The sequence below is a fragment of the Peromyscus maniculatus genome, chromosome 6, assembly GCF_049852395.1.
Source record: "Peromyscus maniculatus bairdii isolate BWxNUB_F1_BW_parent chromosome 6, HU_Pman_BW_mat_3.1, whole genome shotgun sequence".
NCBI lineage: Eukaryota > Metazoa > Chordata > Mammalia > Rodentia > Cricetidae > Peromyscus > Peromyscus maniculatus.
The window spans coordinates 63706299-63778387 of record NC_134857.1 but is presented as its reverse complement, the minus strand read 5'-3'; positions in this window follow the sequence as shown (position 1 = coordinate 63778387).

The window sequence follows — 72089 nt, the reverse complement described above, 5'->3', positions numbered from 1 at the left end:
ACTCCCCATTATGACCGACTCTCACCCTCTGATAAACACATTTTTTAAAAATTCTAAAACTGTCCAAATCCCAAGCCAATAACATTTCCTCTCTCTCTTTCTCTGACAATGATGTCATTAAGTAAGAAGGGCAGTGACTTTGATGGTGGACTTCTCCTTTTCCATGAGTGCTGTGGTTCTACCAGGTTGTCAGTCTCCACAGGGCAGCTGCTGTCTCCATATCCAGTGTTGGCTGTGAAATGTGGGAGGGGTTGTTGAATGTCTTCCTGGCCTGGTTTCCTTCATCATAAAAGTACAACTATCATGTAGCCTTATTATCTTCGTGGCCCTTCAGTTGGTTGCAATCTGTGTTTAACCCTGCCCTGATGGTTATCATCCCTTCCAAACTCGGAAAGAAATAATCAGCTATGTCTACCTGGACCTCATTTTTGTTTTCCAGGGATCTAAATGTAAAATTGATAGCAGATTAGTAGGACAGTTTGTGTGCTGTGTAGAGAGACGTGGTTGCATGCAGACTCCTGAGTCAGCACGCTCAAATTTGCCCCTCAAGATACATCCTCAAATTCCCCCAAGGTCACCTTCTCTCCTTTCCACTGTGTGAGCCCAGGGCACATGGCTTCTCTCCACAGTCCACACATTCCTTTTTTGACAGTGTAATGTAAGTACATTATTATGTGGCATGACAGATATTACATTGGTAAGTATAGTATCATCTAATGTCAGATTTCACAGATTGAATGCTGCCTCTACTACTAACTGCTTATGAAATCTCAGGGATATCCTTAGCCTCAGTTTCTTTTTTCCTTTGTAGCATAAAATCAATTATGGTTCCCATTATGGATGATTATTATGAGAAGGAGTTACTAGATATAGCATACCTGGAATGCAAATAATACTTTTCTCATCTTTAGAATAGTAAGACTTGAGCAGGTACATGCCAGATCTGTTTTCTTAGACCAGTGCCCAGTGAACACCCCAAAATTCCACAGTTTCTCAAGGAACTTTCTGATGGGGAAATAGGATGGTGTGTTGGTGCTGTCAACAAATGGAATACTGTTGTGGAAATAGAATGTCCAGAATTAGGAAGAAATTAAGAGAATCAGTATTAATAGTTGTTCTCAGAGTGCCAGGGGGCCAAGCTGGGTTAATGAGTTTTAAGAATATTTTGCCATTCAAATCCTTTGTGTTCTGCCCAAGAGACGATGGAGGAAGAAACATTAAGGCAGCCGGATGTTAAAGCACTTGTTTAAGATCATAGGAAAAGTAAGTGACTATGTACCATGGTCTCTCTGCCCAAATGTTCCATGGTGAGATCTGACAATGGAATAACCATAAGCAACAGAGCAGTAGCCATACCACGTCCTAAGCTGTTCCTCTACATGAATTCTGAAGTTCATATGTTGCCTCCCTTTGAAAGAAACTATAGGGCGCTCACAGTCAGAGGATAATTTTATTTTTCATGGATGAAATGGTAATGGCATTATTTAGTTATTTTCTTTGAAATTTGATGGAGATAAAACTCTTTTATACAAAGCTCTGGCTTGTTTTGTGCTCACCAGTACAGGCATGAAGACTTGCACATTCACAAATGCACATACACACACATTTATGCCTGAACACACACACACCATACATATACACACATCACATACACATTCACATACCATACAAAAAAACCAAACACACACACACACACACACACACACACACACACACACACACACACACACACACACACTGTCAGATAGACCTTTACATTTTAAGTGGGAAAAAAGGAGTGGAAAAAACTTGTCAACTGTTTGAGATTGGAAGAAACTATCACAGAAAAAAAATATACCTGATTGGTTGTTGCTTTCCAAATTCTGGGCATGTTTTCAATGTAGAAAGAAATTTTCTGAAGAAAACTTGGTGGAAGCAGTTGAGAAGAGAGACCCTGAGAACTTCATAAGACACATTTGCGTCATGTGCTTCTGGCCAGTGTCAATAAACTGCTGTAAGTGGTTTAGCATGTGTGGTTGGCTGTACCTATGAATAAAATAAACAACACATCTAGTATTCAACTTACTGCTGTTGGTAGGGGGTGTGAGTAACTACCCTATATGACCCTTAATGAGGGAATCAAGATATTTGCCTAGAAGAATATCAAAAAGCAAACATGTTTCCCTAGAGCCTGGTCCACAACTAACTTCCCAATTGCTGCATAAGACTTTTATATATAGGATGTCTTAAATTCCAATCCACATGCTTAAATAGTGTTTTAACAAACCTGTGCTCATCTCCCATGGAATGATATCAGAGTGACGCACTTTTTTCACTCTTTAGGACAGTGTCAGCTAGGATTCAGAAAGTACCAGAGACTGCTGAAGGCTGAGGAATAGGCAGATGGTTGCATTGATGCAAGGTGTTTGCAGGCATGCTAGCACTATCCAGCTACAACATGGAACTCATGAGAAATGTTATATATTAAGGTACTCATGTGGATTTGCCTAGGAATCTTGGTTGTATTTTAACTTCTGCATTTAAGCCTTATCATCAGATGAAACTCTAGACTGGCTGGGCAACAGATGGAATATTGATTTTTTTTAAATTCTGAAAGCTGCTGCCATCAGAGGGGTGAGCTTTAATTTTGTTGACTTTTGAAAGGAAAAACAATATGCTGACACTGTCAATGTATGGTCAACTGGAGATCTCTTAAAAGTAAGGCTTTAGAGAGAAAAACAAAGTTCAAATTAATTACTGGTATGTGAGAGTCTCTGTGTTTCTCAAGGTTTACAAAAGAAAGATGGAACAAAAGAAAAAAAAAGAAAGAAACAAAAAACCCAGAGATGAGGGATCTTCTCCTTCTCCTTCTCCTCCTCCTCCTCCTCCTCCTCCTTCTCCTCCTTCTTCTCCTTCTCCTTCTCCCTCTCCTTCTTCTTTTGAGATAGGGTTTCTCTAGCTGTCCTGGAACTCACTTTTTAGACCAGGTTAGCCTTGAACTCACAGAGATCTGCCTGTCTCTGCCTCCTGAGTGCTGGGATTAAAGGCCTGTGCTACCATCACCAGGCTAGAGGAGTGATTTTTAATAAGAGGATTTGGAAAACCAGGTTCATGGCATCCTTCCAAGCTGTAAAAATCAGGAAGAATGCTCTTCACCAGGATGGCCTTTTGGAAGAGTGGAAGTGAGAGAGAAAGTAGCCAGCCTAGATTTCTTTTTACTCGGCATGAACACCAATGTGCCTGTGGTCATTCACAGAACAAGACTCTGTTGCCATATGTCTGGTCAGATTTTTGACATCTGGTTAAAAAGACTAAAAAACAAAAAGCCTGGTTTGAATTTCGTTAAAATTGAATGTTAAAGGAATATTGTCAAAATTAGAAAGACTTTTGATTGAGGTGGTCACTCGGTATCTCCTGGGCTTGGAGAACACTGCTGTTTAATAGGAACTCGTGGTCTCACCTTTCTATCCAGCATGGTCTGTCTCCCCACAGTATTCTTTGAAGAACATCTAACTTGCTATAAAACATCTAGCCGGTGAAAGACACCCATACTTTTTGAAATGCCTGTCAAAGAATAAGAAGGCTGAGGCATTTCCCACCAAGACTCTGTGTCCCTTGCATTGAAACTCGATTATCTCTTATTCTAGGTAAGCATGAGTGATGGCATATGGCTGTTAATTATTAAGTTGATTAGTGGCATGTATGTGGCTTCCCAAAGCACTCTCCTTGAAACCGTTCTGCTGGTTTCCAAGAAAGCCTGGGCTTTTCTATCTGTACTAAAGGAATTTGAGGGGAGCCACCTATTTTTGCTAGCTGTTTAGCTGGAATTAAAATTAATAACTTTCTAGCTTGCTGTTTTTGCTCAAACTGAAATATTTCGGGGCTGCATAAGCTTTGCAGATTCTCAGTTTAAAATAAAATGCAGTCTGTCCTTGAGCCTGTGACAATGGAACTCCATGCCTTGGCTGTTCTAGCATCTTCTGAGCCCCCCATCTCAGAAGCTCAAGCTGCTTCCTTCAAACTCTTGGAGAGAGTTTGTAGTGTCACTGTGTGTTGGGCAGGCCTTGCTCCACGCCAACCAGGCTATGCATGTTGGGGTAGGCTATGCTCCATGCCAACCAGGCCATGTACATTGGGCAGGCCTTGCTCCACGCCAACCAGGACATGTACATTGGGCAGGCCTTGCTCCACACCAACCAGGACAGGCAGTTGTTGTCAGTTGTGTGTTTTCCCCCTCTGTGGTTTTCCTCTTAACCTTTAATTTGGAATTTTCCAACTTTACATAAAATGTAAAGACCAGCACAACATTGAACACAACATGCCCCACATCTAGATGGATGGGTTTGTTCACATATTAGCAGATTTATTATTTGCTCATTGATTTGTGTGTTTTTGATGAATCATTTATAGATAAATTGCAGATACTGGCATTTCGCCTCCATGTACCATAACCTGCATGTCTTAAGCATAAGGAGATAACCACACTCCCAAATTAAAGATCGCTACATCTTTTCAAGTGTAAGTCAAGTCTTCTCAGATGTTTCTGTTTGCTCCTGATATAGGATTCAATCAAGAATGATGCCTTGAGCACTGGATTTGGTTTTAGCAGCTTCTGAGTCCTTTTTCATGTAGACCCCACATCCCACTTTTATTGATATTGTATTGAGAGCTTTTTTTAATGGGTCCCTTTATCTAGTAACTGTAACAGACATGTCATTTTGTAGTATAGAATGTTGTTAGAAACAAATACTTAAGATTAACTCTACTTATTCCTACTGGGGTATCATTATTTGTAGTTGTTTTAAGTAGGCAATGGTGAAATGTATGTGAATAATGGGACTAAGTTGTATTTGTAATTAAAGCTAATATTACAGGTTTAAATTTTTTATTAATGCCATTTTTCTTATTGTTCAAATCTTAAACTTCATGTTTAGTATCTGCAAGATATTTGGTATTCTTCACTGTAATCATGCTATTGAGTGTGCCTATCACCTCACCAAGTGTTTTCATTCTTCCTTCTCTTCAGTTTCCTCCTGTGATGCCCTAGACACTACTAATATGTTTTCTATCTGTCCCCTTCCAATCAGGCTTCTTTCATTTAGTGAAGCCCCATTCATACAGTTGAGTGAACACAGGATGGTCTCTATAGAAGTGGACCATTGAAGGATTGTACGAGTAAGAGATGTTGAGACCATGATTGGAAAAAGCACAGGGACAAATAGCCAAACTAGTGGAAACTGAACTATGAACCAATAGCTGAGGAGCCCCCAACTGGATTAGGCCCTCTGGATAAGTGAGACAGTTGATTAGCTTGAACTGTTTGGTAGGCCCCCAGGCAGTGGGACCGAGATCTGTCCTTAGTGCATGAGCTGGCTTTTTAGAGCCTGGGGCCTATCCTGGGACACTTTGCTCAACTTGGGTGAAGGGAGGATGGCACTGGACCTGCCTCGACTGAATCTACCAGGCTGAGCTGAATCCCCAGGGAAGTTCTTGCCCTGGAGGAGATGGGAATGGGGCGTGGATTGGGGGGAGGGGGGTGGAGCTGGAGGAGGGAGGACGGGAATCCGTGGCTGATATGTAAAATTAAATTAAATTATAAAATTAAAAAATAACAATTAAAAAAAAGAAGTGGACCATTCCTTCTCTTTGGTGAGTAGTACTCCATTGTGTTAATGTACTAGAAATTAAAAAAAAACTGACTAAAAAGGTCTGGACATTGGCCCTAATTTCAAATAAAATCACTAGAAAAATCTTATATGAACATAGATTTTCATTTGTTTTAGGTAAATAGTGGAAGTAGGTTTTAATTTTGTGTGTATTGTCAGGGCTAATCACTCAGGGCGACATCACAATTGGGCTGACACATAAGGCTAGGCATGACATTAATGAGCCAAAGAAGGGGGTGTTCCAGGAGAAGGGAACCCGACTTACTATGATGATTCCTATGTTAATGGCCATTAACACTGGCTCTTAGCAAAAGCACCAGGAAGCCTAGCCTAATGGTGACCAGGCTCATCCCCAAGGTCTCCTGTGCACTTGGTGAGAGATGAGCCTAGGCAAATCTATTTCTAACCCTTTGCAGGTCTTTGCAGGTGTACTCATAAATCCTGGACTATTATTGCCAGCAGCATTAGGGGAACTGGTAAATAGATAGATTCTCTTGTCTATTCCAGGCCCCAGGACTGCTCAGCCTCCTAACGATCCTGATGGGAACCAGCACTTTGAGCACCAGGGGCACTGTGGAACATCTTTCCCAGCCTCCTTCCTGGTATGTGTTTAAACATAAGCACTTCACTAAACAGGACCTTCTAATAAATTAGGAGGAGCGAGAGAGTTGTGACCCTCTTGAATGATAAGTATTTTAATACTGTAATAGTGTCTTAATACTTGAGATAAAGATCTTACTCTGTAGACCAGGCTGGCCTTGAATTCATGATCCTTCTACCTCATCCTCTAGACTGCTGGGGTCCCAGGCATGCACCACCACACTTGTTACTGACTTTATGAATATTCGTGGTCTCCTTGTTGCGCAAAAATCATTGAATTGAGATAATATCCAGTGTAAAGGTCATGGGGCAGAAAATACACAATATATCTAAGAACATACAATGTTCCAGGCTGGAAGAGCACACTATGACTTAAAGAGAAAGTTTCGAAGAGGAGAACTATACACAGGAAGAGCTCTGCATAGAAGTGTGTGCATTGTATTTCCAAAGGTAAGCGTGGTTATTGAGGGGGAATGAGCTCATAACGCATGCCAGTCTTTTGGGCTTGTGTAGTCAGATAGATAATGTCTGGGAGCTGCTCAGGGGACTGAGATGAGGCTGAAAGGATGATGCTGAACAAACTGAGCAGGCACTGTAAAGTTTCTATGGAGCAAGCGAGAAACTAATAACGTTGGGTGGCTAGAACCCTGCTCAACTGGAAAGGCCTTGTGGGAGACGTGGGACATGGGTGCTGCAGGAAAACATGCACGGAAGTTGTTGTCATTCTGTGCACCAGGCTGCTGTGAGATGGCTACAAAATTCTACATGCTTAGGCCTGTGGGTCTGTCTGCTGGATGACTGTATTATCCAAACATCTTGGAAAGAGTTTGCGAAAAATATTAGCAGAGAAGGCAGCCGATGTCTTTAAATAGCCCTCCATTCCAGCTGTAGAGAGCTTCCCCTGGAGAGTTCTCCAAACTGTAACCATTTTCCAGGGGAAAAGCAAACACTTTTGCATTCAGAGACTGAGGGAGATACAGCACCTGCCTCCTCATCTCCAAAGGAGGTGCCTGACTTTTGGACAGCTATCCGAGTTTGGGGAAACTCATTAGTGACATGTTTATACTGTTGTATATGTAACATAGTATTTAGCCAGCTAATTACTAGGGTGGCTTTTCCCCCCCAGCTGAGAGCAAGGTCCTGGAAGATGAGTTTATAAGGATGAGTGTGACATGAGCATAGGCAGAGAAAAGGAGAAAGCGAAATGCAGGGCACACAGCTGATTTCCGGGTCTGAATGGCAGGGCGCTAAGACAGGACTGTCTGAACTGCCGATGAGAGTGGAAACCAGACCTGGAGAAGAGGGGCAGAGAGTATGGGAAGAGCTGAGTGAGGTCAGAAGTTTTTGTGCTAGGAACTTAACCTCCCATTCATACGCTAACATTATTGGGGGTAAATTGGAAGATAATTGGGATTAGAAAAAAGCGTGAGGGTAGAGATGGGGCCCCATGACAACAGCAGTAACATGTAAGAGGAAGAGACCTGAGCCAGCAATGCTTACTGGAGAAGATGCAGCAAGAAGTCCTGGGCAGATGGTGAGCACTTGCTGGCACTGTGCTCTGAGGCTTTCCAGCCTCCACACAAATACAACTTTCTTCTTTATACATTTCTGGTCTCAGGCATTTTGTGATAGCAACAGAAAGCAGATGAAAATACAAGAGTAAGGAGCACCCAAAGATAAACTAATAGGAACTATCCAGAGCTTGTTCAGCCTGTCTTCAGTCAGAGAGGATTATGATTCCTTGGTCAATCAACAGTTCTTCAGCTCCTAGGCTGCAGGGACAAATCTAGTTATACTGGAATCTGAGGCTTGCATGATTTAAAGGGTTCTCTTTGATGAAAGGAATACAAACTATGACATGAAAGTGAATATTATTTTATAATTGCAGCCAATCACAACATACTGCAAAAGCTGAAAACTGTAATTATCACACTATAGACTCGCTATAATTTTACAATATTTGAATTAAATCCTGACTCATTTGTATAATGCTGTTCCCTACATTTTTGTCTGCATACTCTTTGGTCACTCTTTTGCTTTATAAAGGTACTTTTATTTTATCATTTTTTTTATTAAAAATAATTCAACACTTCCTTCAGCAAAGCTGATCAATTTTTTTCCTTATTGCTTCTTGTGTTCTTTAACCTTGCTAATCGATTGTTCTACACATGCTGAGGGTCACTGTGAAATTTGGGAAGAGTTTCTTCCAGGCTGTTTCAAGCTTTTGTGTATGAGGACAGATTTAAATTCTCTTGGCATCAGTGACATTCAGAATCTAGTCTGTTACTCCAACCATCTTGCTTGGTCCCGTTTCACTGTATGGGAAGCTGAAGAAATACTTCAAAGGGGACAGAAATATTAGTGCTGGGCCCTGAGGGTAGATCTTCCGTAGAGTCACAGAAAAGCCACCTCTGAATGGCTCCTTCTGCTTGTTTCCTACTGTGAAAATGGCAAGAAAAGGAGGAAATGGGGGAAGAAAGAAAGGCAGGACAGAGGGAAGGAAGGAGGAGGGAACGTTTTGCAGTGTAGCTATTATATTCCCACTGCTCAGAAGAACAAACTGACACTCACTGTGGTGCACTTTGGCCAAGAAAAGACCTGATGTTTCTCATGCGATACCCTCTTCCTGGATCATCCCGTCTTGATTTTCCTCTTCACCACGGCACTTGAACTTGGAACCATTATCACAAACTCACCCACAGTCTCCATGGAAAGCGCTGTCCATCATAGGACGAGGTATCTTACAGGTTTGGCTGTCCAAGAAGTTACCCATTTCTAATTTCACAAGACTTTCCGTATCTTACCTCTGAGGATGTTCTTATCCCCAAGTGAGAAAGAAGCATCTTCAGATTTAGATGTCAAGACATCCTCAGAAGTCCTTACAGGGTTGCAGCCATTTTCAGAGCCACACATGTGAGCCCAAGGGGAGTGGGGGTGGGAGCAGAGGGATGATCTCTTAATGGGAGAGGGCTTCGTGGTGAGGTTTGCAAGTAAAAGGAGGTTTCAGACCACATGATGAATGCTATTGGAGTGGTCTGAGGCAGGTCTTAAAAACCTGCAGTTTTATCTACTCATTAGGAGTTAAGACTTTCTGATGACTCTGGCTCTTTCTTTTGGCTGCTACATTACCAGGCTAAAGAACCTTGCTCGCTGCATTGGAAACGAATTTCAAATTACTTGCAGATGGCTGGATGCAGATGAAAGCTGCCACAGTGCCACAGAGGTGTCCCTGGGCCTATTCTTGAGTCCCCAGACTAGCAGACCATGTGCTGACACTTGGATGCTTGTTTAACAGTATCATTTGACAAGTGGGATTTATGTGTCAAAGTTTCCACCACAGCCAAGAAGATGTCAGAGTGAGGAGAGATGTCAGAGGCAGCATGGGAAAATGGGGAGGGGGCTGAGTCTTTAACCGGGGAGTGGGTAATTTGGATGATGTCAAATCCTAACTTTACCAAATGCACAGGGAAATGAACCCGGCTGCCAAAAACCTGAGCTGTCTTTAGCATGTTTTTCTTCGGGGTTGTTCCCATCTTTATCTGCAAGGAAGCAATGTCGTCAGAATGTGACTTCTCCCCTGAACACATTAATAAAGAGAACTTCCTGGTCCAGGTCCATACCCTCTGGAGCTCCATTTAATTTGCTGTGCTTATTGTGCTGGGATCTGGTGTACAGGGCCTCTAAGCCAATGTCCCATTGTAGAAAATGCTGATAGCAAGTACCAAAGGCAAGGTTCCCACTCATTCCTGGAATCCATGAATCACTCTGCTTACTAAATATTCATAAATCCTCCTAAATTCAGTTGGACTTTCCCAAAGATATTCAGCCTACGTTTATTTTCAATTACTCTCGAGCCCCCCCACCCCATCTTTCTCTCCCCAAATGCCATACTGGAAAACAGTAGAATAAGCTAAATCTTAACACTTCGTCTTTTGTTCTTTGTTGGATGAGGAGAGGATAGTTAGCAATTGGATGTTTAAGTTCCGTAAAGCCCTCTGTTATTGCTTTCCATATTAGGAGCATGTGTGCATGACTTCATGAACTATCCAATGACATGCAACTTTATTTTAGACTCAATAAAGAGAAGTAATGAGTTATGTGAGGTTATTTCTGACATAAGACAAACTAACTTTGAGAAAGAAAAAAGGTGTCATTCATATGGGCCTCCCTAGCTCAGGGACTGTCACCTATTAGCTCCAAACAAATTCAAGAAAGAAGTACAGCTGTGAACACCGTGGCTTGCGCCAAGTGTAACATGGAGGTTAGGAGTGAGTCGCGGTGAGCAAACCCACAGGTTCCCTATTCTTTCTGCTCTGTCCTTCCTCATGAGGGCCTCAGGGTCAGGACCCAACCCATTAGCTAGAAAGAACATTTGCAGTCTGAGTTAGTCTCTCTGAGCAGCATAGTAGCTATCAGACTGGAGTTTCAGTTGCTTCAGAGAAGTACTGGGATTTAGTGAAAACACAGAACACACTGGTTCTTCTCCTCATGTCTGGGTTGTTAATGACAACCTTGAGGATACCAGTAAACACTAAAATGAATGCTTATGTTTATCTGGGAGGGACAAAGACTGAGATTCCCTGGGAGAATTCCATCCCTTCATACCTCTTGGCTTCCTGTGTGAAAGTAGATAATATGTTTTCTACCAAATCTAGGCCATCAAAGTGTCTGAATTTCTGATCTACAGATGACTAAGTAATTTCTCCCAGTGGAGATGGTGTTTATGGGGGGAAATATCATTGGTGCAGTTACTGCTTAAGTAAATTCCGGGATGCATGCCTGGAACTCATGGGTATCAGAACTACTTTATGAAGCAGTCCAAAGCTGACTTGCTGATTTAGAAACTTGGGAAATAAGAAGATTGGGGATTTTGGAAAACTCCTACTTCAAATGATCTCAGAATTTAACTATGTACTGTTAACTGCTCAGAATTGGCTTCTCCTGACTGGTGGAAATAACCTGAACTACCTAACAGACCATAAGTGCACAATGGCCAAAGATAACATCCACCAACATTAGTCTTTCCCTGCATTCTGTTAAGAGGATGTTACTAAATAAAAGCGTTAATTTTATTGGCTGATAAGAACCTCTTCATGCAAATGTGTGTGCTTGTGACTGGATGTGAGTATGTGTGAAACTCAGAGACAGTGAGTTCTAGACATTGATTTACTGGACCAGTGCAGAGAGGGACAGGAAAAGGCCTGCCTTCTCTTCATGCAAAGACTTTTTGTTTTTGAAATGATTTCTGTTTCCATTCGGCTCACGAGGAAGAAGGCTGGGGAGAAATGTGTAGGCATACTTCTAAACCTCTTCATAGGTCAGAAAGGGAAAAGATGGACCAAGATGTGATTCTCTGGCTGTAGGTGAGAGCTGTGCTTACAACCCTGGGCTTTCATTTCACATCCTAGGAGACAGGCTCATTTATGAAAGTTGTGAGTCAAATGGAAGAGGCAATTCCAAACTCCTGATTTGGTGATATGTGGGAAATTGAGAATAAAAGATTGTTGAGCTATACCAAGGAGCCGTGTGAGAGCAGAAATAACAATTCTGTCCCAGCAACCAAGTGCGACAACTTAGTATTTTCTTCTTCTTTTTAAAACTGAAAATAGGGGGCTGGAGAGATGGCTCAGAGGTGAAGAGCACTGGCTGTTCTTCCAGAGATCCTGAGTTCAATTCCCAGCAACCATATGGTGGCTCACAACCATCTGTAATGAGATCTGTTGCCCTCTTCTGGCCCGAAGGGATACATGCAAGCAGAACACTGTATACATGAAAAAACAAACAAACAAATAAAATAGATTCTTCTCTCATACAATCCATCCCAACCACAGTTTCCCCTCCATCCACTCCTCCCAGCTCCTTCTCACCTTCCTTCTCTCCTTTATTCACTCCTTCCCCCCATTTTCCCTCAGGAAAGAGCAGGCCTCCAAGAGACAACAAAACACAACAAAAGAAGATACCATAAGACAAGGCCAAAGTCCTCATAGAGAGGCTGGAAAAGAGTCCCAAGAGCAGGCAAAAGAGTCAGAGGCAGACTGCTCCCACTGTGAGGAGTCCCACAGTAACACCAAGCTAACAGCCATAACATCTATGCAGAAGACCTGGTACAGACCCATGCAGGCCCCAGGCTTGTTGCTTCAGTCTCTGTGACCCCATATAGGCCATATTCACCTGGTGTTCTCTACCCCCTCTGTCTCCTACAACCATTCCTTCCTCTATTCCACAGGGTTCTCAGAGCTCTGAAGGGGGAGGGACTTAATAAAGACCGTCAATGTATCCTCTCTTGGCAGACTGTCTGGCTGTGGGTCTCTGCATATCTGAGCTCCTCTGATGACAACTGTACAAGGAACTAATCTATGAGTATAGCAGAATATCATTAAGAATTGTTTCATTGAACTTTTATTCTATATTTTGCTAGTCCTGTTTAGTTCGATCCTAGGTCTCTGAGCTATCCAGTCTCTGGCTTCTGGCCATCCAGGCAGTGTCAGGCATGGGCTCCCTCTCATGGTATGCACCTCAAATTAAACCAGACATTGGTTGGTCACTCACACAAGTTCTGTGCCCCTGTTGTCCCAGCACATCTTGCAGACTGGACAGATTGTAGGTTCAAGGTTTTGTGGCTGGGTTGGTGTTCAGCTTTCTCTTTCAGTAGCCTTGCAGAGTACCTTCCTGTACCAAAGAGACTAGAATATAGGGGTGAAGGCTCCATGCAGGCACCAGCTGTACCTCTCTACATCCAGTGACCTGTGTGGGTGTTGTTCTTGGCAATGGAGCGCTGCTGTCAGTTTTCAGAGAGTGACCCTCTGTCCTAGCATCAGCCTGAGTTGTTTAGGGGTCTCCACAGGACTCTCTTGGGCCACCAACTTGATGGGAGGGATGGAGGGAGAGACAGCAGGGACTGGGTGGGGGCACTTGGGGGAGAGTGTGGAAACCTACTGCAGCAGAAACTTCCTGGAATCTATGAGGAAGAGCCTAGTGAGGACTTTTCATAATAGAGGATATGGAGTCTGAACTGGCCATCTTGTTGTAGACAGCTAGGTATTTTCTTCAGCTGAGCTCAGCATCAGGATCAGTGCATAATGGGTTGAGCACAGGGATCACAGGGTGGGGGACTCAAAAGTGTTGCCAGGAACAAGACTGAGATGACTGTGTGGCTTAAGCTGGAGGAGAAAATGAAAGAAAGAAAGGTTTGGGAGACAGGTAGGCCTGGCAATGTCCTGGGATGTCACACTTAGAGTCTAGAAGCAGACAAATAAGAGATCCATTGTGCAGAATGAAATCTTACTGAGGGAAACTACCCCTAAATGTCTATGCAGAAACCTTATCACAATGGGTTGAGGGGTAATTAGCATGAAAGCACCATTTTTGTTAATAGTGTTATTGCTATTGTTGTGAATGGTACTTGTGCCATTGTTGTGGATGATGTTACTGCCATTGCTGTGAATGATGTTAATGCCATTGTTGTGAATGATGTTAGTGCCCTTATACTTGAGAACTAAGCAGGTGCTATATTTCAGAATTCAAGAGGCTGAGGCAAAGGGGTCATGAGTTCAAAGTCAGCCTAGCCTACACAGCAAAATTATCTCAAGAAAGAAATACAAAGAAAGAAAAAAGCAAGAGGGAGGCCCAGAGAGATGTACACTTCTTTCTGTCACATGAGATGCTAGCAGACATCATTTATGAACCAGAAAACTGCTCTCGCCAGGCATTGTGTTGGTGCCTTAAGTCTTGCCCAACTTCCAGAAACTGTGATCGACAGTTTCTGCTTTTCTTCATCTACCAGTGGGTAGCGTTTCATCACCATCATCCTGATGGGCTGAGATAGAATGTCCCCTGGTGGCTGTAACACCTGGGCATGGCCTTGAGAGTGGACTTCTGTAGAGAAATATCAAAAATGGCCACAAGACTATGAAGCTAGAGAGATGGTGTAAACATGGGGGTCCCCTCACCTAGAATGCCAAGATTCCGGCTGACGACACGGTCTACGTAGATGCTAGACAACTGAGCTCCTGGAAAGTGGCTGCTGTTGGTGGTGTTTGAAGTACGTGTTGCTAAACCTTTCATTAGCAGTGCTTGTGAGGACTCGCTGATGTCAAGAGGCCCAGCAGAGAAGACCAACATGCTGGTCCTGAGCAAACACTGGCAAACATCTGCGGCAGTACAGTCGAGAGTCTGCCTTTGCCCTCAGAGCTGGAGCGACGGATTGTTATTGTGGCTCTGCCTTTGACTTATTCATGTAACTTTGGACTTCATACCAACCTCTCCCGGCTCCTTATCTGTGAAATGCAAAGCTTGGCTTATGTGGTGTCCCAGGAATTTTCTGGCTCTAACTCACATTCAGCTTCAGCAGAATGTTTGTTTCCAACCTTTCCCAGGCTGCTGCTGTTTAGCCTAATTGCTAGCCCTCCACAGACTCCATGCTGCCTAACCTCACCCTCAGATTACTCTTTCTCTCCACTTAGAGATAACAGCCCCAACTACCTCAGGATAATTCCGCCAGCTGCCAAAACTATTTCCAAAATGCAAACTCGTGGCTGCTGACTCACACGCTGCAGGGAGGCACCGGCCTCGCATATGGTGCCACTATACTCGGAGACCGAGTCTTTGGTGCAGAGCCAGGGAGCTGGCCCTTCAGATGTTCTGTGGGAGTCAAAGGAGGCAGGGAGACACAACATTAAAGCCACCACTGCTGTCACTTCTAAAATGTGAGACATATACATGCCCCTGCATTTGAGTAACTTAATACTGAGAATATATAAGCATACAAATACTATCTGTATATCATTCTGCAGAGTAGGCAAATACATGGCTTAGGTGTCAACACATATTACCCCAGAACACCCTGCTGAAGCCAAGTCTAACCAGCAACACGTATCTAAAATTCATGGATGGAAGTCTAACATCACAGGAATGAAGGGGATGAGGGCAGAAAGAGTGGGGTGAGAAGACAGACACTGGCAGCATTGCACTGAATGAGCGCCTTTTTCTATAGGGCCAGGTGATGAGGACGCAATGAAGACAGAGTGAACAAGACATGGAATTAGGTGAAGTCACACAGTACCAAAGACATTGCCGTTCCAGGGAAGAATCAGCCTATGGAGAAAATGACAGTATTAAGTGTGAGGGGTTCTAGAGATGCCCATTCAAAGGAGGAAATGGAGGAGACCAGATGGAAATTAGGAGGGAGAATAAAGGTCTGTAGTTAAGCAAGAGGGAAGGATTGACTAGAAGTGCTAGAAGGGGGCACAGCAGATGAAGCCTGAAACATAGGAAGATGAGTTCACACTAAGAGATGAAAGAGTGAGGAGAGAAGAGGGTAAGAAGATTTTGAGGTTGAAACTAATACATCAGGACACATATTAAAACAGCTATCACCTTGTTTTATACTATGTCAACGTTATGCTTTGAATATGAAATGTCTCAACACGCTAGTGACTGTCTTATGAAAAAGCATGGAATCTTTTGGAGGGGCTACATGGTGGTAGTAGGTCACTGAAGGGCAGGCTTATGGGTTACAGTCCATCAGCTTTTGGACATGCTATTTCTATTTTTCAGTCCACCAAGATGTGAGGAGGTCTGGTGACAAGCTCTTGCCACCTTGCCCTAGGTCCCACTTCCTCTGCCATGATGGAATCCTTTGTCTTAGAACTTGAGCCAATGGAAACCCTTCTTCTTCTTCTTCTTCTTCTTCTTCTTCTTCTTCTTCTTCTTCTTCTTCTTCTTCTTCTTCTTCTTCTTCTTCTTCTTCTTCAGGTATTTTGTCCCAGGGACAAGGAATGCAACTACTACAGTCACATCACACAGGGTAAGTTTCTCAGCACACCAAGCAGAGGGAGAGTGGAAAACAGGGTGATTTAGAAAGTTTTGGAAGCAGAAAAATGAGAGCAAGAAATTAACCCTCCTTTGAAATAAGTCCCAAGTTGGTCTGAAAGACAATGCCTCATCTGACCAACAAGGGGCACTTTTAAGAAAGCAAGAAATAACTGCAGCGAAGGTTGATTCCCACCTGTTATCACCAATGCTTCCTTTTCTGTTGACAACATATTCAATTTCAGTGGTCCCAGTGAAGGCTTTCTCTCTCTCTCTCTCTCTCTCTCTCTCTCTCTCTCTCTCTCTCTCTCTCTCTCTCTCTCTCTCTCTCTCTCACACACACACACACACACACACACACACACACACACACACACACACACACGGCTGCTGCTCTATGTGGGGGATGTTTGAGAACCCGGAGCCATGCTCATGTGAAGCACAACCATTGAGTGAGTGGAAAAAACTCTTCACCAACCCTTGTGTTACCTACTTATTTAACCAACTGTGCAATTGGACTCTAATAATGATCCGACTGTTTGGAGACTTGTTTTCTGAGGAAAATACAGTTCACAATCCACAATTGCCTCCTTTTTTTCTTGACACAGCCTCTGTGTAGGTCACTGCTTCCTCTGCTGAGCTGCCTACATGTGGCTGTAACCTTAATTCTTGGATGTCTGCTCACAGTGAGGGAGAGCTCAAACTGTAAATCTCCACCGTCACCACTTCTAATATTTTTGAAGAAAAATATTTAATGACTCTGTACTATTTTTCATTAATATCTAAAACTTTTACTAACATAACTGGCTGGAATAGATTATTTTCTAGTGTGTTATAAATACCACTTAAAATTAGAACTGTTACTTCATCATTCTTTTTAGAGCTACTAATGTCATTAAAATACTATCTTTGAGAGTCATCGTTCACTAAAATCTAACGTTTTTAAAATGTACACAAATCCTAGCTAGATCATAGTGATTGTCACAGATCATGGGTCAAACAGTCAATGCCTCCAATCTGGCTTTTCAGAAATTTCCTCTAGTCCCAAAGAAAATTGCCACTGTAGAGTCAGTGCAAGACATTGGTCTTCCTGTTTTAAACCTTTTGTCATGCAACTTTACAGTAAGCATTTTTTAGCAGCTTTCTTTTTTATAGTTTAAAAATAATTTTCACTTATTGCTTGAGAATTTTATACATGGATATAGGTGCTCCAATTAAATCCAACCCTAACTTCCTCTCCTCTAGCTCCTCCCAAAGCCTCCTACATTCCCCTCCTGATCTCATGTACTCTTCATTTTTTTTTTCCACATTTTTAACCCAATGAGCCCACTGAGTGTTGCCAGCATGTGCACAGGTGTGGGCCCATCTACTGTAGCATGGGCAAGCTACGAGGTCCCCACCCTAGAGGAAAAATGACTCTCCCTCCCCCATCAGCCCTCAGTTGCTAATAGCAAGTAGGGAAGAGCTCTGTCAACTCCTCTCCCATCCAAGCTGCAGTTTGGGCAGATTTGATCTCCACCAACAGCGAATTGGTGTGTGCAACAACCCTGTCAGTCCCAGAAAACACTGGTTTGTAGTAGTCCTCCACCAGCCCTGGCTCTCACAGCATTTTTACTCCCTCTTCTGAAATAGTCCCAGAGCCTTCAGAGGAGTTGGTGGGACCGATGTCCTGTGCAGTGCTGTGTGCCCTCATTCTCTGCACGTTGATGGGCTGTATTAGTCTCAGAGTGCAGAAGAGATGTCATATTCAGTGCTGCACACCCCAGAGTCCTATTTTCTGCCCTTGACTGGTTGTGCCAACTGCCATCTACTGTAGAAAGAAGCTTTTCCCATGTAGGTTGACCTGAAACATGTTTCCTTTGCTTAGCTTATGTATGTGAGATTGTCTGTTGGGAAGAACAATATTTCATTTTTGTTAGTGTGTTCTATTCCATGGTGGAAATGTGCTGCATTGTATCTAAACACATTCTTAGTGAAGATTTTAATTCTTTCTAATTTTTGGCTACTATGAGTGGTTCTAATATATGTTTTTGTATACGCTTTTTGGTGGAACATGTGAACATTTGTACTTAGTATACCCAGCAGTAAAATTACTGGATCATAAACAGTCACAGGTACAGTAGTTTTATTAGTTGATGCTAAGTATTTTAAGTATTTTTAAACCAAATTATGCTATTATTAGTAGTACATTAGAGTCTCAGTTGTGCCACACCATGGCAGTCTCTGACTCTTTTCACTTTGCCTAGTATGAAGTGTGTGAACTTCAAAACTGTTTTTTTTTGCATTTTGATTTTTTTATAATTATTCAAATATCTTCTTATTTTCCCATCCATTTTACTTTTTTCTTATTGATATGTAAATGCTCTTTATATATTCTTTCCAAAAGTCTGTCTAATATACATATATCAAATATCCCTTTCTCACTCACTCATTTTCATTTGACTTCACAAGTAGTACTTTCTAATATAAAAGTTCTCAGTTTTGATGTACACCTACCTTCAGGCATTTGTTTTTATGGTTAGTACATTTTCTATCCTGGATAAGACATTTTGTCCATTAGATACTGTGAAAATGTTCTTACCAGTTTTCTTCTAGAATCACTATTGCTTTAGCATTCATGTTTAGTCCATGATTACTCCTGTGATACCTGTTCAAGCTGAGGTAGTGTTTGTATGACCTGTGAGGTAAAGATAAGATTTACCTTTACTATACCATGTCCAAATGACCCAGCGACATTGAGTACAGTGGTCTTTATTTTCATACCCTTCATGTCTAGCTTTCTTACCAACTAGCTGAACTTACATGTGTGAGTGTGGTTTTGTACACTGTCCTCTTTGATTATTGTGTGAATACAATAGCATTTCAATCACCAAAGATTTATAATATGGTTCTTTTAGTACAAATTTTTCATATTTATTATTTATTTTCAATATTTCTTTGATTACTCCTGTCCCTTTGTTTCTATAAGAAATTTAAGCTGTTCTTATCAATGTACACACACATACACACACACACACACACACACAAACAAGTACACATTCCTCTTTAGTGGGTTTTGATTGCATTATATACTGATAGACATTGATACATACAGTGTATATTAATTTTGTAATATCTTCATAATATTTTATCTTCCAGCCTATCAGAACTAGTTGTTCATCCTTTCCATAGACCTTGTTAAAATTTTCTCAATAATATCTCGAAGTGTTCAGTGTAGAAGAAACTGTGTGAGCATATCCTTAAGAATTGTAAATAGCATCTTTAAATTTTAATGTCAAAATATAGGAAAACATTTAATTTTAAATATTAGTTTTATATTCAGCCACTTTGTGGACATTCTCTAAACACTTTCAGACTGGGGAAAGGTAACTGCCATGCAAACTCCCACGTCATATTTTAACGACAGTTTCATTTCTCTCTTTCTACTTGTTGAGACTCTTTTTTTCTTTGTTGAAATAGATAAGCTCTCAAGTACAATACTGAATGGAAGACAGTGATCTTTGACTCATCCCAAGCTCACCAAAATGAAATTCTAAATAGGATAAGCGACTATTACAGCTGCTGTAGTTCCCATGTGTATTCCTTACCAGAGCAGTAAACTGACCCCGTATCTCTGCTTACTTAAAGTTTTGACATCACAAAACTTAACTCCTCTTAAACTTCTGTGTCACTGAGATGGCTATGTAATTTCTTCCTGGTCCATTATGTTGCCATTGTATGTACAGAGTGTATGATAAAGAGCTTCGTCTACTTTCGTAGGTGTTTAAATTTTCTTTTCTTTTTTTTATTTAAATTTTTATTTTACATACCAGCCACAGTTGCCCCTCCCATCCCTCCTCCTACTCTCCCTACCACCTCCCCTCCCCAACCCACCCCAACCCACTCCTAAAAAAGAATAAGGCCTCCCATGGGGTGTCAACAAAGCCTGGTACATTCAGGTGAGGCAGGACCAAGCCCCTCCACACTACATCAAAGCTGAGCAAGACATCCCACCATTGGGAATGGGTGCCAAGAAGTCAGCTCATGCACCAGGGATAGATCCTGATTCCACTGCCATTGGGCCCTCAAGCAGACCAAGCAAATTTTATTTTAAGGAACTGACTGATAATTTTTTACTTTTGTGACTTTTTCATATTTTTAAATAATTAATATCCTCATTAAATAAATAATTGATCTTTATTCTGAAAAAATCTGTATAGGATTTATGTCAATTCTGCTCCAGCCTACCACAAGGATACTTGCTCAACTATGTTCATAGTAGTTTTACTCATAATAACCAGAAACTGAAAACAACCCAGATGTCTTTCAACCAAAGAATGGATAAAGAGAATGTGATACACTTACACAATGGAATATTACTCAGCTGTTAAAAAATGGCATCATAAAATTTGCAGGCAAATGGATGGAACTAGAAAACAAAATATCCTGAATGAGGTAACCCAGACCCAGAAAGACAGACATGGTGTGTACTCACTTGTAAGTGGATATTAGCTATGAAATAAGCAGTAACATGATACAATCCACAGACCCAGAGAGGCTAAGTAACAAGGAGAGCTCTAGAGGGAAGCATGGATCTTCCTGGGAAGGAGAAACAGAATAGATGTTGCTAGTGTGGACTGGGGCCAAGTGGGGATGGGAATAGGAAAGATCAGGTGGGGGGAGTACCGAGAGAGATGACTGGATTGGAGAGCATTGGGAGAGGGTGATGTGGAAACCTAGTGCAGTGGAAACTCCTAGGAATCTACGAGGGTGAGGACTAGTGAGGACTCCTAGTAATGGAGGATATGGAACCTGAACGGGTCATCTTCCTTAACTAGGCAAAGCTTCCAGTGGTGATACTGGGACACCAACCCAGCCACAAAATGTTTGAGTTACAATCTGTCTTGCCTACAAGATGTGCTGGGACAATGGTGCCACAGAAAGGGACTGGTCTAATATGAGGCTCATGCCATGGGAGGGACCCATGCCTGATGCTGCCTGGATGTCCAGGAACCTGAGGCTGGATAGCCCAAAGACCTAGGGTAGAACAAAACACGATTGGTCAAAACAAACAAATAAATAAAATCAGTGAAATGATTCCTAACGATGTTCTGCTATATTCCTAGATTGGTGCCAGTTGCCATCAGAGAGGCTGCTTCCAGCAGCAGATGGCAGTGGATGCAGAAACCTACAGCCAAAAAATTAGGCAAAGAGAGAGCCTAGGTTGGAGGTCTCCATTGGGTCCCTCCCCTTGGAGCTCAGGGAACCCTGTGGAAGATGCCAAGGAAGAATAGTGGGAGCCAGAAGGAGTCAAAACGTCAGGAAAGAACGTCCTGTGGTGCCAACTAAGCAGGGCTCATGGAAGTTCACAGAGGCTGAAGTAGCCTTTGTGGAGCCTGCACGGGTCTGTGCTAGGTTGTCTGCATATATGTTATGTTTGTTGGCTTGGTGTTTTGGGGAGGCTCCTGACAGTGGGAATGGGGGTGTCTCTGACTGTTTTATCTGCCCTTGTCCTCACAAGGGGCCACAAACTCCAGAGTGTTTAGTGGTGTTCCTTCCTGGTCTGATATCTTGTTATAATTCCATTTGTTTGGTTTCTCCTTCCACTCAGTTACCTGGAAGCTGTCCATAGGGCTGTGACTGGAATTATCTCAATGCTTAGGATGGAGGCACATGAGTACCTCATGGGTAGATCAACTGGACAGACTAGCTCATTCTCCACATCTCATGCAGAAAAACCTTATGAATCCATAGATACCCACACTCAGTGGTAATCTTTTTCTTGGGACTTGCTTTTGGTAAACAGGAGTTCTGCTGCTTCTTAACTTTGTGTCTGTGAACCTATAATAAAACCCTTTCTAAACCCCCTCTCCAAATAATTTGTGTCATTTCTATGTGTTCTGGAGATTTATCTATAAAACCAGGAGGAATTGGCAATATCTATGTCAAAAGATTCTTAAATAAAGATTCACCTTCTTAATGTATGTAAGAATACGTTGATATTTCCCAATGTCAATTTTGGTAACTTAGAACTTTCCTTGTGTGTTTGTAAATTCTTTTAAACTTTTAACTCTCTTTGAATAAAATTAAGAACGTTCTCTTAGTGTCTTTATTAATAGATTTTATACTTTAGAAGAGTTTCAGATTTACAGATTTGCCACACTGTAGTCACAAGTTTTCCTATGTCCCACACAGTCCGCAGCAACTCAGACCCAAATAAATACACACAGGCACATATTAATTAAAACTGCCCATCCATTAGCTCAGGACTACCACTGACTAGCTCCTACACTCAAACTCAGGCCATTTCTGTTAATCTATATGTTGCCACATTTTCCATGGCTTTACCTGTGTGCCATAACATGCTATTCCCTGGACAGCAGGCTGGCATCTCCTGACTTAGTCTTCCTCTTCTCAGAATTCTCCTTGTCTGCTTAACCCACCTATACTTCCTGCCTGGCTACGAGCCAATCAGTGTTTTATGAAACCAGTGTACAAGAGCATTATCCCACAGCACCACACGGTTAACTTCCCTTGTTATTAATGTTATGTATTAGTGTGGGATATCTTGAAGGTCAACTTGATAGGATATAGAGTCACTTTAACAACAACTTCAGGACATGTCTGTGCAGGGATTTCTAGATTGGCTTCACTGAGGTGGGGAAATTCGCCCTAAATCTGGGGCAGTACTATTGCATGGAGTAGGGTCCTGGATTGAATAAATAGGAGAAGATGAGCTGAGCAGCAGTATTCATGTGTTTCTGCTTCCTGACTAGTGATACAATATATATATATATTATATGTTATATAATATATATATTATATATATATATATATTATATATATATATATATATATATCCCTATATAATTTAGACTGTCCTTGCATTCACTACATAACTGAATTTGACTTTAAACTTTCAGCCCCCAGCCTCAACCTCCTGAGTGCTAGGATTACAGGTGTACCACCATGAAGTATTTATCAAGTGCTGGGGGTCAAACCCAGGGTACTACATTTAGCCTGTTAGCAGGCATAGTAGACTACCAAATGAGCTCTGTCTCTAACCCATGCATTTCTTACAACCAACAAAACAGCAGTGATAATATATTAACTACACACTGTGGTTAATTAAGAGTCCTTTATTTTACCTAATATCTTATCTCTGTCCTGAGATCTTGTCTGGATTAGGGAATTGCATTTAGTTGTTACATCTCTTTAAGTTTCTATTGGTTGCAACAATCCATAGACTTCTCTGGCTTTGTGATAACGCTAACCATTTTTTAGTAATAATAGTCAGACACATCTCCTTGTTTAGAATTTGTCTGTTACTTTCTACTAGTTAGAGTTTGCTTATACCTTCTCTCCTCTGGTTTACTAAGGTGAAACCTTGGAGAATTGACCCTATATCTTTTCTAGCACATACATTTCATAGTTTAATTCCCTCTTCCTCCCCTAAACATTGAATGCGCCCCACAGATTTTGACTTTTTTCTTTTTAATACAAAAGATTTAAAATATGCTTTCTAAACTTCTCCAGCCTGTGTGTTATTCAGGAGTGCTGTTTAATCTGCACATATTTTGAGGTTTCCAGATATCTAATTTAATTTTCTTATGATCTGAGAAAGTACTTTGCATTTTTTTACCTCATTATTTTTTTTTCTTTCTATTTGCTGAGGTGTGCTTTACAGTCCAGAATGTTGTGTCTCCTGGTGAACTTCCTGTGTGGGCCTTCGAAGAATGTGTGTTTTGAAACAAAGGTGGGGTTGCAAGATGATTAATAACTTTTTGAAACAAAGACGTGATTGTCATTTCTGGAACAGGCAGTGCAGAACCATTTGTAGTTAAGGTCACAGGTGGGGCATAGCCCAATCCTTGAGAAACAGGTGTAATCATAAACAGGCATGAACCTAGTTTGTCTTTACTTTAAGATGGCTTTTAAACCTGAGATGGAGGCTGGCTGGTTCTTCAACATATGGTGGGTATGTCAGTTTCTCCTCAGAGTCCAGTTTTCTTGAGCCACTTCAAAGCTCTGTTGTTATGCGTGCACACATTAAGTTCTTCCATATTTTCTTAAAGGATTGCCCTCTTCAGCCTTACATAATATTCTTTCTTTGATCATTTTCCTTATTGTCTTTATCTGACATTGATCTAGCTACTCCAGCTTTTTCATTATTAATACTAGTGTCACATTGATTTTCAACATCATAGATCACTTTAAACTGCCTTTTTATATTTAGGGTGAAATTCCTGTAGATATATGAAGCTGATTAGAAAAAACAGTTTGAAGATCCAATTTTACAATCTCTGCCTTTTAAGATGTACATTGATACCACTGAAAATGTAAGGTTATTATTATTTTGAGATGAGATCTCACTCTATCTCAAGCTCATCTCAAACCTGATATGTAGCCAGGAAGGACCTTGACCTTCTGATCTTTATGTCTTCTCTTCCCAGTGCTAAATTTAATTGTGTGTGCCATTGCACTCAGTTTATAAAGGACTGGGAATCAAACTCAGAGCTTGTACATGCTGGGCAAGCACTGTATCAACTAGGCAAACTCCCCCCAACATGTGAAGTTATTACTAATGGTTAGTTTAGTATCCCCTCTATTATGTCCATTTTCAATTCAGCGCATTGTTTTATCACTCTTTAATCTATCCCAGTTTCTATCTTCTCCTGGTAATAGTAATTATAGAAAATTCAAAATTTGGTATGGGTTGTACTAGAGGATACACTATAACCTTACAGCTCACCTCAGTCCCTTCTCCAATTCTTCTGGGATGTCTCACGGGTACTTTGTAGCAGAGTCTTCTGAACTATCTCTCCTTTCTCTTACAACATGGCTGCCACTCATTTGATCCATGTACCATTGTCATCAGATTCACTGGAAATTATTATGACGTTGAACCAGCAATGACTCACTTAGTAATAGATTTCAAAACAACTCCTTTCCCGCCGTCTTTGTCTGAAACACAAAGTTGGTTTGTCCCATCTCTTCACCTTGAGAGCCCAGTACGGTTTGCAGAAGTTAAAAAGAAAGGGTGTCCTTCAGAGTTTCCCCCTTCCCGAGCTGGTCTCCACCTGGCTTGCAGCCACTACCTAACATCTCCATTTGGGTTCTCCTGCAGACATTGGCTTTGTCTGCTTTTCCTGAAGGTAAACTTAGATCATCGGTTACCTGAGTCTCCATACACACTTGGTTCTAGACTTCACAGAAAGTCTATGTGACCTCAGTTTTCTGGTGGATCTAAGACTTTTTTCAGCTTATTTCTTGCTGTGAGGATAAAAGTGGGGGTTTCCAGGTTCTAACCCATGGAGGTTGACTGGAAACTCTCTTGTCATCTTCTAGTGTCTAAAAAAGTGGCAGAAATGTCCCATGTTTGACGTTCCTGATATTGATAATGTGCTGTGCCCATTCTTCTCATTGGGTTAGTTAGTTTAACCCTCAGCTCTCTTTTATTGATCCTGTGGTTCTTCCAGTGTTATTCATTTCTGCACTTTTCATTATTTGAGGTTTTCTCCCTTCTAATTTCCCTGGGATTCACTTGCTTTTGGTTCTTTGAAAATATGTGTTTATAAGTAACTCCCCTCTCAGCAGCGTGTTAAATGCAGCCTTTGTTTATGTAATGTTAACAAGTTTTTTGTTGTTGTTTAATGGGCAAGGCTGTATTTTTGTTATCATTCGGATAAAATGTTTTTTCCATCTCATTGTCACTTCTTCAGTTTAGAAATATGATCTTGAAAAGTCTTAGTAATTAAAATGTAGGTCAACATTGACTTTATGTTATTTTTGTTCGTGGAACTGGGGTCAAATCCAGGGCCATGTACATGCCACACGAAAGTTCTGTCACTGAAATGCACCCACAGTTTCACTTTAGATTATTGGGTCTAGCTTAATATCAGAGCCTATAACTGGGAATTATTTTAATCCTTTTAAATAATTGAGGTTTAGTTTGGAGACAAGTATAGTCACTATGGGCAAATGACCCATTTATACTAAAAAAGAATGTGAATTTTGCTATTCTTTATACATGTATTGTTCTATATGTTTGTATTAAATTAATTGTTTTGTTAAATCATCTATATCCATGCTACTTTGTGATTAGTTGATTTATCAGTTGCGGGAAATTACTCTTAAAGCCTTTCGCTTTTCTTTTTGTTTCATTGAAGTTTTGTTTCTTGTCATTTGAGCCCGTGCCATTGGCTATACTCAGGTGTGTAATTGCGACATTACTGGATTAGCCTTTATTGCTAGCAATCACAGCAGCCTCCTCACTGTTAATATTATGCCCATTTTTACCTTGATGTGTCGTTTTCACCCAAAGGCAATAGTTTGACTCAGAGTGGAGTCTTGGTGTTTTCCATTCTGTGGGTTTGACAGAGATGTAGTGCTGTACCTTTGGTGTCATACAGAATAGACTCACCCTGCTAACAATGCTTTGTACGTCACTTACTCATCTCTCCTCTCGGATTCTAGACAGTTACTGATTACTCTAATTCTAGTTTCTGGTTTTTTTTTTTCAGAATGCCTAGTATTTTTATTAGCCTATAGTAGTAGGTTCTATGAAGGTATTTTCTTAGGAGTATATGGTATACCAGGTTGTATCTACCTGTCAATACACTCTCCCTTCCTTACCCATCTCCCTCCTGTTAGTCCTCTTTGTCCCCACAGACAGTTCACTTCCATTTTCATAACATATTTACAAATGATTTCATATGCTTATATAAAATCTAAAGCCCCTAAAAGAGATAAAGCATGGATATTCAGCTCTCTGGGTCTGGCTTATTTAGTTTAATATGGTGAAATCCAGTCTCCTCCATTTTCCTGAAGATGATGTCATTTCATTTTCTTTGATGGACTAGTAAATCTCCATTGTGTGTATGTGCCACGTTTCCTTCACCATTCATCGGTCAATGCTCATCTAACTCATAACTTTCATAACTTTGCTGTTATAAACAGTGCTACAGTAAACATAGATGTGTGAGTATTTCTGCGGTATATTGACTTAAGAGTATTGCAGGTACATGCAATCTTTAATCATGTGTACATAGTCCTTTAAGTGGTAAATCTGGGTCATATGTTGACTCTTTTTTTTTAGGTTTTTTTTTTCATGAAGCTCTGTATGAATTCTGTAGTGGTTGGACCTATTTAAATCTCTGCCATCTGTGTATAAGGGTTCCTTTGCCTCACATTTTGAAACAGATGGCAGGCTGGAGAACCACAGATGGTATTTCTAGATGATATATTGTCCTTGACTGGGCCTTTCCTTGTTTGATGGGCAACGAAATGAATAGATCACTCAGATATGGTCAGTGTTAGACACACCAGTCTGATTTTCAATTCCAAGAAGTTTGGTTGATTCCATCCCATACTGTACAGTTTTAGCAGTCTTACATCGAGCCTAGGCTACTTCCCAGGTCCCCTTCTTTAAGATTTCTGAATCTGCTTGCTCAGCCCTCAGAGACTTCTAGAAATATTGCTCTGTTTTTAGCAAGTTACTTGGTTGCAGGGCCCTTGTCTGAACATATTAATATTTGGGAAATTCCTCTGAGGGGAAAACCACTAAATACTGGGCTTATTTATTTGGATTTCCTATCTCCAAGATCTTGGTCCCTGAAGTTCCAGATGCCTTGGCATCGCTGGCATCGCCAACTATAACTGATGTCTCTCTAGCCCCTAAGATTGCCTAAAGCCCTGCTGGCTTCACTGTCTCTCCCTTGCTGCTTTACTCAAGGTCAGCCTTGACCAAGACTAGAATTCACAAATGCCCCAGGGAGGCTTTGTTTCAGGGACTCTCAGCTCAGTTTTCTTTCTTCTTTCTGGGTCATGGCTCATGAAGTCTGGCTTTAGTCGATCTCTGATCATCTCCAAGAGAATTTTTCTTCATATTTTTTTCCTAGCATTTCTAGTTGTCTCCTCAGATGCAAACAAAATCCACAGAAAGCGATTCTCAACATGGAAGTGATTGAATAAACACAGTCACGTGTTTTTAACAAGTGTTTTAAATGTTGGAAATCTTACATTGCTTTTTTTGTTTCATGAGCTGCTTCCCCCCATATTTTTTTAACCTCTTCCGGAGGATCCTAATATGATTTAATTTTAGACATGAGTCCTTCAATGGCCTTATAACATTTTTTTCTTAAATAAAATGGGCACATTCTCCAAAATAAAAAAAAAATAAAAAATAAAAAAACTGACTATAACCAGTGGCCTCTGGTTTCCTAAGTCTCTGATTCAAACTTCTTAACTCTAGGTGCATATTTAAACTGTGTAGGGAGATTTGAACACTGCTGATATATAAAGTCTACAATTAGAGGCTCTAATGTAACTGCTCTAGGGTGAAGTTTCGCTTCTGAGAAAGTGCTGGATGGCCCTAAGTAGTTACAATGTTCAGGGAATTGTTCCTTCTAAGGGTAATTTCATTTTTCTAATTTGAGCAACTGTTTCAAACCTGCCAGCACACATTCACAATGAATAAAATACAACACAATTTAAATTTTTAATCTATTACTTTTATTTTGTGTGTGGGTGTTTCATGTACACGGATGTCTGTACACAAAGGACCGCAGTACATGCAGAGGTCAGGAGAGGGCACCAAATCCACTGGATGTGGAGTTACAGCTCCTTGTGGGCAACCATGTGGGCCTGGGAACTCAATCCCGGTCCTCTAAAAGAAGAGCCCATGTGCTTCACCGCTGAACTTTGTCTCCAGTCTCATTAATTTTGATGGAAGACAGCTCATAGACAGGAGAGTTTCAAGTTATCTCTTGTCATTTCAGGAACTTTGTATTTCAACAGAATACAATAATATGGCCAGAAAGATCCCTCTCTTTCCAGAAGGGTAAATAAAGGTACATGTAAAAGGGGGAAGTGTGTGTGTGTGTGTGTGTGTGTGTGTGTGTGTGTGTGTGTGTGTGTGTGGTGGAGGCCTTCTGCTGTTGAGGAGCATGACCTTGAAGCTGACCATGGACTCCCACTGCCATCCATCTCCAGCTCTGTCTTTCACTTCCTGGCCTGTGAGGTAAAGGCTTTGCTCCACACATCCATTTGAATACGGTGTTGAAGTGTGAGGGAAAAACAATCACTCTCTTTTGCTTTTTATTAGGTATTGGTTACTGTAAGACCACAAGGAACCTCACAGAACAGGCAGAATGTTCTCAGGCAGACCACAAGTAAGGAAAAAAAATATGAATGCATCACAAGCATCTACAACCTGATTTTCTCAAAGCTGTCCTTGGCCACATGCATGTTGGCAATAAACTCCATAATAAGTTAAGGGCATGTTACTATGAAAACCTAGTAATGTTAATTTCCCTCCTCTAGATTAATTTGCCACCCTCTTCTCCACTGCTCTCCACACCGGATGCTAATCTAAAGTGCCTTTCATGCCCTCTGACCTCGATCAGACTATTCCTGCAATAAGTCACAGAGGAGCAGATTGTCAAGGTGTCTCCCTTACAGCCAATTTACGCCCACACCCCAACGCAGGGTTTTCTTAGGAATGTTCAGTTCCTTTATTCAAGGTACCGGCAGCTGCACCTCTACATGACTGAATTCCTTTCATCCTTTGGGTTTTGATTGTCATTCACCTTCTGTCTCTTCAAGGAGGTGACAGAAAACATCACCTTTGATTTCCCTGACACTTAGAAAATAGCCTGCATCCATCTTCTTAACACTACTTTAATTTGACAGTGCCCAGCTGACACTGAGAGGGCCCTTGGTTATGATTGTGTGGCTCCCACAGGGGTTGAATGGTATCAGCAATATCACTGAACTGGTTTCTTGCTTCTCATCTTCTGTAATGTGAGAACACAATAAGAGTTTCTGAACTCAATCTTAATTTGTTCTTGGACACAAACATGGTACTATGACTCTGTCAACACACAGATCCGAGAGTAAGAGTGCTTCAGCTGACATCATTCAAAACCAATATAAAGAGAATGTGTATACTCCGTTCTGGACTATTTCTTACCCACATCTTTATTCTTGGCAAGAGAGGGATAATTTGACAGACAAACACCAAAAGCAGAATGTCAAATACACACAGTACGTACATTCTTCCATCACTTTCTCCCAGTTACCCCTTATTTATATATAATTCTGGCTTTTATTGTTCTCAAATTGTTTCTTGGATGTCACTCTGCTCTTCTTTGCTAGATTATACATTTCATGGGGACATAAACCACAAGCTTAGATTTCCTTGCCACTTCTGCAGCCTGGAAATTTTCCCGCTCATATCTCTTCTAGTCCAGCACTGCTTACCCTATATACATACATATACATATACATATACATATACATATACATATACATATACATATACATCTTACCCTATCCCCTATCAAGCTCATTTCTGGAACGCTTCATTTCAATGACTGTATTTTCTTTATTCATTCAACAACAACAACAACAAAAATATTTGTTTAATGTCTACAGTGCGCTAGGCAGTAGGTGAGTTGTGAAATATAAAAATGAGCAAAAACCACATTGTTTGATGGTTGTTGCTCAATCAATACTAATTGTGGGACCCACTAATCAGGTAACCCTGACTAGTGTTAATAAATGAGAGTGTAATAACTCATTGATTTATAGGATGTGTTTGCTCTTAACCATCCTTTGTAATATTCCATCTACCCTCACTGTGGTTGTCCAGAGCTTTTGGTTGAAAATAATTCAAACCAAACTTGTATTAACAGAAAGGAATTTACTGTAGATTACAGAGTCAAAGTCTGGAGAAATGGGTTTAAGAATCCAAGGTAAGAACAAGATAAGAATCCAGGTAGAATTCTCATGGTGTCACAGTGAGAATGATTGACAACTGCTGCATCATTGGGCCCTTGACCCTGAAGTCTCTCTAGGGACTGAAGGTAGGAGGCCAGAACTACCTCCATGAAGGAGTGGCTAGGATTCTTCCCACACTTCTTGGCTAACAAATGGGTTCTTACAGCCACCTAGTCACAGCTACTATCAAACAGAACTGGGAGCCAAACTCCTGGCTCCAAAGCTGGGTCTTCTTTCTCCACTGCTTCAGATAGCTTCTTACTTAAGAGGGGAGGACATTTTGTGTCATGTGCAAGTCCAGGGAGTTTTCTCTTTTCAGACTTGAAATAGGAACCTTCTCCACAGGTGGCTTGAGGTCATGTTTGGTGGTTAGCACATTTCATTTTATTGATGAACTTCAAGTATGTAAGCTTGTTTCTCAGGGGAATCCTGATGGTATTCATTTTAAATGATTGTCCGACATGGGCAAATTGAGTGCTGTATTATGATGGGTACTGACTGATGTCCTGGACATCTTTATATAATTGCATCACATTGGTGGAATCATGGCCTGTGTCTGCCTACATGAGGCTATAAAGGTACAAGGTCAACTATAAGCCAGTGGGCTCCTGGTTCTTTCTTAGGACTTATTTTGCTTTGGACTATCAGGTCTGGTCTTTTCTCATATCAGTACTAATGCTTTTATTTTAAAATGCTTTATTTTGAAAATGAAGGAGAGATGGAATGCTGGATTCGACTGGGCTACAATTGCCAAAGCCACTCCACATTTTACCTCATTTAAAAATGCCTTTGTGGCTGGTTTTATTTTTCATTCCTTTGCCTTATTTTAGATCATTATAACACATTTTATAGGTCAGTGTCAAACAGGGAGGCTTCGACAGTGTGGGGACCCAGGCTGGAAACCTTGCCAGAACACACAGCCATAATCCACTAATTTAATGGAAACGCAACATTATGGCTGCGATTTTACGTACATGGAAATCATGAAAACTCACAAAGCCAATTCCTCAGCACAAAGACGAAAGACGGCAGCCTGCTGCACTGTAATCAAACTGCCCACATGCCATTAACGGCTCCAGCTGTATGGTAGAAGGCCCTTGCAAATTCATGTCTCAGTGAAGCACAAACTTCTATGTGTACACCAAACACCAGTGGGCTGGTGAACAATTCACTAGTATCTGGATTGGTTGATTTTGTGTCATGGCTATCAGAAATCAATGTGAAAAGCAAATGCTGTTCATTTTCAAACCCTATCTTTTGGTGAGACTCATGACTCCTATGTCCTCAGGAATGTAGGCACACAGGTCAGAAAATGGGGTCTATAATCTCATTTGGGCTCAGTGAAAACTCAGGGTTTTTTGTTTGTTTGTTTGTTTGTTTTTTTGTTTTTGTTTTTTTTGAGACAGGGTTTCTCTGTGTAGCTTTGAGCCTTTCCTGGATCTCACTCTGTAGACCAGGCTGGCCTCGAACTCACTAAGATCCACCTGCCTCTGCCTCCCAAGTGCTGGGATTAAAGGCATGTGCCACCACTGCCCCGGCGAAAACTCAGTTTTAACAACTACAGTTTCACCTTTATATGGCCTTAAATTTTTCTTGTTCATTTCCTACTTTGGTTAAATGATAGGATAATCTGGAAGGCTTTTAAGTCTCCTGTTTCTTAGGTTGCACTCAGACCAATTCCATCGTAGTGTTTAGGAGTGGTGAAGATTCATCATTTTGAATTTCCCCAGATGACAGTGAGTTTCAGCTGACCCTGGAGGGAGCCTTGCTCCTGGCACTCTGTCTCTCTCCTTTCTCTGTATCCATTTGTTGTTACTTATTGGGGCTCTTCTCCCCAAGATCTGCCTAAAAATTTCCCTGAACTCTCAATGCTTTTTATCCTCTGTATAGACCATATCACCAGAACATGAGAACAGAAAGCTTTATCTTATAGCCTAGCCTCCTTGTCAGGGAGGAAGGCTTTAAGTGGAACTCCAGATTCTCAGCATCTTGTGTGGACTAACAACAGATAGGCAGAAATACAAAACTTGAAGGCACTTTTGGAAAGAAATGTCTATTTTGACTATTTCAAAACATTTGTTTGTTACAGATCTACAGGACTTTGAGCAAGGGCTGCTTTTTAAATATGTAGCCTCAGACTCACTTGTACCCCTATGATCAGACCATCTGTATGTCTGGGACAGGACCCTGGTTATTTGCATTCTAACAAGCTTCCTTTTCTTTCTTCTTTCCTTCCTTCCTTCTTTCCTTCCTTTTTTCCTTTCTTTCTTTTTCTCTTTCTTTCTCTCTCTTTCTTCTCTCTCTCTTTCTTCTCCCCCCTCTCTCTGTTTTCAAGACAGAATTCCTTTATATAAAAGCCCTGGCTCTCCTGAAATTCCCTTAGTAGATCAGGCCTGTCTCAAACTCACAGAGTTCTTCTTGCCTCTTCCTCCCAAGTGTTGGGATTAAAGGCATATTCAACCATACCCAGCTTCTAACAAGCTTCCTTTAGTGACTCTTAGGAAAATTACTAGGCCAGTAGCTTCCTGATGGTATTTCCACTCATGTAAGTTCAATTTACAGAAAGCATGAAAAACCCGAGTTGAGAGAATGAGAAGATGACTCAGTGGTTCAGAGTACACACTGCTCTTGCAGAGGACCTGAGTTTGGTTGCCAGCATTCATGTTGAGTGGCTCACAACTACCTGTAATTTCATCTCTCTAGGAGAGGATGGCCTTATGGCCCCTGCAGGCAACACCCCCACCCCACCCCACACACAAACTTAAAAAGAAGAAAATTGATTTAAACATTTTTCCTCAATGCTATTTCAATTAACAGGAATGAATTTTTTGAAAATTCAGATAAAATAGAAATACCTACTTGTTCCTACGACACTGAGCCTCCTGGATACTAGATTTATTTGATTGTCTTTTTCTGTAGATAAAGAAATGCCTTTTGAAGATGTGTAATATCAAATGCCACATGCTAAAATTTCATCACTTCTACACATGTTTTGATACAACCTTGGCTACTGTCTAAGCTTATGACCTTAGACACATACCTAACACCTTTGAATATCATCATTTGCCAGATGGACACCCCAATACTACACAGCATCTGTGAGCACTATAATGAGGGGATTTAACAAGGCAACTCCACATAGTTAAAAGGAGGTTTGTTTTGGGGTAACTTACAGCCAGTAAAGGGGTTAGTTACAGGATTCGAGAGAGGTAAGGTGCAGTTCAGTGGGGTTCTCTGGATAACTGTGACTCAGTCTGCCATCCAGCATCCAGGATCATGAGGAGCCAAGAGGGCCAGCACAGGATCTCATGTCTTAAGGGCTTCCATCTCGGCCAAACCCCAGGGGCAGGTCATAGGTAGTCATGGCAGTTACCAGCTGCCTCACTGAGGCAGTGCTTCAAGGTCAAAGCTGGAACATCTACCCACTACATCTCCCCCTTTTGTCTAGATAAGAAAGTCCTAACCTAATACAAAACTATATACAATAGGAATGATTATCAAATATTGTCCAGGAATAATAAGGGATAATGACCTAGACAAGATGGAACTACAACCAACAAGAACAACATCAAACAAGAGACACATACTAAAATCCAGAGAAATCTGGAGCATAGGTAAATAGCATGTTATAGAGATCATTCCAAAAGGGTCCTATCATAAAGAACCTGAATCTAATATTTAATATGTTCTAGCTAAGATGTAAGAAGATTATAACTATAACTGTTAGTCTTCAATGCCATAAAAGACCTGAGAAGGAATATAACAATACCTGAGAAATTGGAGAAGGATGCAAGCAACTTTCAGGAGTCTTGCAAGAATAGACAGAGACAGCTGGCAGCTTGGACAGTCACCTAAAGTTTCTCAGCATCATTGGTGCATTCAAATTGGCTACAGGCCTAGAGTATCTGTCAGGCCATTTTACTGTCAGCAGTCAAGGCAAGGGCAGTTCTTTGCCCAGTAGGCCATTTTGTGCCAAGGTGAAGACAAATTTCTAAATGAAAATGTCTCAGAAGCCCAACATTCTCTCAGGATCAGATCGATGCTGCCAGGAGCAATCGTGTCTCACATCAACAGAATTCCAAGTTATCAAAACATTTAAATGCTATATTATCTAGGTCTGTGAAGTGTTAGAACACTACCTATTCATTTGATACATGTTTCTGTAAGTCTGGAGAACCTAACTAACATAACTATAGTGATGACAAGCATAGGTGACTGTAAATCAGTAAACCTGATAACCTAAGGACTAAGGCTTCATGTAAACAAAGTAAACAGTCTGTAAGCAAATGTACAGTAAAAAGACAATGACCTCAAAATTGTGATAATATACAAAATAGCTAAAGCAGAGGTAGGAATATATAGTGCAATATGCAATATAACAATAATCCTAACTGTGTATCAATATACCAAATATCCTAAACAGAGGTAGAACATACATACAGTATGACAATTATAGTTTTATATTTGTATCAATATACAAGATATTTCAAATAGGGGTATAAATATATGTAGAATACAACAAATACAGTTCTGTATTTGTGTCAATATACAAATTATCTGAAATAAGAATATAAAAATAGTTTACATTTGTATCAACATACAAGAATCCATAACAGTACAATTTATTTAAGGCTGATATTTTACTAAATAAGAATATACAATAATCTACCTTGATATCCTGTAACTATCCTTCCCCTTTTTTTCTTTCCTTAAGGAGAATACCAAGTCCAATGTTTTCTTCCACCCCCAACCCTATAACCATTATCCATAACCCTGAGAAACATGAAACTTTTGGGAAAAGGGGGTGTCATTTTCTTAGAATTGCTTCCTGCTGTTCAGGGGATGCCAGTATCTTTGTGGGGTTCTGTAAGAAAGCTCAGATAGTTAAGTATCAGTTGGACTAACTGTAGATTCTGCAGCCAGTCTCAGAGTAATGGGTGAGGTTGTCTGAGATTCTGGCTAGAAGTAGTGTAGTATGATGAACCATCTTATGATGGAATTATCTTGAGAGTTTTCAAGCCAAGGTTGATCATTGAGTAATGTTTGTGAGTACCATGGCATCATTCTGGACTGGATAGAGTTATTGTTGTGGGACCGCATCTTCCTTCTGGAGACTTCAGAGATTGCTATTGTAAATGACTTATTTTTTACTGTGGAAAACTTAAACATTATTAATATCAAAATGGAAAATTTGGATTTGAGGATGATATGACATGTAAGAAAGGATTCTGAGAAATCAAGAATAAGCATGGAGAGAATTAGAATCTTGAAGACAATAGTCCCTTTTTATCGGTTTTCTTCTGTTCCATACCAGACAGGTCTTCTGATATGAGACAGAATCTCTCAACCTTTTCTTTTAGCAATATGCCTGGGTTTAGAGAAGGAGGGAGCCAATTCCAACTCCAAAGCCATCTTTAGTATATAGTTGAATCAGAACCACAACTTTTCTAGAGTTAAAGAGATATAGATGTTAGGCAGTGAGATATCACCCTGTGCATATTGGTACCAAGAGATTCTTCCTTTCTGCTGTAGATGTCTGGATATCCAAGGCCTTATGATTTCTGGAAGATGGGTGTTTCTATTATCCTGTAAAGACAAAACAGAATCTTGCCCTAACCCTTGTTTGTTAACTTTTTCTTACAACTTGTAAAGATGTCACATTGGTGGATGAGCTTTTGCTTATTCTCATCAAGGGGTTTCTCCTGTTTGAATCAATTTTTTATTAATTTTGTTGGTATCCATAACTTTTCTTCTCTTGCAGAAACAAAAGCAAAACCCCTTCTCCAACCTAGAACATATCCTAGTTTCCATTCTAAGGTCAACACATCTTTGAAATAAATCAGTTGGTTTAGTTCAGAAATTTTGTCTTTCGTCCAATGTCTCTCTATAGCTGTTGTTCCTTTTGCATCAGCATTGAGAAAATTCAAGGTTAATAAAGCATTATACAATCTATTTCTAGGAGTCATTGTTACCTGTTGCTGTTTATTTAGCATATCCTTTAAAGTTCAATTGGATCTTTCTATGACTGCTTGGCCTGTGGGATTGCGTGGTATTTTTTGAAGGAACAATTTGCAGTCCCCATCAAGGCAAAACTTTTTTTAAATTCTTAACATACTTTCTAATGTGTCTAACTTTAGATCAGCTAATAAGATATCATCCATATGATAGATTATGGATTGTGGAAACTTCACATGAATTATCTCCAATGGTTTTTGAACAAAATATTGACACAGGGTAAGGCTGCTTAACATTCCCTGTGGGAGGACCTTCTATTGATACCTCTCGACTGGCTGTGGATTGTTATAATTAGGTACTGTGAAGGAAACATTTTCTCTATCATTTTCTTGTAAAGGTATGGTAAAGAAACAGTCTTTTAAGTCAATAACTATTATAGGCCATTCTTTGGTAGCAGAGAGGGCAAGGCCATCCCAGTCTATAGGAAGCCCATAGACTGAATTACTTTATTAGTAGCTCTCAGATTTGTCATCATTCTACAATTACCAGACTTAAAAAAAAACCAAATAGAAGAGAATTCCAAGGGCTGGTAGATTCTTCAATGTGTTGAGCATTTAACTGCTCTTGAACCAGCTGTTCTAAAGCTTGTAGCTTCTCTTTTGTCAAATGCCATTGTCCAACCCAGACAGGTTTATTAGTTAACCATTTTAAAGGTAAGGTTGTTGGTACTTCTGAGAGTTCAACAGCAATGGTTGGTGACTGTTTTTAATAGAATGTTATGTTTGTAGAACATGCATTGGCCTGTATTCCCTTTCTCAGACTGTAGGAATTTTAATCTGGGTATTCCATTGCTATAACAGATCTCAGTTTCAATGATTCACTGCTACATAGGCCACATATGGCTTCAACCTTCCTCTCTGTCCTTCTGACCCTATGCATTCAACCCATCTTGAGATAGGGTTCCAATCCCTAGAAATTGGACATGTACCTCTTGAAGAAGCCAGTTCAGATACCATGATTTTGATGTAATTATAGTTACATCTTCACCTGTATCTACCAGGCCCTCTAGAACAATGCCATTAATTCTAATTCTAAGCTTTGGTCTTTGTTCATTTATGTAAGTCTGCCAAAATATTTATTTTATTTTGTTCCTTGGAACTTTTGATACATATATCATAGCTGTTCTATCATCTAGTGTGGTATCACTCTTTACTTTAGACATTGGGTTATTTAATTTTCTTGGAGAAAAATTTCCTTCACAGTGACTGAAAATGCTTGGACCACATTTGATTTGTGGGCCTGCAAGAGGCCCCTTCAGGTGTTTCCTGATGTAAAGAGTTGCCTAGTATATCTATTACTGTTCTTCACTCACCGGTCCTGTATCAGCCTTTGCTGTATCTCCTACATAATACAGAAGTTTGGGGTCTCCCATTTGAGTTATTTCTAGAAGGAGTATTACTTCTAGGAGCACCTTGTGTGTAGTTTTTACTTATGTGACCTGGTGTACCACATTTAAAGCATTTGGTACTTTGGGACATTCTTCCATCTCTAGGAATTACCTCTCCTATACAAACCTCATTAATATAGTTAAGAAACTCAACACTGTTAGTATATGGAATCCATTCTTCCAAAGGGGCTGACCTGCTTTAATGGCATAAATCTTCTTTTGTATTCTGTATTAACATTGTTAAATGCCAAGGACTCAGTTAATATTTGTCTTAATTCTTTATCTGTTACAACTTTCATTATAGCTGTGGTTTGCATTTGTAAAAGAAAAAAATCAGTGAAAGATTCTTGTAGTCCCTGGGATATCTTTGTGTATATATCTCAGTTGGTTTTCCTGGTTCTGGAATTTTCCCCAAGCATTTAGAGCTGCTGTACAGCATAGGGATATTATATGCTCATCATAAGTGGTTTGTACATTCCCATTAGCAAAATGTCCCTCACCAAGAATTTGATCTTGGGAGATCTCAAAACCTCTGATCTTATCCTGTTGTACCAGGTTCTTAGCCTCCTCTCTCAGCCAGATTTTCTGTTGCAACTATTGTCTATATTCTAGAACATCTGAAATTAACTGATTCCAGTCCTCTGGTATGATTCTATTTGAGGTAGACCACGAATTTAACATCTGTCTTACAAATGTTGAGTGTATGCCATACGTGACTACCGCTTCCTTCATATGTTTAAAAAATCTCTCATCAGAATAGGTTGTAATCCATATTCTAGGATCAGGTTGTATATCATCTGCTGGCCTCTCATGGATGATGACAGGATAAGCCATTGTGTGAGAGCCATCTGGAGATGTTATGATTTGTATGGTTACCCTTCTACTTATTAGGTCTCTTGCCATCTTTACTGAGAGTTTTTCCAGGGCTTGCAAAGGAGCACCTAGGGTCTGTCCCAGGGAGTGAACCTCTTCTCTTGCAAGGGATTTCAGGTTTCTCATGGAATCATGCAACCTTTTATGTTCTTCTGAAACACATGATTCCATAGACCTTATTTTATCAGCTAATGATAATCTTTCTTCCTTATAAAGTATCTGAGTAGCAACCACTTTGCCCTGGAAAGTTATTATTCTATTCATTAAATAGTCATATTTATTATCAATAAAATAAAACCTGGCTATACATTTGTTAGTAATTGACTGAAGTTCTTGTAATAAGTTAGCAGATTCCAAAATAAGGAGCCTGTTATGTAAATCTTTATTAAGGCCTTGTAACTCCTGGTTAGCAGATTCCAGAGACTCTTTTTATGTAAGCCTTCATTGCTATCTTTTAAAGCCTGTATCAGTCCCAATAATGACTCATCTTTGTTATTATTATTAAACCAGTATTTGAATACTGTGTGAATTATTATGGTAAATGCCAAAATGGTGCATGCCAGATATACCCTAGGAAGGTCATATATTCCAATAAAATGTCATTCATTATACAGGCAAAACAGTTTTTAAATTCTTATGAAGTGATATTTTTGACCATATTATCAGAAATATTCAAAATTTGTTAATCAGTTTCAAGGTGTAAACTTATCAAGTACTCTTACCTGAAATGAAACATTGGCTTGCTTGTATTGTCGTCATTGCGATGGGTTTTTGGGTGTAGTAGCACTTTCAGGTGTCATTGATGCAGCACTAAAGCAGGTCCTGTTGGAGACTTTAGTGGTAGCTGCAGGTGTGGGAGCAGAGTGTCCTGTGTGTGCAGGTGTTGGAGGAGCAGCAACAGTAGCGAGGCAGCAGCAGCAGATCTTCCTGAGTCTTCCTGGTGCTTTAGGGCCTGGCTTGGCTTTTGTGGCCTCCTTGGCTCCTCAGTGCCATTCCCTCAGCCAAGAGGCCAGCATGTGGGGTTGAGTGGCCTGAACTCAGGTTGGCAAGAGCTTCAGGTGGTGAGAATCATGGCCAGTGGCTGTAGCTCACAGCCCCTCACAGCACCTGTGTAGTGGGTAGCCATTCCAGCTTGGTTCTGGAAGTTCCAACCCCCATTGAGACTCTGGCAACTGTCACGCCTACGAGGCAGGGCGAGGGGAGGCGCCTGGGGACCTAAGAGCTGGATGGGCCAGCGCTCGCTCTGGGCGCTCTCTCGGTGCCGGAACGCTGACCGGTGCAGATTGGCTGTGCAGCGCTCCAGAGAACACCGCTGGACTGTATTACACCTTCCCCAGACCCTGCGACCTACCCATTACTTAATTTGTGAGTTACGCCATTAAATAAATATCCTTTTAACTACGTGGAGTGGCCAAAATAATTTCTCCAATATCTGGCGCTCACATGGGGCAAACTCCAAAGGCCTGGGCGGCTCCCGCCATCTCCTCCCTAGCTGGCGGGTACCTAAACCCGCCTGCAAAGTTCCATATAACCAGGGAACACCTACACGGTTCCATTCCCAAAAAAGGGAGCAGCTAGTCTGATCTCGATTCCCTAGTTTAGCCCCAGACCAGCGAAAGAGGCAGGAGAGTGCTAGCTCCGATTTCCGCCATCTCCGCCATTTCCGCCATCTCCCTCCGACTCCAGCCAAGATCGCCAGCAGGCCCTGTTTCGGAGCTGTACCAACGCCACCTGCTGGCTGAAAAGTGGTACGACATGAAAGGTAAGCATATTGTTTCAAGTAAAGGTACTTGATAATTTTACACCTTTAAATTGACTAACAAATTTTGAGTAATTCGTGTAATATGGCTGACAACATTACCTCACAAGAGTTTAAAAACCTTTTTGCCTGTATGATGAATGACATCTTCCTGGAAATATACGACATTCCTAAGGCATATCTGGGCTATACCATTTTGGCATTCATCATAATAATTCACACAGTGTTCAAACACTGGTTTAAGAACAAAGATGAGTCATTATTGGGGCTGATACAGGCTTTAAAAGATAGCAATGAAGGCTTAGAGAAAAAGATTCTCTCTCTGGAATCTGCTTTCAAAGATAGCAATGAAGGCTTAGAGAAAAAGATTCTCTCACTGGAATCTGCTTTCAAAGATAGCAATGAAGGCTTAGAGAAAAAGATTCTCTCGCTGGAATCTGCTTTCAAAGATAGCAATGAAGGCTTAGAGAAAAAGATTCTCTCTCTGGAATCTGCTTTCAAAGATAGCAATGAAGGCTTAGAGAAAAAGATTCTTTCTCTAGAATCTGCTAATCAGGATTTACAAAACAGGCTTGTACCCAAAATTGATTTTATTGATAATAAATATGAATATTTAATGGATAGAACACTAACTCTCCAGAGTGAAGTTGTGGCTACTCAGACAGTATATAAGGAAGAAAGATTATCGTTAATTGATAGGATAAGGTCCATGGAATCATGTGTTTCTGAGGAACATAAAAACTTCTATGATTCCATGAGAAATATGGAGTCCCTTGCAAGAGAGGAGGTTCACTCCCTAGAACAGACCCTAGGTGCTCGTTTGCAAGCCCTAGAAGAAACTCTCAGTAAACATGACAAGGGAACTAATAAGCAGAAGGTCAAGACCATAGAGGTTGTAACATCTCCAAATGGCTCTCATACAATGGCTTATCCTGTTATTGTCCATGAGAAGCCAGCAGATGACACACACCCCGAGCCATATATGACATATACATTACAACCAATTTCAACAAGGGACTTTAAAAATATAAAGGAAGCAGTAGTTACGTATGGGATACAATCCACATATGTAAAACAGATGTTAAATTCGTGGTCTACCTCACATAGAATCATTCCAGATGACTGGCATCAGTTAATTTCAGCTGTTCTAGAATATAGTCAGCAGTTACAGTGGAAAAGCTGGTTGAGAGAAGAGGCAAAAAATTTAGAACAACAAGGTAAAATCAGAGGTTTTGTGATCTCCCAAGATCAAATACTTGGTGAGGGATGTTTCGCTGACAGGAATGTACAAGCCACTTATGATGAGCATACAATATCCCTATGCCGTACAGCAGCTCTAAATGCTTGGGAAAAAATTCCAGAACCTGGAAAACCAACTGAGGTATACACAAAGATATTTCAGGGACCACATGAACCCTTCACTGATTTTTTACAAAGACTGAACAGAGCTATAACAAGAGCTGTGTCAGACAAAGAATTAAGAAAAGTATTAACTGAGTCCTTGGCGTTTGACAATGCTAATGCAGAATGCAGAAGAATACTTACACCATTAAAGATCAGATCAGCTCCTTTGGAAGAATGGATTCAATATACTAATGGTGTTCAGTCTCTTAACTACAGTAATGAGGCTTGGATAGGAGAGACAAATCCCAGAGGTGAAAGAAGGCCCCGTGTTACCAAATGTTTTAAGTGTGGTACACCAGGTCATATAAGTAAAAACTGTACATGGGGTACTCCTAGAAGCAATACTCCTTCTAGGAATAGCCTAAACAGGAGACCCCAACCACCTCCTGGATTATGTAGATGTGGCAAAGGCCGACATTGGACCAGTGAGTGCAGATCAAAAATAGATATACAAGGCAACCCTTTACTGGCGGGAAACGCCTCAGGGGGCCTCTTGCAGGCCCCCAAACCAAACGTAGTACAAACATTCCCTGCCACTGTGGAAGAAATTCCTCTCCAGGACAACTGAATAAACCAATGCCTAATGTAAAAACCGATACTGCAATTGATGATAAAACAGCTTTGATAGCTGGATCACAGTTTACAAAGAACACTATAAAACAAATATTTTGGCAGACTTCCATAAATGAACAAAGACCAAAGCTTAGAATTCGAATTAATGGCCTGGTTCTGGAGGGCCTGGTAGACACAGGTGCAGATGTGACTATAATTACACCAAAATCATGGCATCCGAATTGGCCTCTTCAAGAGGTAGATGTCCAACTGTTAGGGATTGGCACCCTATCTCAGATAAAACAGAGTTCGAGATGGGTTGAATGCATAGGGCCAGAAGGACAGAGAGGAAGGCTGAAGCCTTATGTAGCAAATGTAGCAGTAAATCTTTGGGGCCGAGATCTGTTACAACAGTGGAATACCCAGATTAAAATTCCTACACTTTCAGAAAAGGAATACAGACCAATGCATGTTTCTAGGAATAATATCATAACATGCTATAAAAATCAGTCACCAACCATTCAGGCTGTTCACAAACAGAGCACGACTGTTGTTGAACTCTCAGAAGTACCAACTGCCTTACCTTTAAAATGGCTAACTAATAAACCTGTCTGGGTTGGACAATGGCCTTTGACAAAAGAGAAGCTACAAGCTTTAGAACAGCTGGTTCAAGAGCAGTTAAATGCTCAACACATTGAAGAATCTACCAGTCCTTGGAATTCTCCTGTATTTGTTATTAAAAAAAATCTGGTAATTGGAGAATGCTGACAGATCTGAGAGCTATTAATAAAGTAATTCAGCCAATGGGCTCCCTACAGACTGGGATGCCCTTGCCCTCTATGCTACCAAAAGAATGGCCTATAATAGTTATTGACTTAAAAGACTGTTTCTTTACCATACCCTTACAGGAAAATGATAGAGAAAAATTTGCCTTCACAGTACCTAATTATAATAATTCTCAGCCAGTCAAGAGATATCAATGGAAGGTCCTCCCACAGGGAATGTTAAACAGCCCTACTTTGTGTCAATACTTTGTGCAGAAACCATTAGAGATAATTCGTGTAAAGTTTCCACAATCCATAATTTATCACTATATGGATGATATCCTATTAGCTGATCCAAAGTTAGATACATTGGAAAGCATGTTTGAAGAAGTAAAAAAAGTTTTGCCTCACTGGGGACTGCAAATTGCTCCTGAAAAAATACAAAGAGGAGATTCTATTAATTACTTAGGATATAAGATAGAGCTACAAAAAATTAGACCCCAAAAGGTACAACTAAGAAGAGATAGATTAAAGACTCTTAATGATTTTCAAAAGTTATTAGGGAGCATTTCCAACTTACTGGGTATCATGGGAACATCCAGAACAGTTTCAAGGCAACTGGCTCCCACAATACAGCCTCAAGGACTACCCCATAGGCCTAAAATTTTCTTTGCGTCCCCATAAGATACAGCGCCCCCCTCCAGCAGGAAGTAGTATGAGATGCTACGCCCAAATTCCCAAATATACCAAGCTGGCTTTAGAGGTGGAATTGGCTCACTCCCCCTCTAAACCCAGACATATTGCTTTAAAAAAAATGGTTAAGAGATTCTTGTGTCCCAAATCAGAAGAGCCCTCTGGTGTGGGACAGAGAAAAACCAATATTTTTATTTAAAATAGGTTGATTATAAATGTGATCTCTTTCTAAAAAAGAAAAGGGGATATGATTAGATATATAGGAGGATATGGAGATGATAAGATAAAAGGGTTGATTAATGAACCTACTTTTAAAGAACAACTTGTTTAAAATGTTTTACATTGGTATAGATTTTAGTTTATGTTTAAAATGTTTTACATTGGTATAAATTTTAGTTTATTGATACAAACTTAAAGTTAATTTTGTTATACTGTATATATATATTTCTATTCTTGTTTGAGGTATTAGGTTTATGTAACTCATTTAAAATTGTAATGGATAATTAAAAATAGATTAATAATTAGTCATTTATGATAATCATATTTGTAACCATGTTAGTTAAGTCTTCTAGGTATACATAGATATATTTCAGATAGATAAGTAATCTTCAAACACTTCATAGACCTAGAGAATATGGCATTTAAATAACTTAGAATTCTGTTGACGTGAGACACAATTGCTCCTGGCTGCGCCAATTTGATCCCGAGAGAATGTTGGGCTCCTAAGACATTTCCATTTGGAAGTTTGTCTTCTTGGCACAAAATGGCCTACTGGGCAAAGAACTGCCCTTGCCTTGACGGCTGACAGTACGAATGCAATGCTGTCCTTCCTGGACAAGCGGGACACAAGGAAAGCGACCACTGTACTCTGCCATGACAGGGTAAGATGGTCTTTCAGAATTCCTGCTTCTGAAAATGGTCTGTCAGATACTCTAGGCCTGTAGCCAATTTGAATGCACCAACAATGCTGAGAAACATTAGGTGACTGTCCAGGCTGCCAGCTGTCTTGGTCTACTCTTGCAAGATTCCCGAAAGTTGCTTGCATCCATCTACCATTTCTCAGGTACCATTATCTTCCTTCTCAGGTCTTTGATGTGGTTGAAAACTAGATAGTTGTAATTTCCTCAGTTATGACAAAAGATAAGTTAGATATAAAACCTTAAACTCACAAATATAAGATAGATAGGACATCTTCTTTAATATTGTAACTCTAATTCTTGCTTGATAATTGTTTTGTTATATGTAATTTTACTATGTTAAAGTTAAAAATTCCTTTTTAAAAAAAAGAAGAAAAGGGGAAGTGCTGTGGATATTACTCTATGTAAATAAAACACTGATGGCCAGTGACCAGGCAGGAAGTATAGGCGGGACAAAGAGAGAGGAGAATTGGGGAAACAGAAAGAAGGGGGGAGAGACACTGCAGCGACCGCCAGGAGAAGAGCATGAAAAGATGCCGGTAAGCCACCAGCCACGTGGCAAGGTATAGATTTATAAAAATGGGTTAATTTAAGATAAAAGAACAGTTAGCAAGAAGCCTGCCACGGCCATACAGTTTATAAGTGATACAAGCGTCTGAGTGATTATTTTATATATGGATTGTGGGACTGCGGGGCTTGGGGAACCTGGAGAGACGCTCTCCAGCAACAACCTGTGAGCAGCCATGAGGGCAGCACCCTCAGGGAGCCAGCCAGGTGGCAGTGGCAGCATCTGTTTTAAGCAGGTAGCTTCTAAGAGTCTTCAGAGCAAGACAGTGAGACAGTGGAAGCTGCTGGCTCATGTAGGAGCTGGCATCAGGGGGATTACTCATGGTGGCTTTTGTGGGTCTGGGTGCTAAGCTTACCGGGGTGACCCAGGACCAGACTCAGCTGCTCCCTTGCATCAGGAATGGAACCAGACTCCCTGCAGAGGTGCTCCCTGGCACCCATGGTGCAAGTGTTTGGCTATATGGAACTCAGCAGGCAGGTCCATGTACCTACGAGTTGGGGTGGAGGACAGAAGGGAAGGAAAAATTATGGGTGGTTATGGACTGAATGGGCAAATGCTTGGTCCCCAGGAGGGGCAGGAATTTTAAAAGAGCCAGGGAAGAAAAGAGATAAGGATGCATAGAAAGTATGGAAACCATGCCACAGCAACCACAGAAAAGGCTAAGGGCAGAGGCCACCCAGGCATTTGGAGTTTGCCCCACATTGGGTGCCAGATAATGTGGGAATTTAACAAGGCAACTCCATGTAGTTAAAAGGTTTATTTTGGGGTAACTTAAGTCAGTAAAGGGGTTGGTTACAGGACCAGGAGAGGTGAGGTGCAGTCCAGCAGGCTTCTCTGGAGAACTGTGATGCAGTCTGCCATCCAGCATCCAGGATCATGAGGAGCAGCATGGATGGATCTCAGGTCTTAAGGGCTCCCATCTTGGCCACACCCCAGGGGCAGGTCATAGGTAGGCATGGCAGTTACTGGCTCTCTCATTGAAGCTGTGCTTCAAGGTCAAAGCTGGAACAGTTATTCACTATAGAACTAAATGTATGGTAAGTGTAGAAAGCACTCTCCAATCTCTAACGTACCACAGAAGTGTGATTGCTGGCTGTCCTGAAAGCATCTACTATCCAGACCCACAATGTCATGATGCTCAAAGCATCCATCAACTTGGAGACTAAGCTCAAACTCCAAGTCACAGAGACCAAGCTGGACCCAGCTTTCTTTCCACTCCACTCTAGCATCTAAACTAAGAAAACTTGACTCAAATTTGTATCATGCTGAGTCAGGAACTCAGAGAAATGATTTGAATTCCTTACTTGATAGAGAAAAATTAATTTTAAGTATAGGTACTCTCTAACGTGTGGAAGTTTTGTTCATGATCTTTTGACTTGAAGATGTAAATAGGACATCTACCCGAAGTCTGGTATGGAGTTTAGGTCTCTGAAGAGACTGGTGATGGATGTGTCATGCTGGTTTAGCAGCAGAAAGCCAGGACTCATCAAGCAAATGATCGTGAGACATAGTGGCCCAATGCACTGTGCTGAGTTTCTAAGCTAGAATGGTACTTGTGTTCCTTATGATGCTTCAGACTTAGGATGTGACTCTCTTACCCTCCAAAGAGAAGGCATACTTTGTCATAACTAGATGTCGGAAGTTCCTTCTGCCAAAGAGATAGGTGACAGGTGGGGAGAGTTAGAAAAGGCCAAATTGCACTACCTGAGAGACAGCTAAGAGGAGAAGCCCAGGTGAGAGGCAGGAGATATGACAGAGGGAGAAGTCCAGGAGAGAGAGGAGAGAGAAGCAGGTGAAGGGGGGGATGAGGAGGGAGACTTGCCCCATGGAGTTCTCAACCTGTGGGTTGTGACCACTTTGGGGGTTGAACAAACCTTTCACAGCATATTAGATATCCCACATATCAGATATTTACATTATGACTCATAGCAGTAGGAAAATTACAGCTGTGAAGTAGCAATGAAATAATTCTATAGTTGGAAGTCAGCACAATGTAAGGAACTGTATTAAAGGATCATAGCATTAGGAAGCTTGAGAAACACTGCTCTAGATGGACAGAAGAATTAGACAGGTAGACTTTCTTGTTTTTACTTAGATTGTATTAGTTTTTCTTGACACATTGTCTTTTTGCTTCCTGACCCTCCACTTATAATTATTAGACATCTTTCACACATCACCCCTTATCCTCATCTTTAAGACTGACTTCTAGATTTCCTTTTTTTAAATTATTTTATTTAATTAACATTTTTTTCATTTATTTTACATACAGACCACAGTTTCCCCTCCCTCTTCTCCTCCTGTTCTCTTCCCCTGACTCCCATCTGCCCCCTACCTATTCACTCCTTCTTTTCATGGTATGTACTCACTCATGGGTGGATATTAGGAGTAAAGTACAGGATAATCAACCTGCAATCCACAGCCTCAGAGAGGCTAGATAACAAAGAGGGCTCAAAGAGGGATTCATGGACTTCCCTGGGAAGGGGAAATAGAAGAGACCTCCTGATTAAACTGGGGTAGGGGTGGGGGAAGAGAGAAATGGGAACTTAATGGAGACAGTTTTCATTTTTGACCTCCTTGTTCACTGACATTTCAGGAAGTTTCTTTTTTCCTTTTGCCTCCCATAGGGTCTTATATCCAATATCAAGCTTCTGAGACCAGTTCAGTCCTTGTGAAGTTCACTCCTGTCCCAAAAGAACCACGAAAAGGTTGATGTTCCTTAGAGAACAAAGCTACATGGCTGTTGTATTTTATTCCATGTTTTAATAAGCCCAGGATAATATTGGCATTTGAAATGTAGACATCTACACACACTGCCACAATGGCCATTATCTGATATAGGTCCCTGGCACACCTGAGGTCCTAACAAGGAAACACGTGTATGTGCACACACAAGAACTCCACCTGTGTCTACACTGAAGTGGGCTTGTGAATTTGTTCTAGTGCCTGACTCCATTTAGACTTATACATTTGGTGTTTATTAATTTTTTTGGAGATTTTAATTAAGAAACAACACATGTTCTGTGCTATTTTCAATTGTTGATAAATTCTTTAATACTTAACCAATTCTAGTCAAGCTTAGCAAAGAAGATTGAATACATTTTGTAGTCTTAAAACTCCATCTGTTTTTCCATGTACTGAAATGAAAGGAGAGAGGGAGAGTATGAGAGAGAGAGAGAAAGAGAGAGAGAGAGAGAGAGAGAGAGAGAGAGAGAGAGAGAGAGAGAGAGAGAGAGAGAGGACAAAGAAAGCTGCACTAAATATCTCTTCCCAGAAGATGATGTAGGAATTCTGTCATTTGTACCATTATCTCCATGTTACCTTTTGAGAACATAAACAACATGGGATAGGGTTCCAAAGCTAATTGGTAGAAAACTACTTATAGTCAATGATATTTTACTAGACCTAGGTAGCACTCCACCAAGAGCAAGTGCTGTGGATATCGCTCTGTATAAATAAAATGCTGATTGGCCAGTTGTCAGGCAGGAAGTATAGGTGGGATGAGCAGGGAAGAGAATTTTGGGAACAGGAAGGCTGAGACAGGAGATGCTGCCAGCCGCCATCATGAGTACCAACATGTACATACTGGTAAGCCATGAGCTATGTGGCAAGGTATAGATTTATAGAAATTGGTTAATTTAAGATATAAGAACAGCTAGCTAGAAGCCTGAGCCATTAGGCCAAACAGTTTAAATAATACAAGCATCTGTGTGTTTATTTTATAAGTGGACTGCATGGGGCTTGGCAGGACCTGGGGAGAAGCTCTCCAGCTATAAGTAAGCATCTATATTTATGAGAAATAAGATGATAGACTGGGAGGCATCTTTGTCGATGCCCTCCACTACCTTTTAAAATCAGCACATTGGCACCACTCAGCCTCTAAGTGCCTCCCATGGACACCAGCGTGCATTCCCACTCTGTCTCCTCATGGGAACTCCGAAGGGACTCTAAAGGGAGATAATTGCAACAATGTGGTCTTTTATGCTTCATTTGTCAGCTTTTCCCACCCTCAATCATACCCTGGAATCTCAAGTCATGTGTAATTCTTTTGGAATAAAGCATAAAATTATTTTGGAGAAAAATGTACAAAAAAGTGATTTCTTTTAAAGAAGCCACTTGCTTCTGTTGTCAGGGTTATCAAGATCTCTGTTTTTCACTTTGGGGCCCAAGTCCTTAGCCTTCTATGTATGGCAGACAGGGCTAGAGAAATGCATCTCCACTCTTCTCTCTTCCTTCCCTTGAACAGCAGGCCCAGGAGCTGCATGCCATTGTGTTGAGGTTCATATTTTCCATTAGTAGTGTTTGGCTCTTTGGCCAAGCCCTCCAGCTGCCTTGAAGTTGCCTACAAAAACAGCTCATCTCTTCCTGAGAGACCACCTGGGAAGCTCTGTGGCTCTAGGAGGCTCTCTTAATTACTAAATGTTCAAAATAAAACCTTTGTAAGGTTTGTTTCTGAATTGCTTTGCATTTTAGGACAGTACAACCATCCTGTTAAAATAAATTCCAAGAGGGTTTGGACAGCCAGTTGTCCACAGCTTCTGCTTTAGTCTGGAGAAGCAGCAATACACAGTGTAATTGTCCTCACACATGGTTCTTCCAGCCCCCATTGCCACACACACTGGGATTTGGCAACCATATACATTTGTTGTTTACACAGAAATGTCCTTCATACTCAGCTTGATTGCTGCTCAAAATTTGTCCACTGAAGTATTTCCTTGCTGTTGTACAATTGTTGACTTAAACATGAAAAAAATTGTATCTCTTAAATTGCTTCATGGTTCTTGAATGTTTGGGGTATGTATATGTTTGGGTGTATATATGTGCTGATATATTGTATACCCCAATAAAGCTTAGCTGAAAGGTCAGAGAAGCAGAACAATCCAGCCACTAGCTTACCTCTAGGAAATCCTCATCCTCAAGCGAATGAGTTCCTGTTTCCTCATGCTTTATATACCTTTTTTGTGTCCTGCCATATTACTTCCTGGGATTACAGGGATGTCTCACCACTACCTGGTTCTGTTTCTCTCATGCAGCCCAGTGTGGCCTTGAACTCACAGAGATCCAGATGGATCTCTGCCTCCCGAGTCATAGGATCAAAGGTGTGTGCCACCAATGCCTGACCTCTATGTCTACTTTAGTGACTGGCTCTGTCCTCTGATACCCAGGTAAGCTTTATTGGGGTACACAATATATCACCATATATGTATGTATGTGTGTGTGTGTAGGGGGGGAGGTTTCCATATATGTATGTGGAAACCAGAGGTCAATAACAGTGTTCTCTATTACTTTCTACCATTTTTTACTTTTATACATTTTTCTTTATTTTTGAAAATCTCATACATGTCTAAAATGAAATATATCTGCTGTTTCCCCTTCCATATTCTCCTACTGCTTACAAATCGCCCATTTTGCAACTCCGTGTGTTTGCTTTTGTTGTTGTTCTATTTTGACAGCCCACGAAGTCCAGTGAGTGCTATTCACGTGTGTGTGTGTGTGTGTGTGTGTGTGTGTGTGTGTGTGTGTGTGTGTGTAGTGTAGCCCATCACTGAAGCCTGGGAATCTACCAATGGCCAATCAAAAAATGAACGACTCTCTCTCTTCAGCAGCTATTTCCGCTCCATCGCTCCTTATTGAGGGGTGGGACCTGGAAAGCATCTCGCCCATCTCGGCTAGGATTTTGGTCAAGTTGATCTTGTGTAGGTCTTATGCCAGTAACCGCAGCTATTGTGAGTTCTCAATTACCACAGCCAAGCTTATGCCACACCCGGGAGACACCATTTTACAATACTCCTCTCCATCCTGCACATCTTACATACTTCCCATCTGCTAGTCCAGCCATTCCACGGTCCCTGGTGGTGAAGGAGTTAATACAGATGACCGCTTCAGGGCTGAACTCTCACCGTCCATTCTCAGCACTTGGACCAGTTCTACCACCATACCACTATTGAATAAGAAGGCGCATCTTTCCTGCCAGGTTGTCAGGACGGCATGTCCAGCATCCCTTTCCACGCTGGGATTTGGTCTAGTTTGTGCTTGCACAGCTCTTGATGCCACTGTCACAACTGCTGTGAGCTCTTTTATGCAGCTGCCTTGCTGTGTTCAGAATCCATTTACTCTTGGGCCTTTTCTGGTTGGGAGATATCTTACGACTGCTTTAACCTCATCGCTGGTTATAAATGCATGCAAGTTACTTATTTCATCTTGGTTTAATTTTGGTATGTTGTATGCATCTAGAAATGCCATCCATTTCTTTTAGGCTTTTCCTTGAGGTCCTTCTTATTGTGGTCCATTATGGTGTCTGCATTTTTCAGGGAAGACACGTTGTCTAGGATGTTTGTGTGCTTTTGTTTCTGCACTGGGACTTGGGCATCTTGGGTGAATTGTATGAGTGGAAGTGTGGATCTGGAGCTGATGGTCCCTGGACTTCTCACCTGGTAGCACTGGCAGGTAAGGGAACTGCAGAGGTGTAGGCCCAGGGCTCAGGCTCCAATGTCCATGTCCCTGTGGCCACAAGGAGCTGTGCCAGTTAGGAAGTTTAGGCTGAGATTTCAGAACCTGGGGGACCCTTTGCCTGTGGATACTGGGAACTGGATGAATGAGGGAATTTGGACTGAACAGAGCCCCCTTCACCTTATTTTTGAGACAGGGACTCTTGTTAAACCTAGAGGGCACTGACTTGAGCTGAACTGAACTGACTGACTAAACAGCAAGCCCCTAAGATCCACCCATCTTTCTCCACAAGCACTGGGGTTTTAGACATGCACCACTTTGCCTGGATGTCATGTAAGTGCTGAGGGGCCAATCTCAGGTCCCCATGTTTGCATGTTGTCTTAGTTATTTTCCTACTGTTGTGATAAGACACCACACCAAGGCAGCCTATAGAAGAAAGAATTACCTAAGACTCACAGTTTCAGAGGATTGGAGGCCTTGATAACATGGCAGAGAGCATGGCAGTAGGCAGGTAGAGGTTGAGAGCTTATGTATTGAACCACAGCATGAAGGAGAAAGAGCTAACTGGAAATGGTATAGGCTTTCGAAGTCTCAAAGTCTGATCCCAATGACACCTCCTCCAACAATGCCACACCTCTTAATCCTTCCCAAACAGTTCCATCAGCTGGGGACTAAGCATTCAAATATATGGGCCTAAGGAGGGTATTTTCATTCAAACCACCACACACTATAAACACTTCATACACCAAACTACCTCTCCCCCACTTATGGTTCTGTACAGTCCTAGGCACTAGCTAGAGATCAAGGAAACTTATCTTTTAGACTCAGAGCATCTATCCAATGATGTCCTTTCTTCCTAACATATAGACATTCTTTGCTGGTGAGGAAACAGACTGGGATGTGTAATTCTTCCACCCATAACATGAAGACACGTTTATTTATTCTATTCTCTAAATAGTCTTGTTACTACTAAAATTCCAGGTTCATTCACAGAAATGCTCAATTTATGCAAAGGTAGTGTCATACAAAAGAATTAAAGCAGAGAAGTGGAGTCTGGAAGCAAAACTTCAGGAGAGCCCATCATTAAATGATATAGGGCTTTAGAGTCTGTTTGCATGTACTGGTATCTTGGTGGATGATGACTTGTATTAAAAGTAGTCTGAACCATGTGGGGAGGAAGAGGTCATCTGTGTTAAGAAGGGCATGTTAGCATGAGTATAATAAGTTGTGTTCCCCATTTATAACTAACTTCACACATGTTTACCCAAAAACAAAGTGATGTGCACTTGGCTAAAGTGCTTTCAGTTGGGCTGATGTGGGGAAGTAGAAACAGGCTTCACTCAAACAGGATGAAAGAAAGTGTTGAATGATGTCATGGAAACTTCTGGAATGCGTGAGAGCTTAGCACAAAGGCACTACTTTGGATAGTTTACTTCAGTTCTGTTGTGTCAGACAGTAGATCTCAATGTAGTTAATCTAAAGGTAGCTCTGCATTCTTCAGAGTATTTGAGAGACCCAAAGACTTGTTTATGTTGGATTTATCTATTGAAAATTAACATATAGAAAATCAGAACTTATAGATTTAAATAAAACATTTATTTCATTTATTATAACAGTAATGAACAGTTTTCATATTAATGAAAACATATTTATGAAAATTACTTTTTCCAGAATGAAATAAGCTTACTAAGAAGAGTGATATTCTTTTATATTTTCATCTTTGATGTTCAGCCTAATGATGCTGGCTAGATTTTTATGTCTGATTCTCATGTCCATTTCAATATTGCACACCATATTGTCTCTGGAAAACCCTACTGGCATGCATAAGAAAAAGAATAAATAAGTGAAATGGTGTTTAATAATTTTTATGAAAATAACTTTGGTCTTGTATAGCCCCAGGAAAATCATGGGGGCAGGGCCAGCACAATTTATTGTCATGGCAACACTGCCTTCTAAGATTGTGTTCTTTTTTGTCTGTTCTCACATCTCTAACCTCCACACCATTGGTGTAAGGGGCTTTTTATCAAACTCCTATCCCATTCATTTCCTCTTTCATTTCCCATAGAATTTGATGGGGCAATACTGGGACACTCAGACATCTGTAAATCTCAGTTTCACACACATTGTCATCTCCCCTGTTCTCTTCCCAATCTGGAAGTTGATCCCTTGGAATAGATGCACCTGAGAAGCAACTTTCATCTCCCTGATATGAAGACATTGCCTCATCATTTTACCTGGCCTATGGCACAGAAGGACAATAATGGCTTCATCAAAATGTTACTTCTGTGGTATAGGTGGCATGGAGCATAATAATTACTATCTTTGACCTTTATTTTTCTTGCATGCAAACTAAGGATAATGTATGTAGTTGTATAAGGATTAAAAGTGATGATACTTGTAACACATGTCAGAATCATGGTAGCCATTCAAAAATGCCAATCATTATTGCTAGACTAGACTATCATAGTCATGTATAAGTCTGAAAGAATAAACATAAAAACAACTATTTAAGAAGGAAATACCACTGTTTGTTTGCTCATGTGAGCATACATCTATTAGCTCAGTTATTCTCAATTCTTTAGGTTTTAAGAGCCAATGAAATGTGGACAAAAGTGTTTATATTACATATGTGTGTGATATATGCATACAAATATTTATATGTATGTGTGTGTCTAATGACAAAAATTAAAAAAATGGAGACCATGAACTTGAGAGAGAGTTGAGGGAGGACATGGGAGGAGAGAGAAGGGGGAGATATGATATGATTAAATTTTAATTCAAATCGTATTTTAAAATCAAATATTAAAAGAACCCTTGTTTGTGCGGTTCTATCTAATGGTATTTATCATATTGAATATTCCTTTTATTTTCAAATTAATATATGAATGATAGAGTAAAATTTATATTTTCACATTTTTAATTTGTTTCTGACTTATTTTTTAGTTATTTTTGGTATTAAATATAAAGATATAGAAAGTTATATATATATATATACATGTGTATATATATAAAAATTATATAGAGATACAAATTTTATATATGACGATTTACTTTTTCAAGAACAACTTATTGAAAACAACACCAAATATTCATTGAGTTTTCTTTGTATCTTTCTGAAAATTCATTTACAAGTGGGTCTTCTGGGTCTCTTTTATGCCCCAACAATTTATATGCCTGCCCCTTCTCTAAAACTATGCAATCTAGCTTATTACGGTTTTATATAGATTATACTCATAGTATAGTAATATACTAGTAGTACTAGTAGTCTGTTTTCCATTGCTACAATGAAATAACCAAGTATTTTATGGAGAGTAGATATAGATTTGCTTACCTGCCCTTGAAGGCCAATAGTCCAAAGAACACTCAATCTACTCCAGTGAGAATCCCTCAGCTGCATCACTTATGCTGGATGGCATCATGTGGGAATTGTGTAAAAGAGGTTGTACGGCAAGATGGGAAAGCAGAGAGCAGGAAAATAATGCCTTGCTCTTTTCTAAGCACCCTTCTCAGAAAGTCTGATCATTTTCCCCAGGATGATCTTAATCCTTTCTGAGAGAAGCTCTCCCAGTAACCTGACCAGCACTTGTGGTAGCTCACCTCTCAAGAGTTCAGCCATCTCTCAACATGACCACATCCTTACACTGAGGCCAAATGTCCCACACAAGAATCCTTGGGTGACAAACCACACCCAGAACATAGTACTTGAAATCAAGTGTGTGTGGGGGGAGATGGTTGATGTTATGGCTCTTAAGAGTGTAAACTGGTCCAGTCACAATGGAAATCATTTTAGGAGGTTCCTGAGGAAAAACTGAAACTAAGCAAAGCAAGCACACCAGACACACCAGTAATGGCTATTTATTCCAAAGATTATGAGTCAGTATATCACATGGATGATTGCACACCAATATATTTTAAAAAATTTTTTAATTTAAAAAAAAATTATTCATTTTACATACCAACCACAGATCCTCCTTTCATCCTTCCTCCTGTTCTGCCTCCCCCTCTTCTCCCCCCACATTCCCTCCTCCAAAAGGGTAAGTCCTCCTGTAGGGAATCAGCAAAGCCTGGTACATTCAGTTGAGGCAAGACCAAGGCCCTCCCCCTGCATCAAGAATGAGCAAGGTGTCCCACCATAGGTAATGGGATCCTGAAAGCCAGCTCATGCAACAGGGACAGATCCTGATCCCACTGCTAGGGGTCCCTCAAACAGACCCAGTTACACAACTGTCTCCCTTCTGCAGAAGGCCTAATCTGGCCCCATGCAGATTCCACAGCTGTCGGTCTCAAGTTCATGAGTTCTTTTGAGCTTAGATCAGTTGTCTCTGTAGATTTCCCATCATGGTCTGGAACACCCCTTGCTCATGTAATCCCTCTTCCCTCTCTTCGACTGGACTTTTGGAGCTGTGAATCTCTGCATCTGCTTCCATCAGGTATTGGATAAAAACTCTATGATGACAGGGTATTCACCAATCTGATTACCAGGGTAGGCCAGTTCAGGCACCCTCTCTACTATTGCTAGTAGTCTAATCTGGGGTTGTCTTGTGAATTCCTGGGAATTTCCCTAGCATCAAATTTCTCTCTAACCCCAGAATGTCTCTCTCTATCATGGTATCTCTTTCATTGCTCTCCCATTCCGTCCCTCCCCCAGCTTGACCATCGGGTTCCCTCATGTTTTCATCTTCCCTCCCTTCCCCTCTATTGCTCCCCCTTGTCCCCAGTTTACTCATGGAGATCTCCTCTGTTTCCCTTTCTCAAGGAGATCCATGCATCCCTCTTAGGGTCCTCCTTGTTTCCTAGCTTCTTTGGAGCTGTGGGTTGTAGTCTGACTATCCTTTGCTTTACATCTAGTATCTACTTATAAGTGAGTACATACCATGTTTATCTTTCTGAGTCTGGGTTACCTCACTTAGGATGGTATTTTCTAGTTCCATCCATTTGTCTGCATTTGTCATTGTTTTTTACAACTGAGTAATACCCCATTGGCACACCAATATTTTTTTAAGAAGAATCCACCACAGTTAAGTTGTTGAACTGAACCTGGAGAATGGATAAAGAGAAAATGTGGTCCATATACACCATGGGATTTGATTCAGCCATGAAGAACAAAATCATGTCATTTTCAGGATAATGGATGCAATTGTAGATTATCATAAAGTAGACACAGAGAGAGATAAGAGGGGAATGGGGGTAAAAAATGACTAAAATTCATTTTACAAATATGTGAAGCTGACAAATTTTTTAAGGAAACTAAATCTCAGAAAGATCCATATTGTATGACTTCTCTTTTTTTTTGTGGGTCCTGGATTTTGATTAGATACATAAAATCATGTATGTGCAGATGACCTGGAAGTGAAAGTAAACTGTAAAATGTGCTAATGGGGAGAGGGGGAAGCAGGAGGAGAGGGAAGGGGTACATTCAAAGTGCATTGTATACTTGTATGAAAATGTCCTTGTGAAACCCGGTGCCATGCTTATGGAATCTACAGCAACAGCAAGCATATCAAGAAAGAAGACATTGATATCAACATCCCCACAGAAGGGGACTCTGATGCAACTTCATCAAAAATGACAAGTCTAATCCAGTCATGAAAACATATCAGACATCCTGAACTGAGGGAAGTTCTGTATAATAAATACCTGGCCATTACTGTTTAGAAATGCCAACGTTATGCAAGATAAAAAGAGGTCACTGCTTCAAATTAGACAAGATGAAAAAGACATAAAAGCTACCTGCGTTCAGCCTCCTGGAAGGCATCCAGAATGTGTTAATTAAAGAAAGTGTAAATGTGTACAAATTCAGTAGTTTAGTTAGAATTCTACCAGTGTTGGTTTTGTTAGTTTCAGTAACTGGATCATGGTTACATGAAATGCTAACGGAAGAAACTGTGCAAAGAGCATCCTGTAATTGTGCTGTATTCATAACTCCGTGACTCTTCTCCAAGTTTTAAATTATTTCCAAAACAACATAAGAGCTTCTCAAGAAGTAAAAGTGTGTGTGTGTGTGTGTGTGTGTGTGTGTGTGTGTGTGTGTGTGTGTAGAGAGAGAGAGAGAGAGAGAGAGAGAGAGAGAGAGAGAGAGAGAGAGAGAGAGAAGATGACTCAAGGGTTAAGAAGCATGGTTACTCTTCCAAAGGACTCAGATTTGATTTCCAGTACACATGTGATGACCAACAAGGAGCTGTAACTCCAGTCCCAGGGGATCTAATACCCTCTTCCTTCTTCCTCAGGCACTAGGCACACACACAGTACATAGACATATACACAGAGAAGATGCCCATACTCATAAAAATAAAAAATAAAAATTAAGGAATAAAAGAGACAATTTTGTTCGAAGAATAGCATTGTTTTGTATTGAAGCATTTGTTTGGTGAGTGATTTGATGAGTCAGCCAGACTCCAGATTTTGTGTTTACTTTTGTTACAGAATGTGTTGAGTTTGTAGGAGGTGCCATGGTGCATTTGTAAGAACATAAGAAAGCAAATTTTTAAAAAAAAATCAGTATCATTATGAAAGTGCTGATGACTACAGACTCCCAGAAACTATGTGTGGATCCCTCAAGCACACCTGAGAACCACTGAATTAGCAGACTGGCAGGGTCACTGAGTTTGGAGGACAGTCTGAGTTTCTGCTATATTTTTGGAGAACCTTCTGCCTGAAAACAACAACAACAACAACAACAACATATTTTCTGGGTGAATGCTTAATTCAGAAGAATCTTACCACACCCAGGTATTTTTGTTTTGTTGCTACATCTCAACTATATTGACCACAGAGTTTTGTTACTACTAATCAGATGATTTGGTCTCTCTTTGCAAGAGTCCTGCCCTAGCTCTCAGTGTGGAACTAGACCTGAAATCAAGAGTGTTGCTTTCCTCTGAAATAAATACACGATAGAAGCTTCTGTTATTCACACAGGGAGGATCCAAAGGACCAAAATGATGATGAATGGGGATCACATGTGTCCCTTCTCTGAGTCTGCTTACTCAGAATGGCTCCTTCTGTGACATCTGTGATTCCGGATGCAGTTAGCTTCAGAACCACCAGGGATACATAAAGCACCAATCACACACAGAGTCTCATATGAATGATCATGTGTGGAGTGACCAACCTTCTCTTTCTTCTATATTGAAAACTTAGCTGCTCACTTTCACCCTGTAGTTGATATTCATCTACATCTTCAACTGAATCTTGGGAAATTATTGCTACCCTGGTTTGTTTGCTGTTGGTATGATAAATGCCACAACCAAAAGCAACCTTGGAGGAAAGGATTTATTGGGCTTACACATGCCAGTCACAATCCATCATGGAGGGAAGTCAGGGCAGGAACTCCAAGGCAGGAACTGAAGTAGAGACCACAGAGGAACATCACAATCCATCATGGAGGGAAGTCAGGGCAGGAACTGAAGCAGAGACCACAGAGCAACATGGCTTACTGGCTTACTTTCAGTGGCTCACTCAGCTTTCTTTTGTACACCACCCAGGCTCACCTGCTCAGGGTTAGCACTACCCACAGTGGATTAGACCTTCCCATATCAATCATTAATCAATAAAATGCCCCCAAAGTCTTGCCTACAAGTCAATCTGATGAAGGCATTTCCTCAATCTAGCTAGATTTTCTCTTCCTGGACGACCCTAGCTTGTGCCAAGCTGGAAAAAAAAACCTAACCCAGCACAACTGCTAGGGCATTTAAAACATGGTATACTGTGAGAAATGGCCTCCTGGCCACTTAGATGTTTGGGCCCTTCCAGACCGAGCAGACAGCCAGTGCCCACACAGCCATTCAGTAATGAGAACTTGTTCCAGATCCTGCTTTGCAGCTGAAGTTTGGAAGCATCTCTAAAACTAAGTTTGTACAGTCTGTTTCTATTTTACTACAATTCCCCTTTAATATGCATTCTACTAATCCAGAATTTTACATAATTTAAACGCCACTCCTATGATTCCTTTTCAATAGAAAACTGAAAATCATTTCCTTGTTGAAAATGTCTTGGGCTATTAAGAATAAAATATCCGACTTAAAGAACCACTTAAATATTTTTGAAATAAGGCTGAAAGGGTGAATATTCTTTCAAGTTGCCTTTCCTTTTGGAGACTGGCAAGTCCCCTCAATGTAAAGGTCCATGGGGTTCTTTGCACAACTCTACTGAGTACTGATATTCTCTATTATTTCCTCTTATGTGTACATTCAACACTACTTTGTATATTCTTTGTAAAGTAAAATTGATTTTCTTTAGGAAATATTCTGTAAATTAAATTATCACTAATAGAGTCTTGTGCTTTGGTAATTGTCTTTTGTTTTCTACAAAAGATAATCAGGAGTAAATCCTGCTTGAAGTCAACTATAGGTAACTGTCAATAATGTTGCTGACATGTACAATTGAAGGGACAGTCAGAAAGCGAATCTACATAATCCTGACTTTAGTGACATAAAAGTCGATATACAGGATTTCCTGTGTAGCCGCCTGTTCTTGGGTGTTCAGAACAGAACACTTTTAAATTGAGTTCGTTTGCACAGCTGAGATTTTACGTAAGGTCTCAGTTTGACTTGAGGAGCTTAGCGGTTCAAAACAAAAGGTTTCAGCTCTCGGTGTAAAATACCTCCCACACACTTTTCCACACATGTCAGATGCGTGGGGTTTAGGAGAAATTTTAGGACTGATCAATATCAGGTTCCAAAATGCCTTTCAGAATGTGCTAATCAATTAGTTATCTTCCTCTGACTGTCAAGCTGAATCTGAAAATAACAAATACACATGCACGCCATAATTTAAGTGACTTTGTGGTGCTGGCTTCTGTTTTATGAGGATTCTTTCAATCTTAGCTTTTCTCATACTCCTAAATACTAAGCACAGCATTGTTTATTATCAAAGAAGGCCCCACCTGAGGGGTTGGGGGTACTCTAGATATCTGTAAAAGCAGCTGGCTCTTCTAGATGATATTTCAGACCACATGCTAAATCATGGCATTTCAGTTCACTTGTTTAATTGTTGGTCACAAATTGAACAACTTGAGCCAATAACAGGCAATTGAAGCTGACCATTTTAAAATGGGGACAACGAGCGTGAAAAATCGAAGATGAACGCAATCCTGCGATTTCATGGACGATGTGAATTAAAAGCAGCCCACTGCCATTCTGCTTTAATTTATATGAATAAAATGTCTTCATTGTTTAAAGCCCAGTTTACTTCCAATAGTATTCACAATAGATTTTTTTCTTCATTTGTGGGACTTTTTGGAACAGCAACAGCAGGATAATGATTGGCTATGGAAAACACAATTCACTTAGCCATTTTGGGGGTATTTAGGATAGGATAGTGGAAAACACTGAGTGCTTCACTTTAGGTGATGAACTTCATCTGGCATCTTTGTATTCTGAGATCAAGTCTGAAAAGTTATGGACGGCAGAAAAACAGGATCAGATCCACTTTTCCATCAGATTTTTTTTCCCAGATACCTTTAGAACTACATATTTCAATGGCAGTTTTCATCAACTTCGGGTGGACCAAGAATTTTGACCACAGACCTCAGACTCTCTGCCATCCATCTGGCCCCTCCTGTCAATCAGTGCAATAGAGCTATTCAATTTTTCAGGAGATTCAATGGCCAGAGAGAATATCTACTGGATTGCTTGCTTCTCCTTGGCCAGCCACATCCAACTCTCCTTTGTTCTCACATGCACCCTCTCAAAGCCCAACAGGACAACTGTCTGCTTCTACAGATATTAGTGAGGAAGTTTCACAGTTTTGCAGGTGGAAGGCATGTAGGAAGATGTGCTATGCCATGCTGTGTGACCTGGGGCAAGAACAGAATAGCTGCATAGGTGCACAAGTAAATGGGAAATAGACTGTAAATATTTTATGAAAACACCACGTTTCGGTTCCCCCGAGGCTTTTAGAAAGTTACTAAGAACGCTGACAGAAGAGTGAGCACCCAAAGAGCATGTTGGAAGAGCTGCTAGATGTTCACATAGGAAAAGAGCCTGTTGGAGAATGTTCAGATTTTTCCCTTTACACAGAAGCAATGTGAAGCAGTTTGACTCCTAAGTGCTCCAAAACATAAGGAGGGTCATTCCTGCCACTGGTAGTACAAGGTCACGGAAGTGAAAATATGGCTCATTTCTCATCCTCCTTTCTGTGTGGGTTTCTTAGTCTTTTCCACTAAATGTTGCACTAGAGTAGCAACCGCCATCATTTTCACCTTCATTGACCATACCTTCCCCATGCCAAGAGTTTATGAATCCTTCAGAGACGATAACTCTCTATGATGTTGTGTTATGAGTTTTAGGCATGGTGAACTTCATGTGTGCACATGGAAATAGTGACCACTTTCTTCCTCACTTATCTCACATCATCCTGTGAAACTTGTAAAATATTCCAAAGTCATAGAAGGAGAGAAAATAGAAACTCTGAATGGTATGAAAAGGAGGAGTTAGCACAGCAGCATGGACATGGACTTGGAGAGTGCTCAGGGTCAGCAGACACAGAGTTAAGGCTTGGGTCTAAGACTGTTGTAATGAGGTCCATGATGCCATTTATGTCTGAAATGCCCCTTCAAGGTCTATGTGTGAAAGACTTGGTCACTGCCTCCTGGTACTTAGGGATATGGTGGAACCTTTAAGATGTGAAACCTTGCTGGGGGAGTCATGTGACTGGGGCATACCCCCAAGGAATAATGGAACCTCAGCCTTCCTCTCTCTCTCTTCCTGGCTATACTACAAAAGCAGCCTTTTATGCCACTCTCTCCTTCCATGATACATATGCTACCATGAGTCAACAGCAACAAGGTCAACTGTACATACATAGAATCTCTACAACCATGATCCCAAATAAACCATGTTTCATTCTTATAAACCATGCTTCTCAGGTGTTTTGTCACAGTGATGGGAAGCTGACTGACACAGTTGGGTGCCTGGTGTTACTTATATGTCTGAGTAAATTAACTACAAATTGAGTATAATTTGCCTGCAGTTCTTTTTGCTCATAAATGCTAAAACTATCTGCTTGAATAATTTCAAAATCATTGGAAAATATGAACCAAGTTATTCTGAAAAAAATGTCTTCAAAGGAAGGCAGTGAGACCCTAGAAAATATTTTAACCATATTTCTCAATACTGACCTATGTCTTTAATAATTTTCAGTGAAGAAAAAAAGGAACTTGCTCATCTCTAACACCAATAAGTGACAGGATCATTTTCCTGGCACCTCTGAACACACAGATGCCTGGCTTACATCAGTAAAAGCTCTCACCGAAATAATTCTAACAGCCTGAGATATTTTTGTTCCAGGTATTCAATTGCTGTGATTTATGCAGGCAATTTCTGGCTATAGTTGTCATTTTTTAATCTCAAGTAAAGAGGGAGTTATAGTCTAAAAGTCAAATTGATGATTTCATGAGCTTTTAAAAGCAGGAAATGATGTCATGGAAAGGCGGTGGGATCTTTTTGCTTTTGACTTAGCATGATGCCAAACTGAGCACTGGGGGAAGAGCTTCAGGAAGGAGGAAAGGGGGGGATGCCCTATGGGAGAAATCACAAATATTTGAGCTGTTAAATCAACTGCCAGTCAATTATAGAAAGAAAAAAATAACTTAGGAAGAGACAGAGGGAAACCATGAAAGCAGAGAAAAAAGCACCATGAGAGGAAGTTTGTAATTAAAAACAGAATCAATGAGAACAAATCAGTACTGGCTAAGCAAACGGAAAGAGAAGAATGGAAAAATAAGGTCATTTTACGAAAAGACAATGGCAGAGGGAGGGAATAAAGCAAGCTTTTCTTTCAAAGACATTTTAGGAGCAAATGAAATCCAAGGGGATGCTTCAAACTGAATGATAGAAACAAGAAAAATAGAATTCAAAATAGGAAAAGAAAGAAAGAGATGAGATATATGGAGAAACTATAACTGAGCCAGAAACACTTGAAAAAATATATGAAACCTGCCTGCTTTGTTCAAACAACACAAACCTTGAGGATCTGTGAGTAATACAGTATTATTTATTATCCTACAATATTCTTGCAGTTTCAGCCCTTCTACCTTTCTGGGTAACAACCTCCCATGCCTCCAGCCTTTTAAGATCCTCTTTTCCAAAAGAGAACTTGTTTTACTCCTACTGAGCCAGTTTATGTAATGGGTCCATTAGTATTACATTTTGAAGACTTATTGAGAAAGATAATGCATGGTTTTTACAAGTTGGAAAAAATAAAATTAGGAGCATTAGAAAAATGGTGGTTGATACTCATGATGTTCCTAAACAAATTAGGGTCAGTTAACAGAAATGACGATGACATAAGATTGTTGGATAACTAAATAAGGCCATATACTGAGAATACTTTCTGGCATCTACTGCATACACAATAAATGTTAGTTGTCAAATAAATCACCAAAATCAAACGGAACTCAAAGTAACTGAAGTATGAAACCAAATAACTTCGACAAATTTCCACATAAACTATTTTCCAATTTGAGTAATGCTATAGCAAGAGTATCCTGATGAGATGCTTAAGCATAAGAAATAAATAATGAAGCTCTTCTCTAAAAGAAACTGGCAAATAAGAGAGGTTTAAAAGGACTTTGTAGATTAGTAAGGAGTGAGAAGAGACAGTACAATAGAGTATTCATATTTGATCACAATACTAAGTCACATGACATAAGTAAACTGAAACAGATTTCTGAAAGATCTTATTCACCTGCAAGAATAAGAATAATAAAAAACTTATTAGATGGATGAGTGCAAGGTAATGCATGTTGCTATTAAAAGAATCTAAGTCAGAGAAATGGGATTCTAGCTAATGATAATGGTACATGGATAAAATCTTTTATTTTACCAAATGTCTTTCAAATAAAAAGTTAGGAAGTTAGGTATTGTGGATTATGATTATATAGTTATTATGGATTATATTCAGCAATTCAAGGGGTTGAAACAGGAAGACTGTGAGTTTCAGGTCAACTTGAGCTATGTAGTAATGTCTGGTGATGGAAGAAAAGAAGCAAGAAGCAAAGGATGAACAAATTAAGAAAGGAAACAGGCAATTCTGAACATGCACATGAGATCAGACAGGGAGAAAGTACATTACAGCTTAAACTTAGAAGTAATGTCACAAAGTTTTTCTTTCTTTTTAATACCTGAAAATGGACTCTTGTTCTTCCTAGATGATAGCTAAACTTGATCTAGACAATCCACCATTTTATTGCCTTAAAAAATAGGAAGTCTAACTTAAGCAACACATGCTTAAAACCTTTTCTGTCTATCTAGAATAGTGGTATTCAACCCATGGGTAGTGACTCCTTTGAAAATCAAAAATCCTTTCACAGGGGTTGCCTTAGACCATTGGAAAACATAGATATTTATATTACAACTCACAACAGTAGCAAAATTACAGTTATAAAGTATCAACAAAAACAATTTTATGGTTTGGGGTCACCACAACATGAGGAACTACTGTATTAAAGGGTTGCAGTATTAGGAAGGTTGAGAATCACTGATCTAGGAGCATTTGTGGTAGACAAGGAGCCTGATTAGCCATACTCCTGCTTGCTGATGTGTATCTGCTGGAAGGTGGACAGTTATGCCATTATGGGCTCACAAATCCAAACTGAGTATTTGAGCTCAAAGGGAGAAATGATCTCTTGATCTTCACTGTATTCAATGTTAGGGCCATGATCTCTTTCTGCATCTTGTCAGTCAAACCTGGTACATGGTGGAGCCACCAGACTATCACGTCTGTCAGACTAACAGGGTGAGAAAGTCCAAGGCTTAGGACCCAGTTTTCATTATAGTGTTTTACCTCCTGACCATAGTGGGTTGTTACTTACACTAACATTTGGAATCTTTGCATGCATATTTTAAATGTATTCATCCATTTAATTACTGTAATGTTTTTTCTTTTACTCAATTATTTAAGAGATGATGAATTTTGTTTTTTAACTGTTCAGTGAGTACAGAATGCTCCAGCAACATGCAATTTGCAATGAAAATTAAAGTGCTGCAGTAACTGAATTTAAAAAAAATCTAAATTTGTAGACAAACATATAGAAATATGGGAGATAAAAAGTCAAGAGGAAATAAATATCACAGAAATCCATAAAGGAGAATTCCAGCACATAAATTCTAATCAAATATATGCCTGAGCCCTGAGCTACATATCCATGGCTCAGATGACAAATGTCTCAGCAAAGAGTAATATATATATATATATATATATATATATATATATATATATATATATATTTCTACTGTAAAACATAACACGAAGTACAGATTCATTGTATGAGTCAATATCCCCTCAAAACAACAATTGCAAAGCACAAATATATAGATTCTGTTTCAAACAAAACAAATTTGCAGAACCCAACTATATGCTGTGTACAAGAAACTCACTTAAAATATAAAGGCACAAATAACAAAGAGTTTAAAAGTAATAGAAAGGGAGATAAATACAGGATTCTAAAATGTCATTTGGAATCACACTATTAATTTTATACCTAAAATACACACATGTTTTCCCATCTATGCTGACAATGCTCCTTCCCAGAGCAAAAAACCATCTAACAAAAATGGCAACATCCGTCATGAGAAACCCTTTTTTTTGGGTCATGGTTGTTAATGAGACTCCTAAAACATTACAGGCTATTGCAATTGGTATCTTAAAAAACCAAATGTATTAATAATCACGAAAAATTTAAATCATTAAATGTATACCAGTATAAGTTTATATCAGAAGCCATTACCAAGACTACATCTGACAAATATTCAGTAATTATGGGACTTGCTCTCAAATAACCTATGAGTCAAAGCATCAGTCAAAAGGAAAATATTATAAAGTAATTTGAACACGATGAATGAAAATAGAACATGCAAAATCTATGATGTAGTATCAAGAATGAAAGATGCAATTATGAATACTCTATTAGTAAAAGAAAGATCCTAAGTCAATGAAGGTAGGATAATTAAACCCTGAATATGTAAAAGAAAAGTATACATAAAGATATACATAAAATCAGAAAGCATGGATATGTAAAAATCGGATAAAATATATAAATCAATAAAATAGAAGTATAGAATCCTTTAGGTAAACTATTCTTAATCAGTGTTGGTATCAACTACTCCAGAGAATATTTAGCAATGTTTGGAGCCATCCTTATAGACATAAAATGACTATAGACTAATGATGATATTAAATATACTACAATGCAGAGAACATATTCCAAAACAAAGAATTATTTGATTCAACATCTTAACAGCAGTACTGAGGTTCTATCCACACTGGAGAGGGGATTATCATATGTCCTACAGACATTGAAGAAGATAGTAAGCAAATAACACATTTAAGCCAAAAACTTGGCCAACTTAAACATGTTTCTTGAAAGAGATGAACTGATGAAGTGTTTTCAGGAACTCAACATGTTTATCAATATATAATTAAAGTTTAATATAATTAAAGGAATTAAATACACTGTTCTCAAGCTTTCTATAAAGAACATTACATGCCCACATTTTTAAATGGGTAAATCTTATAAGGTACTAGAGGTGTAAACAATGGCAGAGCTACATCAACTCCATGACATGGGGGGAAAAGTTGGAAACATATAATAACTTAGTACTGTAATGCTAAACCCAGTCAGAGACATTCAAAGAAAACTAATATCTCAAATTCTAAAAGAAAATTTTAGCACATTTAGAGTCATTATATACAGAAAATGATAATCCAACATATCAAACAGTTTAATTTTGGGGGGAATGTAACATTGGTTTAACATTTGTTGGTTACCTTATGAACATAATAGGAATAAATTAGAGACAAGTAGGGGCTAGAGGTTGTCATAGTGATGGGTGTGCAGAGGGAATCATCTCATATTTATTTATTTTTAATCTATCTTTATTTTAAATCTCTTTATTTTTGAAATCATAGAAAATACAAGCATTTCTTCTCCAAGGATGGCCCTGAACCTGACACTGTTTTTACTAGCCAGCCCCATCATGACAGTGTCAAAGAAAGATAAAGCATCATTTATATTTTAGCGGCTTGTGGTCTCTACCAGTGTAAGCACTCCATGTTCTGAGGTTTCAAGGTGAGCACCTTTGTTTCTTGCAACTCTTGAAGAAAAGTCCTCTGTGTTCTCCAGCTTTGATATTGAAAACTTTACCCTGCTTTGTCTGAGATGATCCCTTTCTATGTGTACAGGTTTTCAAAGCTGTCATAAGATATGCACAACGATGTTTATACTTTAAACCATTGTGCAGTATAAAATTCAATAAGTTAAGTGCATTGACACTCTGGTCCAGCCAGAGTGTTACCAAAACACTTTGCGTATGAAATCCACTACTATAGTAATATCATTTGCTCTTCATTTTCATAAAGCTGCCGTGTAGGAATACAAATGTGAAGCCTATTCCCAACCCACAGGCAGCAATCAGCTAAGAAGCTGGTCATTTTAAGGCTGAATGGTATTTAATCACAGATACACTGTGACCTTTAGTTGACTCTTGACCATTTAATGCTATAATGAGTAATGGAGAGCAGATCTCAACACATTCCTTTGAGATATGTCCAGTCATGTGATTACTAATAACATACCAATGCTGTATCTTGCTTTTTTCAGGAATCTCCGTGTGGTTTTCCAGAAGGCTATATTAATTTACATTCTCACCAACAGTGTGCAAATGTCCTGTTTTCTCCACACACTCTCCACCTTTACCTTTTGTCCTTTCATTTACAGTCATTCTGGCAACTATGACATAACATATCATTGGGATTTTAACTGACTTTTTTTTTCATTTTTTTATTGAAAATAGATATTTTTAATACAATGTATTCTGATTATGGGTTTTCCTCCCCCATCTCCTCCCAGGTCCTCCCTACTTCCCTGCCCTTTAAATCCATACCCTTTCTTTATCTCTCTCATTAGGATATAAACAGGCATCTAAATAATAATAATAATAATAATAATAATAATAATAATAATAATAACTGCTATGGAATGTCATTCTGTATGCTATGGATGTGCGTTGCTCTAATTGGTTGATAAATAAAGCTGTTTGGCCCATGGTGAGGCAGAGTAAGGTTAGGCAGGACATTCCAACTAGAGAGGGAGGAAGGAGAAAAGGCAGAGCTGGGAGACGCTGCTAGCTACCTCCAGAAGAAACAAGATGTCAAAGTACTGGTAAGCCACAAGCCATGTGGCAAAGTATAGATTTATAGTAATGGGTTAATTTAAGATCTAAAAGCTAGCTAGCGAGAACCCTGACCCATTAGGCTATACAGTTCATAATTAATATAAGCCTCTGTATGTTTATTTGGGACTGCAGTGCCATGGGAGCCGGGTAGGACATAAAAAAACTTTCAACTACAAATAACAACAACAAAAATAACAATAAATAAAATAAAATAAAACAAACCAGAATAGGACAAAAAAAAAAACAGAAGAAAAAGAGCTAAAGGAAAAGCTCAAGAAATATATAAGATACAGAGACACACACATCTGTGCATGTGCATAAATCCCATCAAAAATGGAAAACTGGAAACTATAATTTATATGCAAAGGAACTGAGAGTTAAAAAACAAAAAATCCCTGATAAACCACTATAAGACAAAGAACCTCCAAAACCAGCGTTGAGTTCATTTGTGTTGGCCATCTACTACTGAGCATCACGCTTGGCCTTAAGAGTGACTAGTATATGCAGTGAGACTCCATTGGAGAAAAGTAAATTTTCATTTGCTAGCATTTATCAATTGGAGACAGCCTCTGGGTTAGGGATGTAACCTTGTGTCCACTTCCCCTCTCAGCACTGGGATACCATCAGGCCCAGACCTGTGTTGGCCATGTGCATGCTGTCAGAGTCTCTGTGAGTTCATACGTACATTGGTCCTTCTGTGTTTAGAAGGGTCTTGTTTCCTTGGTGTTTTCCATCACCTCTGGCTCTTATGATCTTCTTTCCTCCTTTTCTGAGGTCTGAGGCAGAAAGACTGTAAGATCCTTTCTTAGAATGATTGTAAGCCCCTGGAGCTCTGAGGGGAGGCATTTGATGGTGATAGCCCATTTAGGACTGAGTGTTCCAAGGTCTCTCACTGTCTTCACATTGTCCAGCCTCGGGTCTCTGTATTTGTTCTCATCTGCTGCAGGAGAAAGATTCTGGTGATGACTGAGCAAGACACTGATCTATGAGTATGGCAGAATGTCATGTTCTTAGGGGTCTTTTCTTTCACTATGTTCTCCTAGTAGAACAACAGTATTTGGCTTGCCCCTAGATCCCTTTCCTATCTTGTCTCAGGTTCGTGGCAAAGGAGCAGTGTCAGGTTTGGGTTCCATTTCATGGAATGGGACTTAAATTAATGCAAACAGTGGTTGGTTAGTTCTATAAGCTTTGTGCCACTGTTGCACTAGCACATATTACATGCAGGCCAGTCACCATTATAGATCAAAGGGTTTGTAGCTAGGTTGGTATTTACCTTTCTCCTTTCATAGAGTGCGGAGTACCTTCTAGTACCATGAACACCAGTCAATAGGAATGAAGGCTCTATGTAGGCACCAGCTCAACTTCTCCATGTTCAATGAGCTATCAAGCTTTTACATTCAGCAATGGGCCCTTGCCATCAGTTTGTGGAGAGTAGTAACCTGTATCCTCAGCAATAGCCTGGAGTGTCTAGGACCTCATTAGCCATTCAGTGATGAGAGATGTCCAGTTGGTGTTCTGCCTCCCCTGTGATTTGGTGATTTAGATCACTTTCGTATGTGTAATATATTTTAGAAAGCTTCTATTCTGTCAGTACTACCCCTCAAATGGCCTTTATTTTGGCTGTTTCTCACTGTATCCCCCGTTGCTCCATTTTCCCTGCCCCTCTCCATTTAATCCTACCATTACTGCCCCTCCCATCCACTTATAACTATTCTATTTCCCCTTCTTAGGGTAATCTGGTCCCCCTGCCAGTCACTTACTCTGTACCTGACCTCTGTGGCTGTGTGAATTGTAGCCTGCTTATAAAAGACTTAAAGAGCTAACAACCACAAATAAGCAAATACATCTTTTTTTTTTTGGTTCTAGGTTACCTCACTCATGATGATTATTTTTAGTTCCATCTGTTTACCTGTGAATTTCATTTTTTAATAGCAGAGTAATATTCCATTGTATAGATGTGCCATGCTTTCTTTATCTACTCATCCATTGTTAGACATCTACTCTGTTTCCAATTTTTAGAGCAGCAGTGAACATGATTAAGCAGTTGTCTTTGTGGGAGGATGAAGCATCCATTCGGTAAGTGCTGGTATATGCCCAATAGGGGTGTAGCTGGATCTTGAGATAGATCTATTCTCAGCTTCCTGAGGAACTACTACATAGATTTCTATAGTGGCTGTACAAGTTTACACTCCTATCAGCAATGGAGGAATGTTCCCCTTACTCCACATCCTCACCTGCATGAGTTGCCATTTGTTTTATCATACAGAAACTTTCCAGTTTTATGAGGTCCCATTTATTAGTTGATGTTTTTAGTGTCTATGCTATCAGTGTTCTGTTAAGGAAGACTTTTCCTGTGCCAATGAGTTCAAGACTATTGCCCAGTTTCTCTTCTATCAGATTCAGTGTGTATGGCCTTATGTTGAGGCAATTGATCCATTTGGAGTTAAGTTTTGTTCAAGGTGATAGGTGTGGATCTATTTGCATCCAATTTGACTACCACAGTGGTTCTCAACCTTCCTAATGCTATGACCCTTTAATACAGTTCCTCAGGTTGTAGTGAACTCCAACCATAAAATTACTTCATTTTTACTTCACAACTGTAATTTTACTACTGTTTATGATTTTTAAATATCTGTTATGCAGGATATTTGATATGAGACCCCCCAAGGGGGTCATGAATCACAGGTTGAGAAATGCTGGGCTGGCATCATCTCTTGAAGATGC